Raw genomic sequence first — 72089 nt, 5'->3', positions numbered from 1 at the left:
GGCTGTCTCATGTGGGCTGACCAATTAAACTGGCAAATTGTACACTCCAGACATGTGTAATTTATTTCCTGTCAATATTACCTCAATATGCTTGCTAGAAATACAATAATACATAGTCCATGGAATTGATAACTATCTATGGAAGTGAATGCAGATGACAGGGAAGTAAAAGAGTGAGGGGCTCACACATCATATATAAGAGAGTGCTGTTTTGGTAAGAACTGATTCTTAGCATTGTGAAGAGAAAGTCAAAGACTTCACTGACAATATGACTTGTTTATTCACCATCCTGTTTTCTACAGAATGCTCTTAGCCAGACTGTGTTCCACTCTCATCCAAGCTGCCTAACTATGGTCAGAAATGAGATCCTCTGCTCTTAAAGAGTGTGTGTGGGGCGGGGGAGTGCATTGTTTCCCACCTACTTTAATATCGATTGGGAACTGGGTGTGGTAGACCAGTGCTAGCAAGTCCCTAAAACAAGAAATCTTTTTGTGGTGACTTTCTACTTCTTTTCTTATATCCGGACAAACTTTCAAAACCCAGTTGTAGGGTGTAATCTGTGGAGGCTAATTCTGAATGTTGCTGAAAGATATTGTATGAAAAGCAGTTATGCGCAGACTTAATTGAAAGATACACGTAATCTAAGTTTGCTTTGCTTTGGGTTATTTGGAATGCTTTCAAAAGCTCAAAAGTGTATAATTTGCAGACCTGGTCTCCAAACATGCCCTGTTGTGACCCTCCCATAGGAGTAGTAATCCATCAAGTGTGCACATGAGGTTTGCAGAAATGCAAAGAAGAGACACACTAGAGCAGAGGAGTTTTGATGAGCAGAGCTAATGCACATCTCTATCTCTCCACTCAGCAACTCAACTCTCAGACATAATTATAGATTCTAATTGACAGCCTCTACCCACAAAAGTCCATGAGAGAGGAAGCACTTAGCCATGCAGAGACATAAAGTGCCAAGGTTGGGGGATACTGAGGGAGCCCCCACCTGCTCAGAGAGGAAGACGAGGAGAAATGGAGAAAGGATTGTGGGAGGAGGAGACCAGGAGGGTGGCAGGGAGAGGGATGTAAAATGAATAAGTAAAAAATTAAATTAAAAAAATATAATGTATAATCGGAGACAAATATGACTGAGTAAAACATTAAGTAGCTTTAGCTTAAACAACAATACATATACATATATAATTGAAACAATATATTATTGAATCAACCTATATTATTGAAACAATATTTGCATCATGTATCACAAACAATAATATATATTAATAATATATAACATATATTATATATAAATATATTAATATATATTTATATATAATATTAATAATATATAACATATATTATTATATATAAAAATATATATTATTGTTTGCAATACATGATGCAAGTCAGCCAGAAACAGGCTGGGCAATTAGTCACTCTCATCAGACAGGGTGACCAAGTGGGGTGCCCCTGAGCTGGAGTCCCCACAGCCATGTCTTCAAACCGCCAACAACTCTACTCACTAACTCACATGTTGCTTCTATAAAATAGGTTTGAGGGAAAACAGAGAGTCCACCAAGCCCACATTAACATTCTGTCAAGGCAGGAGTGACTCACGTGTAAGTACTCCGGTGGAAAGTAGCTCTTGTTACTTAAAACTTATAACACATTTGTAGAATATGAGGAGCTTATGAATTTAAATTTGAAATCCATAGGCCTCTGTGACATAGATGTCACAGGACAATCATAGTGGGGCAGACACATTCGAGTGCAGCAGATGGGGTAGACACACCTGAGCCTAATGCTGTCTTTGGATCTTTCTGCTAGAGAAGGCATCCAGGAGATCCTCAGAAAGTGTTCCCTCATATCTCCATTATAGCTCAGGTTCCTAGAAGGTTGGAAGGGAGCACCTCTAAGGGAGCATATCAAGGAAGCTTAACTGACCTTGTGGTGACAGTGATATCCTGAATTATATAGAGTATATATTATATATATATATATATATATATATATATATATATATATATATATTGTTGTTTGTGACACATGACACAAGTCAGCCAGAAATAAGCTGGGCACTTAGTCACTCTCATCAGACAGGGTGACCAAATGGGGTGCCCCTGAGTTGGAGTCCCCATAGTCATGTCTTCAAACCACCACCAACTCTACTCACTAACTCACATGCTGCCTCTATAGAATAGGTTTGAGGGAAAACAGAGATACAGTGATGATGATTTCCTGAATTTACCAGTTCACCAAGTGCAGCAAGAGAAAGGAGAAATGGATAGGAAGTGACTAATAAAAGCCAACTTTGGGCTGGGCAGCTCTACAGTGGAGTGCTTGCCTGGCCTGCATGAAGCCCAGACTCAGAATCATCTTCAGTATGTATAGGGAGCTACTGCCCATGGAAATATAAAATGTGAGTAATGCATTCTGTTGGTACAGTGTGGGATGAAGCCATGTTGACTGGTAGATATAAACAACTTAACGGACAACAAGAAGCAAAGGCTCTCCAGGAAGAGGAAACTATACCTGCCAGAGGGCCAAACTATTATGTTTTCTTAGTCACAGACCTCATTTGGATTGTTTTGACAAATTAAATAGCATTCGCTGTTTGCTCTCCACTGCATAGGCCTCCTTCCAGAAGCTGCATGCTCAAAGAAAAGCATTTTCCAGACAGAGAAATGACTTACCCCCTGGGGAAAGGCATATTCAAAACAGCCAGCAGAGAAGACTAAGAAACTCACACAGGGAAACTGCTGGAAGGGTCCTATGGAAAACTGAATTGGATTCATACTTTGGAACATCTGTCACCTGTAATATTTCAAAAGCTTCTGAATATACATTTCAGAAATGCAGCCGAGCAGCCCAACAAAAATATTTTTAAAGCTATCACATTCCCAAACTGTCTCTATAAATCAACACATACTCTTGTCATTGTCTATACATGTGTTCTAAGTTAAAAGGAATTTTATGAGATTTGAACATCTTTTACTCATTTATTAGTATCTTAGTGCTAAACCAATATATTTTTCCCTTAGCAAGATCTTAACACAGTGTGAAGCAATATTATATTAACATGAACCAAGAAAACAAACTCAAAATTTAAATTGGCATTACAGGGCGTAGTAGCAAGTCATGTCAGGCTGCCCCTGTCTCGTGAACTGCTAGGACTTAAGCAATATTGGCTATGAATAGTCATGCAATCATAACAATAAAGATGCAGAAATGCCTTTGTCTTCTGAGAGGAAAGATGGAAGTTTATATCAACCTTTATGTCCACAAAATATACATATAAACTTATCTGTGTGTCATTCAGAATTCATAGACACGTCATGGATGTCATGCCACCTAGCTGGGGTGCCCAGATGGAATGATGTTCTTAAGCTAGATGACCCTTTTATCTCTGATGTACCCCCTTATCTGGGTTGCCATGGTAAAACTAACAGTGTTTTGAAGAACATCGCATAAAATTATTTTGTGATATAGTTATCATGAAAGCAAAGTGGCAAACTCTGAAAAAGGAGCCACTGTGGGGGGTTGAGAGACAAGCAGTCAAGTCTGTGACTGAGAAACGAGAAAGGCCCAGACTTTACCCAAAGAACAAGGAGAAATGAAGGTCGGAAAAGACAGGGTGTGAGTACAGCAGCAAAGGCAGTGGATGGGTTGGCTGCTAATTAAACAAGCCACCAAAGTGTTTCCTATGTAGAAGTCTATCGGGCTCCAGAGTTCCTTAACAAAATGGCCAAATGCAACTAAACTTCTTAACCATACAGAGAACTAGGAGCATCTCAGCAAAAACCGAACAAAGGATGGTCAGCAAATGCCATGCAGAGATGATAGACATAGGAATTATTTGATTAAGTGTACAGCTGCCATTATAATCATGCTTCATCCAGCAAGAATAAACACCACTGAAATAATACAAAGGTGAAACCACTTGCTAAAAAGTGGGAATAATTAAAATAATAAAATAAAATCTCCATCATGAAAAACCTGCAAGAGAACTCATGCTTTGAGAGGGCTTTTATTTGAATAAAGATGGACAAGTGCACTTAACATAATAAGTATGAGTAAAAACTAGAATCTCCTACCCTGGTGAGATTAAAGCAGATTTACAAGTTGAGAGTGATACCTGAAAACCAGGCACTCCTTAGATCCCAGGAAATCAAACTTGCTAAAGATAAGTTATGGGACTGAGAGTAGACTGTTTTATCTGAGAATTATCAAACAGTTACTAAACTTTCAAAATTATGATGTCTACAATTCCCAAACATTGTTTTTCTAATTTACTATGACTGCAGTGTGCGTTGGGTCCACTATGGGGGACCCACCTTTAAACGCAGACTGAAGTTGACATTGTGGTTTAGATCTGAGAATGTGGAAAAGAGTAAGGAAAGAGATGGAGAAATGGACTTTTCCAGGTAAGAAGAGATAAAAAAAAAAAAGATAGAGAAATATGGGGGGGAGAAGGGATGAAGAGAGACAAAAGAGAGAAGAATGCGGGAGGAGAAAGGGAAGAGGGAGAAAAACATCCGAGGAAGAGAAAGGAGGGAGAATCAGAAACAAGACCAGTTTAGGAACCCAGGAAGTGCTACAGGAGAAATTGCCTTAATGAGGGTTTCCATCACTGTGAAGAGACACCATAAACATGCCAACTCTTATAAAAAAAATATTTGATCGGGGCTGGCTTACAGTTTTCCAGAGGTTTAGTTCATTATCATCATGATGGGAAGCATGACAGTGTCCAGACAGACATCATGCTGGAGGAGAAGCTGAGAATTCTACATCTTGTTCAACCAATGGCAGAAGGAGACTGTGTCACACTGGCCATAGCTTGAACATATATGACTTCAAGATCCACCTCCACAGTGACACCCTTCCTTCATCAGGCCACATCTACTCCAATAAGGCCACACCTCTTAAGAGTACTCTCTATGGCCAAGCATTCAAACAGATGAGTCTATGGGGGCTGTACTTACTCAAACCACCACAGAACTGGAGAATGGTGATATACGTGGAAGGGCTCTATTAGGGTAGAAAACATGCACAAACAGGAACAGGCCAAGTGGGTCAGGGAACTGACACAGAAACAGTGTTCAAGAGTACCACATGCTGTTACAGGATGGTGGCGAAGTGAGAGCTGACATTGGCTAGATGCCAGTGAAGATGATGCTGAAGTCTCTGAGGCCAGACTGCATGCCTGGTCACTATCATGAATGCAATATGGATGCTGATTTAACAGGAACCCAGAGATGTGGAAGGCACAAAGGTTCTACAGGGTCCAGTGCGACATGGCAGCTTCCTTTCCCAATGCCATAGGAGAGGAGGCAACCAAGAGAGACCTGAGAGACAAAGCTGAAGTGAACAAGGGAGTTGACTGAAGTAACGAAGTCACCAACAGCAGCATCATAGAAGAGAGTTAAGGTTTGCTGAATCACTTCAGAGAATTCTTCTGGTGAACCAATGCGCCAAGGGCGAGAAACAGAGCTGGGTATGGATGGGCAAAAGATATGGAGGAAATGAAGAATCCTGGGGTGGTTTCAGTCCAGTGATGAACATTCTCTGTGTTTTGGCATAGTTAGTTTGGGGGAAATCTTCTGTTTGCATCAACAGGGGTACACACCTTCCATGTTTGTCTGCATGTGCTGGGTGCTGTGGGCAGTCTGTCCCAACTCAAGTTCAGCTGTTGAAGTTCTTACTCCTGGTATGGTGATGAGGTCATAGGATGGAGGTCCTGACTGTGATTGTTGCCACTGTACAAGGTCCCTCTCAGGACCCCTGGTCCTCTTATCATGTGGAACACAGTGAAATGGTGGTACTAGGACAGAAAAATGCCATTGTACAAGAAGGAGGTGAGGAAGTGTTGGGGGCCAACTTTTAGCAGAAAGTGGCTATCAGCTTTGCAGCCATCTTGAGCCATATACCCTGACATGAGATTTGAATTACAATAGCCTACAACAGCTGAGAACACTCCGATAATCGATAATCTTGGTTTAGATACCTTGAGATTAAAGGCGTGTGAGATTAAAGGTGTGTGACTTAAGAGTATGACTTAGAAGTATAGAGATCAGAGTTAGAGACAAAACCTAAGGGCATGATTAAAGGTGTAACTTAGAGGCGTGGCTTAAAATCAGACTATAGAAGACAGAACCAGACATGAGACTATAGTGGGGGAATCAGACAGGAGACACTTAGAGGAAGAGAGACTGAAGAATAAACGGGATTGAAACACACCCTGTCTGGTCTCCATTCTTTGAGTCTGCCCTCACCCTCGCTCTTGCTGAACCTCGACCCAGACCGGAGCAGCAACTTGGGCCAGGATACAGTGGCCACCCAAACGTGGGTCAGCCCGGGCCTCCACATTTTGCCTGGGCTGCAACATTTATTTTGGCCACCCCAACGTGGGGCTAGTGTGGACCCCAACATTATTTTGGCGCCCGAACAGGGACTCGAGCTTGGGCCTCAACATTATTTTGGCGCCCAACGTGGGGCTAGTGTGGACCCCAACATTAGGGAAGTACATTTACTGAACACCATGAACAGCTCTGATCCTTGGGTACCTCTCTGGCTACCTCCAGAACCAGGAAGCAAGTCTCTGCTCTGATTCACTCAGCCTAGTGGTTCCTGATGGCTCCAATAGCCTGAGACCCAGGGTCTGCCAGGCGAAGGCTGTTACCCCAGATGCTTGTCACTAGATTTTACTGCCCCCTCTCTCGGCCTGTTTTCTCGGTTATAGTACTGGATTGCTCTCATGTCGTTATGGATTCTTAAATTGTATTCATCCTTGCTGCATGTACTGGAAAACCACTTTTGGTTGCTCTAAATAGACTTTCATTATATTAAATCCCTAAATTTTATTTATATTGAGAAGCAGTATATCTGCTAAGGACATTCTGAGAAAAAATTTATTTATCATAAAACTATCTTTCTTATCTAGTAATGCTAGGAATGTCTTCCCTTTCTATGATATTTTTCCTTACCTTTGACTTCTGCATAATTTTTTATTGCTGCTTTATTCAGTCCAACAACATTTTGATGGATTGGCATAGCGTCATCTCCACTGTATTTGTATTTAAACCCTCTCATCTTGTTTCCCTTATTCTCTCTCAATCACTTTCCCTTTACTACTTTCATTATTTCTAAATTAATCAACTGTGCTAATTTTAATTTTTATCATTCTTTGCTGTTCTTTTAAAGCATAGTCCAAAGAGTAAGACATATATTCAGAGTTTAATTCTGATTAATATAAGCTATTAAGGTTGCCAGAACTTCATGACACTTCAACGTGACATGACAACCCTCCTCTTGGGTTTTGAACATGTTTAATTCTGTGTGATTTTAGGATCATCAAAACTTAATTGATCATCATCAGGAGGTCTGCTGTGGGCTTCCATCTACCCAAGTTGTCTTGATGACCATTTTCCTTCTGCCTCTGAACATTCTGAACTGAACAATGACATGGGGGCTGATACAGAAAAATTCTCTTAAATGTTTGCCTGAAAATTCTTCTTCTTATCTTTGTGGTTGAAGAATAGTTTTACTGCCAGTTGCTGCATTTCAACACTTAACTACCACATGGTGTCTTGTGATGTGTCAGTGTGTGTCTGCAGCTCCCACCACCCTCAGCACTGTCCTCTTTCTGGTCCTCCTCCTCTTCTTCCTCCTTCATGGATGTGATCATCATCAATGTCATCCTATCTCATTTAGATTTTTAGTTTTCTTATGAGTAGATTTGGTTTGGGTTTCTCTAAGGGCTGGTTGGGTTAACTACCTTTCATCAACTTACAAGTAAGTTAATTTTTTCTCTGGGAAAATGTCTGTCCAGGCCCTTTACCCTTTTGAGAGGTTCTGCTTTTCCCCTGCTGACTTTCAAGACTTCTGAATGAAATAACAATGTGGACAGTTTCCAGCTCAGGGCAGAGGTGCGTGGCTGTCTCTGAGACCTGCAGATTGAGATCACAGATACTTCCTTTGCCTAATGGGAAGCTGCTGAAAGTCATTCATCTGGGCTCTACTGCAGAACCCCAGACTGCCTGCCACTCTGTATCTGGACCAGTTCATTCACAAATCTTCACAGGAAACCTTTATATGCCAAGGTCTTTGAACGCAAATTCAGGTGAGAAAAGGAGCATCCTCCTCATAGAGACATGTCACTATTGGGGAGAAGGGGAGATGAGTAACTTAGTAACCAGGAAAGCTACATCAATAAAGGAGAAAAGAACAAAGAGAGGCTGGGGTGGATGAGCAGCAGAAGGCAGGTCCCCTGGAAAATGTCACTTTTTTAAAACCAAGAAAAAGAGAGGAAACTGGCCACATGGTTCCCCCAAGGCCCCCTGGCCAAGCTTGCCTCATCCAGAGTCCTCATATCAAGATACCTCTCGACCCTGCTTGGCGACTCAGCAGTCACCACGATATAGTTGTTAAGGCTGGAGACCTTTGCCTGTAGTAACTCTGACATGGGAAAGTGGAGAAAGTTGACACCAAGCACTGAGGAACTCCAGACCATTTGGCTGAGAGTTCTAAGACAAGGAAGAATCGGGGCCATCTCCCAAGTCCTTCCTGCTCCTCCTAAACCAGCATTATTCGCACTGCTTGAATTGCTTCCAGAAGAAAAGCTATTAAACTGAAAATGCCCGTCTGAGCAGACCATGGGCAAACATGAGCCAACTCCAAAGCAGAACATGCCAGCACACAGACACCCGCTTATGACCTCTGCCTTGGTTTCATTTTTATTTTATTTTATTTTGAAGATGAAAATAAAAGCACCCACATTAAGTTCTCATACTGTAATTCCTGGAAATCATTTCGGAGTCAAAGAATTTTGACTGTTAAGAGCAAAGACAAACATTGAGAGATTTCCTGCCGCTCCGGGAGCGGCGCCAGTGCACGGGGTTTCAACCTCCCTCTGCCAGAAGTGCTACGTGGCAAGCAGAGACCAGGCTCTGAGAGCAGGGACCAGGCCTTACTGACAACTACAGCGTGGCAGCTGGAAGCCAGGCTCCGAGGTCAGGCAGCAGCTAGCTGAGTGCAAAAACCAGACTCCAAACCCAGGGAGCGAGCCTTCACCTAGGATCACTTCACTAGGGATGTAGCTAACAGAAGCATCTGAGACCATCAGGACGAGTTTCCCACTGAAGCACTTCCCCCAACAAAACCATTCCTGACAGTTTTAATTGCTATACAATGAAATCTTCAGAGACAGATTGCTTCCCTCCTCAGGGAAGTGTTTATCCCATCTGCTGTAGGTAGCATAGGATCGGTAACTTCCAAACTTTGACAAAATGACTCAATGTTGACTCCCAGGACCCATCATGGACCTCCATAGGGTTTCTGTCCTTGAGATTTTCACTGATGCTCACTTGCTTTACCAAACTCCATGAAGTCTCCTGTCGTTTATAATAAAACCATGACACTGGTGGTCAGTGCTGCCTTTTCCTTCAGTGTTTCCCACTTTAGAAGTGGTGTCTTCCTGTGTCTTCGTCAAGTAGAATTTTGTAAGATCTCACCTATAATGACCACCATCACAGCTCTGTTTCTGACTTAAGGAACCAGAACGGGGTGGCCCTACAAAAGAGAGACAGGCAAAGTTAAAAAGAACTTAGATTTACATGACAAAATAAAGTATGAATGGACAAGTTCACCACCATTAATTTGGTCTTCCTATAGACTTGGTCTTAGACAGATAGTCATGAAATAGGCATGACCTAATGAGGACTCTACTCTTAAGAGGATCCAGGAAAGAGGGACCTAGGCACTAGCATCTTGTGGGAGTACTGGCACCTAAGCTGTGGGACCTTGAGTGTAGACCCTCAGACCATGACCAACCTGCAGTGGCATGAGCTCCCAGCAGAGCCTCCTCCCTCCATCATCTCATTCAGTTCTCACAAGTGAACCAGCAAGGACTTCTATCCTCCAGATTTTATAAAGAGGAGAACCAGGATTTCAGAAGCCAGCCCTGGGGCGCGTTAGAGCTGATGTGACCCTGAACACTGAGGACCACATCTGGACTATTGAAAGACACACTCCTGTGTTCCCTAAAGTTTATGGAACTGGAGTTTGGGTTATTGATTTCTTTGACATCTCTAACTCTTTCTCACTGTGTGGTTAGAGTGGCAGGCTCGAGATGTATAACCAAAGGGAAGCTGTCAGTTATACTCAGTTCTAGAGTTGAGCAGTTTACACAAAGCATGGCTCCTTTGCACAGCTCTGCAGGCTAGGACCAGAGTCAGTTACAGTTGACTGGCTCCCTTTCATAGCTTCCAGACTACCTCAGCCTGGAAGCATCCACACATTCTCTTTCCTCTTTGTGATACTTGGTGGCCTCATTCTCTTCTTACAGACATAGATCCCATAAGTTTATGATCTCATAAGTCATCATATGGGTGTCCTTACATCTGAGGACTTAGTTTCCAAGTACAGGCATTGACTATGGCTTCAGTTTAGGACTAACAATTGACCCCAGATAATTGCCAAACTTCTGGATGACCCATCTTCCCTCTGTGATGCAGGAGACTCTCTGTGAAGGACAAGAAGTTCTACCCTGCTGAGGAACAACCTGAGGGTTGTAAGCATTCCACTCCCCTTTCTTTGGAAATTTATTGTCTATCCATCATTTCTCCTGTAAGCCCTACCCCACTGATGTGCTCACACGTTTATGGAGAAATTCTCTTCTCTCTTGACATCCAGTATCACCACTCTACATGTTCTAAATACCATGCATGATTAGTTACATTCAACACTTTGACTAACTGGAGTCTCCACTTTTATAAATCTTGTGTTGAATTCGATTAAACCAGACTCTCTCATCTGTATTCACCCAGGCTCCTGAGCACATGAGTGTTAAAGCTCCAAGCAGTTATCAAAGCACTTGATGGAACATGATCAATCCAAATATCAGACTAGGACATCTGCAATGGCAGGTGGCAACACGATGAAGGTTTGATAGGGCTGCCAAGTGTAGGGGTAGAAAAAAACCCAGAATGGTGCCCCTCTAGTAAAGGACCAGAAAGAAGGAAATGGAGGTCAAGATTCACCTTCAGAAAATGTCCATGAAGAAATATGCTTCCAGTGCAGGAGGGGAAAAAAAAGGATGGGAGGAGGGAAGGAGGCTAGGGTTCTCCCCCAGCAAGTGATGGAGAGTGTTGAGGACTGCACTGCCCCACGCTTTGGGGCTACTATGTTGCTGTCCACACTGCCCCACACTTTGGGGCTAAGTGCTCTGGTCAAGAGAGAGAGTGGGGATAAAGGGGAAGAGACACGAAGAATAGAGACAAGCCAGAGGAGCTGTAGTCAAGTCTCCTTTACTGTCTCCCACAGACTATATTCACACCTCCTACTGACCACCACCACCTTACAAGGAAATCCTGGGTATTTATAAGCACAAGCAGGAGAACACAGATAAAAACATTTTACCATGTGCACCATGCAGCTGGGATCACTAAACAGCAAAACAAGCTATGTGGGATAAACAGTATATTTATCAGAGTGTGCTTCAGCTGTTGTAGGCTTTTGAAAAACAAGTCTCTCATCAGGGTATATGGCTCCAGATGGCTGCAAAGTTGATAGCTGCTTTCTAGCCGCTTTCTGATCAAAGTCGGCTCCCAACAGGAGAGAAGGCACGGAATATGCCCACTGCTTTTTATCACAAGGAAGAAAGTGAAAAAAAAAAAAAACCTTCTTCCCCACATTTTAACTAGTATGTAAATGTTTAGAACACCTTGACATTCAGGTGGGGAGTCCAACACCTGGGCCTTTTCCTCAACCAACTTCTAGATGGTTCCATGGCCCCACAGTAACCATAGAGAATTTAGCACAGTGCTATAGGAGCCAGTGTTTCTGGGGAATAGGGACTTGGGGCTCACAGAAGGTTGTGGGGATGAAGAGGGGGAGACACAGACAGCCATGACAGACCCAGTTTTCATATTAACAGGATGGAAGCAGAAGGCATCGCAAACTCAGAAGTCTCATTTTAGCTTAGGCTTCTGGTTTATTCTGATGAATTTGAGTAGACAAGTCCTGGAAAAACTTCTTGCCAAGAATCATTTGGAAAAAGAACCTTTGACAATGGTTATGCTATGAAATCTCCAAGCGTCAAACCTTTTGAGTTCTCTACTGGGGCTGGGCATCATTTTCCAGGGCTCATGAAGGCTGTGCTTGGAGGCCCCTGACAGAAAGAGCCAAGCACATTCTCCTCTGGCTAAGTCAGCTCCAGGCAAGGACAACGTGGCAGCCCTCTCTGAGGACCAGCCCAGGAAAGGGAGCACGGGGGAAATGGAAAGAAAGACTAGTGTTTTGTTGCAAAATGAGTTAAGAGAACGCAAACTCCCAGCAATTTTGTCTGGCCAAATTATACTTGTGGGCCCAGGTCTGTACTTTATATTTTAAAAGCTTAAATTAGTTTATAATCTCCTGAAATCTCATCTTGCCATTTGTTTTTAATACCATGTCTGCAACCTTTAAAAACATTTCTCTACTCTGGATAAAGAAGTAGTTTTCATTTAAGGCCAAATACTGGATGGTTTTATGTCACTCATTTAAAAAAATATTTTACTGGTTTTTTTTTTTTTTTTGAGAGTTTCATAAAAAGTGTTTCAATCATATTCATCCACTAACTCTTCTCAGGTCCACCCTCCTTTACCCCCATCCAAATTTGTATATTTTTTTTATCTTTAAGCTCAAGACCAGTTTGTGGTGCTGAAATATTCTTGGATGTGTGGTCTTCCACTGGACTGTGGTTGGCTTATCAGAGACTACGTTTCATGTGTCCCCTTAATAGTGGTGTATATTATTAGTGAAAAGATGTAAGGGTTTCATGTCCTGTTAAAACAGCAGTGGTTTTATATGTGCCATGTCATGTGTCATAAGTTCACATATGCCATGTCATACCAAGCAGCTATGTTCTAATAATGATCTCTAACTTCTGATGCTCCTGCCTCCACCTCTCAAGTGTTGGTATTTTATGTATGTGACGCCATGCCACCTACACAATACTGGGTATTAAACCCAGGGTTTTATGCATACTAAGCAATCCCTCTACCTACATCTCCAGCCCAGGGTCTCAATTGTGAGGCCCATTGCAATGGTTGATGAAGAAGTTGGGTCTCTGCTAAGTTCTGTAAGTTACTGAGCAAAACAACAAACAAACCCATCAGTAAGTTTGGTGAGACAGTAAGAAAATGGCTAAGGCATATGGACACAACAGAGGAAAGATACTCAGTCCTCCATTTTGGAAATTAAGCTCAAAGTTGGTTATCCTTACCCTCTTGACTCTGGGGAGAGGCCCCTGGTGGATGACATCCTGGTAGGCATGTTCAGGAAAAAAATGACTATATCTCAAATCAGGAAGGTAGAAAACAATCCATAGATTGGGTTTGTTTTATAATTGCTCACTCTTGCTAGAATTCATGGTTCTCTCTTCAAGGCAACACTGCCAGTAACCTAAAGACCCTTCAGTAAGGCTCACATCACCTCTTTTTTATGACACATAGCCAGATGCCATGCAAGAAGAGCTGCAATGGGCAAGTGAGCTCCCTGGAGATGGTCCGCCATCTTGCTCAGCTGTAATGGGTGAGCTCTGGAGGATTCAGCCCAGGATTGTCTCTTGCTGCTGATGTGCTTTCTCATGTTTGTCACGGCCATACTCCTCATTTATGTGGCTTGGTGTGAATGGACATCTGGAGACCCTCACTGCCTATAGCCTGGTGTGATTACTTCCTGAAGATAGCCCACCATATTGGGCAAATTTCCTGCAGATCAACATGAAGATGAACCTCTCATGAATTAATGCTGCTCAGATGAATTAATGACTTTATAGAATTCCTGATTTGATTCAAATAATTTTAGAAAGTTTAAAGAAATGGTTTTCATTGTTTTGCCAGAAAGATGTAATAAAGTTAGAATGAAGAATAGAATGTGCCCCCTCCTCATAGAATAGAAAGTAACTGCTGCATAATAAGGAATACAATGAACTTTCATAAATTGCACTAAGAAGAGAAATAGGCTTAGGGCAGATGTGTGATCAAGGAAGAACATTCATTCTCGGTCAGGGCCAAGGATGAAGTCACACGTGTGCACCATCATAAAGCAAGGCCATGTAAAACTGATGCTTTGAACTTATAATGAGCTTACAGAATGAAACACTGCTTTGAACTTACTATCAACATTTTCTGTAACTCCCCTCTTGTGTAATATTTTATCTATGAGGTAATTTTATAAAGAACTTTTGTCTAAGAAGGTATAAAAGAAGCTGAGAGAAAAAATAAAGTGTGGCTGTGGGTTTCTGGTCCATCCACCAAATGTGTATATTTGTATATATGTCTGTCAGTCTATATGTACATACATATGTAGATATATGTATATGTATATAAATATGCCTGTATACTTGTGAAATTTATGAAACTTGTGTTTAGCCAGCGTGTGTGTATGTGTGTGTGTCTGTGTATATGTGCATGTATATGTTTGTGTGTGTCCGTCTCTGTGTGTATGTCTATGTGTGTGTTGTATGTCTGTGTGTATATATGTGTGTCTGTGTGTATATGTGTGTAGTGTGTCTCTGTCTGTGTATGTGTGTCTGTGTGTCTGTGTGTGTATATGTGTGTATTTATGTGTATATGTGTGTGTATGTTGTTTGTCTTTGTGTGATTTTTATGCATGTGTCTGTGTGTATGTGTATATATGTATATGTGTGTATGTGTATGCATATATGTGTATGTATGTGTGTTTATGTATATGTGTATGTGTATATATGTGTATGCATATATGTGTATGCATATATGTGTATGTATGTGTGTTTGTGCATATGTATATGTGTTCATGTGTGTGTATGTGTGTGTTGTGTGTATGTGTGTCTGTGTATATGTGTATGTATATGTATGCGTGTGTTTCTGTGTCTGTGTGTATATCCTGTGTATGTGTGTGTTGTATGTCTGTGTGTATATATGTGTGTGTTTGTGTGTTTGTGTGTCTGTATATGTGTGTATATGTCTGTGTTTGTGTATATATATGTGTGTGTGTATGAGTGTTTGTGTGTGATGTGTATGCATGTGTCTATGTGTGTATGTGTGTGCATATGTGTGTGTTGTGTGTATGGATGTGTGTGTGTGTTTGTGTGTGTGTGTGCATCACTTTCTCTATTCTTTTCTTTCTTACTGGGCATTCTTCCTGGCCCCAGATAAGTTTTGTTTTGTCAGTAGTGCTGACCTCATAAATCACCCATGGGAGTGGGCATTGGCTGCTATTAACATCAACCCAATCACTAATGCCATACCCGATAGCTGCCTTCCTTGGGTACCTGGATGCCAGAACAGACTTTTGGCGATACATACAAGTAGGAATTGTAATTAGAACTGTTAGGGTAAATGAAAGTAACCTATGTGCTAACTACTCTGTGCTCCCCTGTAACCATTTTACTCTACAGCACCATTGCTACCTCTCAGCACGACTTAAAGAAAGCAGAGCTTGTATCATTCTAGCAACCAAGCCCAACTCAAAGGATAAAACTTCACCTTCAGCAAAGGGTCACTCATAGTCCTCATAGTCGTAGCAACAGCTTGTCATCTTTAATATTAGTTTTTTAAATCCACAGTCACATTGCCATGACAACTACCAAAGTTGGATGAGAAGCTTAAAATCCATTCCTCAAACCCACAAGTAGAACATCTGGGGCCTGTGGAGGTGGCTCAGCAGGTAAAGTATGGCGATGTGAGCATGAGGACCTGCGTTCAGATCCAAGTATCCTTGTAAACCTGAGTGTGTTAACACACCTGTCAGCCCAGCGCCAGGGTGGAGATCCATCAGGGTCACTAGAACTTGCTGGCCAGCCTGTCTAGCTGAATTGCTAAGCACAAAGCTCAGTGAGAGACTGTCTCAAAAAAATGAGGAGGAGAACACTTGCAGAGACACCTCATTGGCTTCCAGCACATACAAGCAAGTACACACAGAGATCTATAAGTACACACACACACACACACACGCCCGCATGCACACACTCACGCAAAAGCAGGTGTGGACACTCCAATCCTGAAAGTGGTGGTGTTTGCTTTTGATATTCCCTGAGAGTAAAATTAGGAAACATTAAACTTAATGGAGGCTGATAACCTTTGTCTACCTACAAAAGACCTGCACACTGAGCTGAAGGCTACCAGCATCCACTCCTCCTGCTTAATCCAAACCCTGAGGAACATTAGGTCTTCTGAATAGTGGCACAGTCATCATACAATAAGCAATGTCAAGAATTCATGATTTTCCAGCCAGTTCTGTCTGCCCTCTTCCTTCCATTTCTACCCTAGTGGCTTTAATTTAAATTCTGCTAGAACTCTGTTGAAGTGAAGGTCAGTCCTGCTGAGCAGGGACAGCCCTCCGGGGCTGTGTCATACTCTCTGTTCACTCCTTATTGTGTTTCTGAAGCACAGAATTATCTCCTGTGAATGCCTTGAATATGGCACTGTGGGTTAACTTTATGGATCAGTTTCCTGTGCAGAGCTTTATTTCCCAGGAACATTCACAGAGAATCAGTTTCATTGTCATAGGAATGTTGGATATTCTCTGGGTCCCATGTCTCATCCTTTCTCATGCTAGCTACTAAATGTGTTTTCCTAGCAAATTCCTTCTAGCATGCAAATGATCCCTGGAGACAATGAATTCTTGGGTATATGGCCCAGACTCTCCTGCGGATTATGGTTGTTGGGGGTAGATGGATGCTGCCTGGGGGGGTTTCAAGTTTTCAGACTTAATAGTACTGGGACATCACCCAGCAGAAACTTCTCCAAGCTAAGAATAAGAACACTGAGACCCTGCCCACACCTGGCACCTGTGAGTGAGTCCAGTGCTTTTGAGTCTTTCCAGCTCTCTCTGAGACATTGGAGATGGAGAACTGCCGAGACCAGTCCCCAGCCAGCTGCTGAAGATTGGTTGGCTCCACTCTAACTCCCTTCTGCAGTGCAATTTCAGCCCTTTACCTGTGGACAAAAATGAATGATCCCATGGAGCCTTGGGAGTGTGTGTCCTGTGCTGTCAAAGTTACACATATTTCATAGACAGCCACACCCATGGTGTGTCTGACCTCACAACTCGGCTGACATCTTAACATCATGTATTAATGCCACTCCAAACCCTTACTAGTCTTTCTAGACATGTTTGGCAACCCACGCTAGTTGTTGACCTAGAGCTCTTATGTGGAGGCCTCTCTCCTGTAGCAAGGAACATCCTGAATTATAAGGAAGCCAGGGAGGGAATGGGAAAGCAGTCATTCCTGACCTCTGGTACATCCAGTGTGGATGCCAGAGACTGCCTTGCAGTACTGGAAAGTTGCCATGGGACAAGGTAATGGGAAAGTGGTGTGGAGGACTGGACATCTCAACAGGGTACAGATAAATAGCTGCTTCTAAGGCAGAAACTCCATGGCTTGTGAGGTTCTGAATCTGTCTCTGGGGAAGCAGTGATCACCCCTAGACCTGTTTCTAGGGATTCAGGGAGTACCTCAAGCCTGTTTCCAGGGATGCTGTGAGAACCCAGATCTTCCCTCCTGACTCATCTGCTCTCGGTGCTATGGTACTGGGCACACCTTGCTCTGCAAGCAGCTCCTACTCAGTGCCTGGGGGAGGGGAGACCTCCACTGCCGCCCCACAGCAGACCTGCCTGTGCTCTGTGTACCACCAGCACCAGCTGCTTTTCCACATTTCCCTTTTTCTTCTTCCCCCTGGACTTCCGTCAAACGCAGTCCCCTCTAAGCTCAGAGGCAGCATCACCCCTTTCAACACTGTCATCCAACGGTCTCTTCATCTTGGTTAGGAAAGGTGCTCATTACCTGTAATCATCACCAAAGAGACCAACGTGTGAGCTGGAGGCTAGCCTCGAGCACAGAACTCGGTCTCAAAATAACAACCAAAAGATTTCATCCTTCTGTCTTTCAACACCTCAAGTCACACCTCTTCCTATACTTGCTGTGATCTGGGCTCCTCTAGCTATTTTTCCATCTTTGGTTAATTTCTTAATCCCTGCTTCCTTACTCCTAATTATAACAGGATTTCCATACTCTAATGACCAGAGACACTTCCTTCTCCTAGCTGAACCGTCTCTGGCTAAAAAGCTACAGGTCATATTGTCTCTGGGTTTGGAACATGCCATTATCTCTATCACTCATGTAACCCATGGCACTCTAGAGGGGTGTCTTACCTCTTGTCATGTCATTACAGACCACATGGAACCTTGTGGTCTGTAATGTCTTCTCTAGAGGGAGAGTCATGTCTCCTGCATCCTTGCAGGTACTAGATCCAGTAAGTTTCAAGATCATACAAACCACTTTGACTTAGGGGCCATCAATGCTGTGTCCACTCTGCCTCCATGACCGAGCACCATACAACACCTACAAGTGATATCATAGATAAATAGTGTATCCTTCCATTATATACTTCATGTAGCTACCATCTACCTCATATCATTTGCTTATTATTTATTAGCTTTCTATTATCACTATCTGCCTATCATCCTTTTATATATGATGCCACTTTCTCAAAGTGAACAAAGATCTATGCCCCTAGAGTCATTGGGTACAAAGAATACTTAATCCTCTCTAGGAATAAAATAAGAACCTTCAAGATGGTGTTTCTATTTACCTGTATCCATTTAAGGTAGTGGAATGCTAGACAAGTTTGAATCAACATCTTGTTTGTGCTCCCAGAGTTAATAAGTCATAGTATCTAATATTATGAAGGGAAAAGAAACACCGATATCCATGAGACTAGGGAGTAGATCTCACCTAACATAGAGAGGTCTGTGTAGATGGCTTTGTGAAGAACCCCAAATTTCAGCAGCAAAAAGCCAATGGAGTCAACTTCTCATTCACCACCATCCAGTGAGTGGGTGAATAAAAAGTTTCTGGTCACTTACATCATGTAGGGACTCAAAGTGCCCTTCAGGTGTGGATCCACCCTTATTGGAGGCCTTTGTGCTCTTCTGTGTTTTCTCGGGGTAGGAAAAATAGAATATCTGCCAGAATAGATTATGTCCAGAAACAGCAAGTGGCTTAGGGTATATAGCATCCTATGCACAGACATACACTCTTAGCTCCAGGCCTCTTCTGAAGGAAGATTGCCCTCAACATAGCCAAGAAGAAATTCAACAGTCTTGGAGAGCATATGGCTCATCTCCCACACCTCTCTGCAGGCAACACGAGGATACAGGGAAAGAAGACATTCCAGAGGGCTCAGAGGTAGGAGTTTCTATACCCCAGAAGCAGAGAGCATTACAGTATTATGAAGCTGCTACAGAAAAGCAAAGCGAGATGAAGCCACCCAGGGGACAACCCTTGGCTCTCTGAGCCACGGGAAGACTGTGGAGGGTTAAAGGAATAGGAAACACAATCATTACTGTATATTCATAGGCTTACACTAGCTGTCATGTGGAGAAGAAAAGAAACACCTTTGACGTGACAGGTTAAGGTGATTGATGCTGACAGAGATGTTGGGAAGAGGACAGATGGAGTGGGAAGACAGTTTTCCATTAGGCTTCTGAGCAGTGCTGGATATGTGCAATGGCAGCAGTAGATGGCAAGTGGCTTTGTATGTAGAAGATCACCACAGGACCACCAGAAGTCCCAAATAAGCACAGCATGACACTGGGGAGGATCTCCTCTAAGTCTCCATTTATAGAATCAACATCACAGAGAATCAGGGAATGGCATAATTTAGAATAAACCTTGACTTTTAGATGGGAGGCTTTGGCGATGAGTAGATGCAAGTCCCTTGCTCGTGGCTAACCACTGGTTAGAGTGGGAAAGTCTTATGAGACGGTCTTGAGCTCCATGCAGAGGACTTCTCCCCAGGAAGGCATGTGCTATTTGATGAGGCAGGTGTGAAAAAGAGTCAGTGTCCTGCCATTAATACAAGGATGAGCCTCGGCAATATCATATCAGCACACAGCACTCTTACTCTGGCGGCAGGAAGATTCTGAACCTGCCTGCAGGATAAGCCCTTTCTCGTTCTAGCTAAGCAGAAACAGAGAACGGATTTGATCTCCTTACACATACAGTTAACATATGTTCCCATATTTGTGCTTTAGCATGTTTCATACAAAAAAAAGTCAGAGCATGTTTTATCATTGGATAAACACAAGGTTGGAGGGTGGAGGAATGATCTGTAGCATACTGAACACAGTCCCTGGTTCCTAAGCTTCAGCAAAGGCAGACAGGGGGGTAGCTCAGGGTAAAACATCACTTCTGTGGCTTGTCATCTCCTTTCAATGAGTTCATTCTGTTTTATTGCTCTGGTTTGGGAGTTCTCCTAGTCAGCAGAGTGTGTGTTACATGACCCTCTGCAGTCGAGTTAGGTTCGCTGGCGTGCCAGAAGCTCAAGCCAAGGTTGGTGTCTCAGCTAATTAGATGGCGCCTGGTCTATCATGCATCGGGTTTCTCTGCATTCCACCTGGCTTTTTATGCCTTCCAAATGGGAAACACAAGTAAAGTGGCAGCCTCTTCAGACCCTCTCAAATAGTTGCATGAAATTCAGATATGACTGCCATTGGATGCGAGACATACGGAATTTCGTACGTTTATTGCTACTCCCAACATGTGTTAACATGTGTCTGTGGTGGGTGTCTATAGGCAATGTTGTTCACATGTCACTGAGCATAGCTGACTGTCAAAATATTTCTCCCTTTATAATCAGGTTTTGCTGAGGCAATTGCCGAACTATAGCTAGTTTGATCCATTCAATAGTCCAAGTTGCAAAGGCAGGGGTCATTCTGGTCACTTTCAAGGTAGAAGTCACCTAAACACCTAAATATAGGGGTCACGTAAAGGTAGTATCACCTATAGGTAGAGGTCACTCTAAAGGTAGGGTTGAACTTCCTTCCACCCTCTGTAGCTCCACAATGAATTTTCCAGGCTAAGTCCTTAAGTGGGCCTGTGTACCTATGCTCTGACCTCAACTGAGTCTCACCACATCAAGACAAAAAGACACAGTTATTTGCCTTCTTGCTGCAGCAAAACATGTGACGAAGCAACATAAGGCAGACGTCCCCTGGCTTACTGAGCTAGGGCATGCCGTCTGCCATGCTGGGAAATGACGGCTGTAAGAACAGCCAGTCACATGGTGCCTGCGGTTAGAAAACAGAGAGGAAATCATGTTGGTGCTCAGTTTGCTTTCTTGTTTTATTTTCTGGAACCCCCCGGCTCATGGATCAGCACCCCTACATTTAGCATAGGTATTTCCTACTCAATTAACCCAATCTGGAAAAATCCATCACAAGGTATATCTCGAAAGATCAGTTTTCATGGTGGTTCTAAACACTCTAAACTGACAGTCACCATTAACCATCACACCATATTTTTTTTTCTCTCCCAGGGCAGTAGTTTATGCTTTTTTTAAGAATAATTACAAAAAAGAGGTTGTCTTGCTACCTGAATGGTTCTTGTCCCACACCCATTAATTTGAATGTTACTCCACAAGAGTGTTAGTCTTTGCACAGACTTGATGGAGAATGTCAGCCTACGTGTCTCATCAAGTCTGTGCAAAGACTAACACAGGCACAGTATTACCTTAGACCCTCTTTTAGAAAAATGTTTATGTCTTAAGAACCTGAGATTAAGGAAATAGTAGCATCTTGCCTAGGGCAGAAGGGCCCTGGAAATGGAGCTTCCTCCTCCCCATCCTAGGGCCCTACTGTCTGCATACCCTGAGTCAGCGGCCTGCATTTCTTTGACCCGTGCCAAGAAAGATAACTTACACACAGATACAGACAAGCTATGTTCCTTTCTTTTTAAAATCTCTCCTGAGAAAGCTAGACTCACTGACTGTCATTGCAGGGACTGGTGATTTTAGGGACTGTGTGAAAACAAACTATTCTTGAAAGTATTATTTCAAGATAATTGCTGTACACATTTAAATTATTATTTTTTTTAAGATAAAATTTGCTTGTATAAATGTAAACTGAAAAGTAGAAGTCCACCACAGTTTTCTGAACGGTCGATGGTTCATTTTAGTATGGTGTTTGATTCCATCCTAGAGATAGAATAATAATTAATAGGAATGAATAACTTGCATTTGCAACTTGTTCTTATCAATATACCTAGAATCACCAGTGCTTTATCTGTGTGAAAATGTGAATATGTGTCTCATTAACGTTATATGTATGTAAAATTTTACTTTGGTACAATCCACTAGCTTGCCACATCCTCTGGGCAACAAATAGAATTATACATAACTTCTTTTTAAAATATTTATTTATTTAATGTATATGAGTAACACTGTAGCTCTCCTCAGACAAGCCAGAAGAGGGCATCGGATACCATTAGAGATGATTGTGAGCCACCATGTGGTTGCTGGGAATTGGACTCAGGACCTCTGGAAGATCAGTCAGTGCTCTTAACCGCTAAGCCATCTCTCCAGCCCCTATGCATAACTTCTTATGCATGAAATTGCAGGAAAAATAAGAATTTCCATGGCCTTTTCAATTTTTCAAATTATTCACAGTCACATTTGTTTTTATGAAAGTACATGATATGTCCGTTTTGGCTGTGGGAAGAAGGATTTTGGAAGTAGCTCATAGGTCTTTGTTCAAACTTGAATAACAATTTAGGCACCAAAGAAGTGATTGCACCCATTAACCCTTAGTTTTAATAACCAGAATATAAAAATCTCTTCTACAAGGAGTCTGGGATTCTGTATTCCTGAGAAAAGTGTTACCAATAATTTCCTTCTCATTGGCTACTGTTTTATGTCTTTCAAAATGACAAGACATTCAATTTTATCCTCAGAGAGGTGCCAGAGGGGAAAAAACTGTCCCACTTGTTAAATTACATGGGTCAGCTAGTAAGTTCTGACTGGGTGTTTTCTCTGTAATGTGTATACTTATTTGTGAACTACTGTTCGTAATAGGCGAGAGCGCAATTTATATTACCAACTGTCATTCCATGTCCAGAAATATGTGAGCCTGCCAATGTTTTACAGAAATACTGAAAATTCATCTCAGATCAATTATAAAAAAACATCTATGCATGTCATTAAAACTATGGTTATCTTGAGGGATGTGACAGATTTGCCATCAAAAGCAAACAAGGGTGTCTTGTTTGTTTTCAGGCAAGCATTAAAGCCTAACATAGCAAAGTAAATATTCTGTGAGCACATATGAGCACATCGCTGGATAATTCATGTTGAAAGGGAGCAGGGGTAGAAGAAAAGCTGGCTTTCAGAACAGAAACGAGGATCCAAGGATGTGCTTTATCTGAGACTTGCTTTCATGCCCTGTGCTGTGTGCTTCCTACAAGATGATTTCCTCCTGAGGTTGTTACACTGGGAGTGGTCTCCATCTCCTGCTGTGCCCTTGGCGAGTAGAAATATGAAAGCAGCTGGCTGTGTTCCTTCACCCTACTTGGACAGAGATCTTGGAATGGGTTAGAGGCAGCCTCCTTTGTGTTGCTGACCCTGAGTTCCAGCATTCCATAGACTGGGCTTTCATACCACAAGCCCTAAGCTTTAAGAACTAGAAGCTGAAGGCTCTAGCATTTTGAAGCAGTTGGGGCTCACCTCTCTGAATTCTCAAGGCAGAGACTCACCCGTCAGGTTGACAACACAGATACCCATAGACCAGAGTGACAGCTCTTGACCCTGAAGTTCATAACCCTCCTCCCCATGGTGCCTGTCAGCTTTCTCTAACCTTTCCAATGACTAGACTCACAGTCTGCCTAGCTTCGGGTCCCACCTTTGGTTCGTCCTGTCTCATCTTCTATGGCTTCAGCTTCCCTCCCTTACCTGCTTCTCTCCTTACCTGCTTGCAGTGTCTGCCCTAAGTGGCTCCCTGGGACTCTCAGCTGCTTCCTAGTATGATAATTCTGAGCCCCCAGAAACTCTTGAGCTATCTCCTCCTTGCTGTTTCTGGAACTGGAAACGCCAAGAATTTGTCTGGGTTTTGTGCAGCCAGCTCAGCCTACTCTGCCTATTGGAAAATACCACAAGTAGACAAAAGACCTTTTGGGAGAAGTCTTTATTGGGATCTAGTGTTCTGGCACAATTCACACATACAGGAAACCCCCCCTTAGACCAACTGGGAAAGTGGCTGAGTCACTAGGGAGATGTACTGAGAAGAGCTGCAGAGCGAGCGGATTAGAATCACAAGCTGAAGAAGATGTGGCTGGAGCATGGCGGTCAGGAGGAGAAGCCTGTGGCTCTGGGATTTGAGTGGTTTATAGTGTTCCATTGCTGTCCAGTGTCTGCTTCTGCTTCTTCCTGAGGGTAGCCATGCCTGTTGAACATAAGGCTGGTCTAAAGCAGGGGAAGCTAAGTCAGGCTCAGGTGGGTGCAATGCAGGATGCTGGTGTGCAAAGAACCCACCCTGGAACAGCTTTGGGAACTGGTTCATTTATTGACAGAGGGTATCTAACGTCCCTGGGTAGGTGGCCAGGGTCTCTGGGGCAAGAGTAGAGATGTTGGAAGACACTCCATTTACATACTCAGGGGGTGTAGCCTGGAGGGGGAGTGCCTTATAAGGTCAAACAAGGAGGGAAACCTGATTAACTGTCAGGGTAATAAATTCCTGCTAGGGTTGATGGTCAGGAAGCTGGCATAATGGCTGCCGGCTTTGGGGAAAGAGGGGTAGCCAGCTCTTACCATTCTCATGTTTGAGGTGTACAGGGTTGAAGATTCCTCCACCCTTCCTCCATAACCCTGGACCATTACAGTTCCACGTTCCATAAAGCTAACTATAGTTTCCTCAGTGCCTATGAAGCATTAAAAGCAGTCAAGAAGCCACGATGACATTACTGCCAGCCAGCAAGAGGGCAGTCTTCATCAACGGCTCCACGCTCAAGGCTACAAGGCTTTGCTGACAGTTAATGATCAGAGGGTCAAGTTGTCTTAGCCCTCCAACCATTCAGATTAGAAGATTAAACATTAAAATGGGCTAGCTGTAATGACTTCTCATAAGCTAATGATTTTAACAGTATTTTAAAGTAATTAATTCTTAGCCAGACACGCTCAGACAGAGTTGGGTCATTTTATGTCAAAGGGAAGCCTCTAGGCCTCTGAACTTCAGTCTCTCTCAGCAGTTCAACAAAGGAAAAGAAACCAGCCTTCGCTGTGGCTTGCTTTACGTTTCCAGCCCACATAGGTGTGCGGAGCCTAAGAGTCTAGTCAGGATGCTCACACTGCCAGGCATCCAAGACTTTGACCAGCACCAGGGCAGCAGGAAATGAATAGCCAGGGATCATGGACTATGGATCACAGCACAGAGGCCAGGCCCCAAGAAAGAGTCCTTCCCAGTGACAGATTACTAGACCCACCAATGATGAAGGGAAGGTACAGAGTTGTACTCTCAACGAGACAGCAGAACACACACTAGAATATGGTGTTCCATTTCCACTGATATGTGGAAATTGGAGGAAACCCCACAGATTCCCTGCTGTGTTGTGTGGACTCGGAAGAATATTGTCCTCCTGCTTTTTAGAGAAGGAGGTTGATCAGACACAGAGCACAGGGTCACACCAGTGGACCATATCTTGTGACACGTCTTGGGTCAGATGAGCCCAGGCTGGTCTACTCATTCAGGTTGAAGAGGGTAGGCATGCTGATGTTGTTCAATGAACCACACAGTGTGGTTTGAAGAACATGATTTGTACCTAGCACAAGAGACCGCATTCTTCTTGTCGTGGTGACTATATTTCTTTACAGAGTAGCCTGGGCTTACTCAAGCCTTGCTTGGTGCCATCTCCCGGCAAGTTTCCAATGTTTTTGATTTGTCAAACGTTGCAAAGCTTCTTCATGAATGACTCTTTATTGGGAGCATAGAAACACAAATGTAGAATCATCTCTGCTCTGCTTAGAGCCTACCAGCCCTTAGGATATATAATCCAGACATCCAAGAGGGCAGAACTGTTCTTGTGTCTTTACACCACAGCCCAAGTTCCCACAGAGAGTCAAGAAAGAACTCAGCTGCCATTCTGCAAGATGCTGCCCAGGGGCAAGTGAAATAATCATTGCATTTCAGTTCATTTTTAGTCAGAGGTTTTCAGACCTTCTCCTTCATTTGCCTTCAGCCTCTCCCTGCCAATGTGAAGATTTTTTAGGGCAAGATTAGCCTCAGTCCCTGGATCGCCATTTATACATTATCAATGCACGTTCTGTCCAAAGTCTCTGTGGACTCTGAGTTAAGAATGGTCCTGGCTAGAAAGGAATGTCTCCCAACTTCCCCAAGACTGGGGTCAGCAGAAAGGCCAGCTTGGAATTTGCTTTGCAAGGAAGTTTGTGAGCTGCTGGAGCCTCCGGCTGGGTGTCTACAAGCTTTCTGTCTTAGATCATCCCTTTGAACTTCTCTGAGAAGCTTAAAATCTTAGTTGTCCGATGAAGTTTATGGTAATTCTTTAAGATAAATGTTAAAACTTTCCATTTCATAATCAAATAACAGCTGGCTATAGTCTTACTAACCACTAAGCAAACCACAAATGGTTAGCTGATTTTTTTTCCCCCAAATATATATTTTTGTCTTGTTTTTGGCTAGAAAATACAACTCTTCCTCCTGGGAGGGGGGATTTTCTTGAATAAAAATTCTGTATTTAAACTTTTGAAAGCCACTTGAATAAAGGACATTATACAAAGGTTAGCACTATACAACGGGGGTATTAAAGTGAGTAAAACTACAAGGAGACACTCAAACTCAAAATGAGCCAGACACTGGGAGCTACAACTGAAGCATAGAAACACCCAACACAAAATTTCTTTCTTTCTTTTTTTTTTTGCTGTATGATTCAATTTTATTTAATATTTTATTTACATTTAAGATGCCATCTCCTTTCCCCATTTCCCCTCCCTAGAAAACCCCTGTCCCATGCCCCCCCCTTTCCTTTTTGCTTTTATACAATTTTTTTTTAATTTTTTAAAATGTTAATCAAAGGATGTATAAGTTTGGTAATGCTCAATCAGAAGTGTAACCCAATACCCAACCTAGATATAAAAACTATCTTTGACTGGTGCAGACCTGTGAACATCTACCTCCATATTCTCTCTCTCTCTCTCTCTCTCTCTCTCTCTCTCTCTCTCTCTCTCTCTCTCTCTCTCTCTCTCTCTCTTGGTTTTCCGAGACAGGGTTTCTCTGTGTAGCCCTGGCTGTCCTGGAACTCACTCGGTAGACCAGGCTGGCCTCGAACTCAGAAATCCTCCTGCCTCTGCCTCCCAAGTGCTGGGATTAAAGGCGTGCGCCACCACTGCCCGGCTCTTTCTCTCTCTCATCACCTAGCTTCTCCTCTGCAGCCTCCAACGAGCCTAATGGGGGTGGAGTTTGAGAAAGTTCTAAAGAAACTTAAAGAACATGTTGACCCACAGGAAGTCATGAATGCCCTCAAACTCTCTTCATCATTAATGTACTATTCCATTGTAGAAGGTGGATTTCTGTGAGCTTGAAGACAGCCAGGGTCATAGTGGGTAAGACTGAATTATTGTTGCTTATTACAAAATAGTGGCTTACTTTTTCAAAATTAATTCTTTTCATGCCTGGAAGCTTATGTTGTTGTTGTTGTTGTTGTTGTTAGAGAAACATGATGAAATGGGAGTTGGCTTGCCTCTCTAATACCTAGCTTCATGCCCTCTTGGTTCATCTCTCTCAGCTCTGTCATTCCCCTCTCTAGACAGAGTCCTCGTTAGCAGAAAGGAGGATGCTACCTACCTGAACCAACTCCTTTGCTGCTAAAATAAAGAGAGAAAGTAGATGTCAAGATAGTTTGTATAACTGAATTGTATTTCAAATATAACATTATTCTGTCTGGATTTCATTTTCCCTTCCATCATTGAACTGGTAACTAGAAATATACATTACAGGTGAATAGAGATAGGGAGAGCAGACAGACCAGCATGGGGATATCCTCACTTTCATTCACGGTCTTCCTGTGACCTGTAGCATCAAATGTCTTACTTGTTCTGAAGATCCACCTGCTTTCCACAGGAAAGCTCCTGTTGGCCTCTGATTTAGTTCCCTGTCCTGAGGTATGCTGTACATATACCTCCTCACGTGGTTCTGAGAGATCATCAGGCCCTGAGCCCCAGATACAGACCCACACAAGTCTCGGCTACATCTGCACCTGCAAAGGTTCTTCTACAGCTCTCTGGTTTTATCTGTTTCTCCTTGTAGCCCGCTGCACTGAAAGCCTATGCCTTCTCCCAGCCTAACCCTGCTGATGTGCAGGGCCAATTTTCTTCCCTCCTCCTGCCATCTGCCCCCTCAGGACTCAGTCTATTTATCCTCCACATGTCACCTACCTGGTACTCTGCTTCCCAAGAATCTACACTGTATGTCCTGCACCTGTTTGATTTCACTTCTACACTTAATCTTTTTCTTTTGGGCCTGTTCCCCTTGGCCTCAGTTATTGGATCTGCCCCTTGGCACCCACTAGAACATCCCTCCTGAGTGCCCCAGTCAGCCTTCCTCCTAGTGGAACAGCATCTCTGTCTCCCAACAGGTCAGAGGACCTTGGTCCTTTTCTTTGCTGAAAGGAGAGCACTCTAAGCCTTCCAGTTGGAGTTGACTGAGTCAGCCTACCAAGGAGGAGATACTAAGCGGGGGAAGGAGATGGAAAGAGCAGACTACAGTAGCCATAAACAGTTAGATACCTAGTAGCCATCACAGGGCCTCTGATTTAGCATAGCCTGCATGCCAAGTTTACTCAGCCTTGCAAAAACCCTTGAATATTTTGTACCTTAGGAGCAGACCAGTCTACACTAAATGAGACCTTCATATCTTTAATTCCAGCCCTTGCTTCAGGACATTAACCCCTCTTTCTGGAGGTCATTGTTCCCTTGCAAGAAACTGGAAATTCCTTTACAGAAGAAAGAGAGAGAGAGAGAGAGAGAGAGAGAGAGAGAGAGAGAGAGAACTGAATTGGTACTTTCCCAGAATCCCAAAGCATAAATTGTTTTCTGGCTCAAAATGACTCTCAAGGCTCTGCTGTGTCAGGAATGTGAGGATCCTGCTCCTTTGGATAAAAGTGGTAGAAAGACAACTTGGAAACCAGAATCAGCTTGTAGCATTAAAGTTCTTTTGGGTCCAGAGCACTTAGCTAAAAACCCAGGCTGTAAGCCTGGATTCAGGACTTGAACTATGCAGTCCAGGACAGATCATCAGGTCTGAGCTGTCTCCCAGTGCATTACAATCTGCACCAAGGGGAGAGGAGTGGGGCTGAGCCTCCTGAGCTACATCCAGGCCCCAGCTCCAAACTGAGATGCAGAGCAACTGATGGGGGAAACGCCCCTCACATTCTGACTCATTCTGTGGTAGTTCTGATAGGAATGAAAATATTCTAAAGAGACACGTGTGCCCCGCCCTGTGGCCGTCAGACTATTGAAATAACAGGCCCAAGAAATGACACTTCCCTCAGGAATCTCTTATTGGGAGAAGGGACATCTGAGAGGGCTGGAGTCAGCTACAAAGGGGACTTTCCTCCCAGCAAAGATTTCACACTGTTCTGACCATTTGTCAGGCTGTCTTGCAAAATGCTTAAACCACAATGACAGGGTGGACCACACCTTCAGGACTGTTTAGCAGTGCATGCCTCTTTCCTTACTGTTTAAACATGGACCCTCTGAACCTTCCGGGCAGGACCTCAAACTTGCATGTTATGGTGCACATCTTCACATCAAATCGACTCCCTTTCTCTGTTCCTTATTTCTCTCTTCAATTGTCCTACAGGGCATGGGATCTAAGCCAGGCTTGTCTATACCCAGATTCTGACTCCAATATCATTTTGTTTGTTTTGATTTTCCTAGAGGAAGTATTTAAAAGCCAGGGTGGGAAGTCCAGATAATAAAGAGAGGCTTGTCCTAGGCTCCTTCCTTCAGAGAACAGCCCCCATCCTGATCCACAGGTAGATCCAGAAATTCACCTGCTCACACTGGTGGCCCAGTAAGTGGTATCCACCTCAGTTCCTTTATCATTCTTCAGGTCCCTGGATCACTTCCATACCAAACAAAGGGACCCATGGCTACGTGAGTACTCTGTTCCAAGCCAAGGCAGGCCCCAGTCAAAATGCTGCCGTGGGTGATGGACAACCGCACAGGAATCTGGTTTACTGTTGCAATAGATCTAGTCATGGATATGGGACAAACATGAGGTCATGCTTGTCCAGTCACCAGAACGTGTCCCTGTTGGGGCATACTCCATGGTGGCTCTGATGACTCTGGCTCCCTCCCATCTCCACTGCAGCCCTCAGCTCCAGACTTCACTATCTTTTCCCATCCACACAGTTATTTTCCAAAGTGCATTAGCTCACAGGGAAACTCGTTTGAACTTAGAACATAAAATTCCTCTGGAAATGCACACCGGGAGGGTTTGATTACCATTGGGTGTTTGAGCATTCCCCTCGGAGATATTCGTGGGGAGTTTTCCTTGACCTCCCTGACCTCAATGGCCATGCCCTGTGGCTCAGGCTTGCCTCACTTTTCATGATCCCAGGATGATGATGCTCAGAGCTTCTCATGGCTGCTGGTTCTCACACTACCCCAAGGTGATGCACAGTGTGTGCCCTGTCCCAGATCTGTTATAGACCCACAGTGTGTGCCCTGTCCCAGGTCTGTTATAGACCCACAGTGTGTGCCCTGTCCCAGGTCTGTTATGGACCCACAGTGTGTCTCCTGTCCCAGGTCTGTTATAGACCCACAGTGTGTGCCCTGTCCCAGGTCTATTATGGACCCACAGTGTGTCTCATGTCCCAGGTCTGTTATGGACCCACAGTGTGTCTCCTGTCCCAGGTCTGTTATGGACCCTCTCTCGTCTTCACACTAGTTTCATTTTCACCTATCTACTTCAAAATATCCAAACAAAGAGTTTATCTTTAAGTATTTATTTCACTCAACTTTCACAATAACCCCTCTCTCTTTTTTATTATTTTATTTATTTACATTCCAGCCATTGCCCACCCCATAACTTCTCCCACAGTTTCTCATCCCATTCCTCCTCTCCCTTGCCTCTGAAAGGGTGGTCCCCCCCACCCTGCAACCAGACCTCTCCCTTCCCTGGGGTCTCAAGTCCCTTGAGGGTTAAGGTGCATCTTCTCCCACTGAGGTCAGACCAGGCAGTCCTCTGCTATATGTGCTGGGGGCCTTGGACAAGCTCCTGTATGCTACCTGGTGTCTGGCAGCACCCTGAGGTCCAGGTTAGTTGAGACTGCTGGTCTTCCTATGGGGCTCCCTAACCCTTCAGCTTCTTCCAGCCTTTCCCTAATTCAGCCATAGGGGTCCCCTGATGCAGAGACCATGGAGGTTCTACTTACTGCCTTGTTCCCCATGGCTTGCTCAGCCTGCTTTCTTATAGAACCCAAGATTACCAGGCCAGTGGTAGCCCACCCACAATGGGCTGGTCTCTCCCCTATCAATCACTAATTAAGAAAATGCCCTATGGGCTTGCATACACGCCAATCTTATGGAAGTATTTTCCCAAACGATACTCTCTTCACTTGATGACTCTTGCTTGTATCAAGTTAACCTAAAACTATCCAGTGCACCTCCACTAAGCAAAGGGTTATTCCTGCTCTGTAATAGATGAGGATAAAGCACTCAGAATATCTAAGTAGCTTGACCAGCGTTTCACAGTCCATCTGGGCAGAGCCAGGCTATGAGAGAGGGCAGGACTTCTGAACAGTTTCCATGGCCGAAGAGTTTCTAGTTTCTTTAAAGAAAAGATCAGTAGCACACTTCTATGCAGGAGAAAGTAATTAAAAACCAATTTTCACTATAGATTTGTTTGCCAGAGCATCCCAGACTCCTTCAGGTATAACTGTATGGCTTAGACATCAAATCCCTCACTGAGTATGTTAAATGTCTGCCCTCTCTTCACATAATAAGGCTGAGAGAGCCCAAGCTGGCTGCTCACTCCAAGCTAAATAGGTGACTCATCTGAACACATGCTTCCCTCCCGCAAAGAACAGGAGCATAGAGCCCACCGCATACCCTACAGACCCACACACTGCACTCTGATGCCTGGCTAATACTGGCCCATTCCTTCTCCAGTTCATTTGTGGATACACTGAGAAAAAACAGAAGCCACAGAAATGATTGAAAGTGTGTGTGTGTGTGTGTGTGTGTGTGTGTGTGTGTGTGTGTGTGTATGTGTAGCATCTACCCTGATGGTGAGCACAGGCTGACTCATTAAACACACATCTGTACACCTGTCTCACACAAGCATGCACAGATATGCACTTCATCCAGTCACAGATACAAACACAATGTCTCCTGTGGTTTCTCAGAAGTATCTGCTCCAGAACCATGAGCTTTGACATTCTACAGTGTTCCTCTCTGCCTCAACCTCCCCGTCCACAGCTGCTGCCTGCCTCTGTCAGCAGATAAACATCCAACACCTGTTGGCAAGGTGCTTAGTTTGTATCGGATCCTCTGGCTTTCTGAGCTAAGGAATGAGTGAAGTGGGTCTTTGTAGGAAGCCACGTGTTAAAATATCACTCCTCATAACATGACCTGCTTGGAATGACAAGACCATCATATGTTACAAGGGACATCCAAGCATGAAAACCTGAGTTCAGCCTGTGAGTAGTGGATGAGGTCCTGCCACAGCTAACAGCAGCATACTGTACTTCTGAGGAGGCAAGCAGGGGATGGCTGCCTAGTCTCAATGCTGACCCATACTCCAAAGCCTCTCAGAACCCCACTTGTAATGAGAAGGGTCGGAGGCACGCATCTCTCCTCCCATGTTGTACAGATGCAATGAAAGGTAAGAGGTGCTTGGGACAGAGACTGGTGGCTGCAGCACAGGATTCTTGACAAAAATACTCAAGAGAGTTCCAAGGCTACTGTCCTGGCTACCTTGGCAGCAGTTCTCTCATCAGAACAGTGTGCTCTGCCAAGCTTCTTCTCTGGGAGCAAAGCAGCACCCCTCCCTAGGAGGCAGCTGGCATGGCCAATAGTACCGTCAGTTCTCTCAGCTACCTCACTAGCACTGGGGTGTTAGCTCTGGAAAACTATGAGTGAGGAAGGGAAGTGCCACATACATGCTCATGTGTGCTTTCATGTCTCAGCAGAAACCCCAATATATGTGCCAACAGTTCCATTCCACTGTTGCCCCAGAACTGGCTAGCAAAGTTATCCTGACTCCCCCAAACTGATTCATGCAACCCCAGTGACCATACTGCTCCTGGGGCAGAGCCCTAAAACCCAAAGTAAACAAGAGGAGTCAGCCTGAGTTTCCAAAATCTCCCATGGCCATAGAGGTTCTAATATCTTTCATATCCATAAAACAGTCAGGCCTAGCATTGGGAGAAGCACAAATCTAGGATTTGTTAAACCATTATATTAATTAAATACAATTAACTGAAGATAGTTAAGGCATTATTTTAAACTATTATATTGTTAAATCATTATATCATGATTCTGTCCCCAAAGCTTTCTCCCTTTCCTGGTAGTCACATACCCCAAGATCAGTCACTGGGGAACAAGATGTCTGTTATAACATGGACTCCTTCATTGCACAGAGCCACAGTGTGCACCCAGAGTTCACACTGGTGTTCCAGTCCTTTAACACCTACAGCAGATGGTCTCAGCTCCCAGAATCATGACTTTCGATCATAGGCTGAAAATGTGCAGCCTGAAGGTCATGCAGAATCTTTGAAAAGCAGAAGAGATAAGATGCGTGGGGACATTCTCTCACGTAAGTCACCAGATCCCCCTCACTTCCTGTCAGGTCTTGGATACACAAGACTTAATCCTGAGGACAGTGACTCCATGCCAAGGACCATGTGGTGGTAGGGGGGAGGAGATGCTGTCAGAGAACTTATGTATGTTTGTAGATCAAACAAAATATGTAGAAATGAGAAGTTGAGCAATGTTCCACCTTAAGACTGGCTTTGGGGCACTGCTCATTCCTTTCCTGGGCCTTTTCTTGTTTTTTGAATTACACATGTTAAGTATCCTTCCATACTTCTCCATTGACCAGCTAAGGCTATGTCCCACCCTTCTCCCTGTGGTTCTGAGCTTTGAAAGTCTTGCTCACTGATGCTCACATGCCTTTTCCTCTATAGCTATGGGTTCAAGTTTACCTGCTCAACTTGACCAATACTAGAGGCTTCCGCACCCAACATGTCAACACAGGGAATGGTCCCTATGTCTCACCACCTCACTACTTGCTGTCAGACTCACTACTTCAGCCTAAGACACCCATTCTGCCTCTCTCTTTGCTCCTAACCATTTCTCCTTTATGTTTGTGTTGGTCTCTTGTGTCTTCATTTGATTAACTTCACCATGCAAACATCTTCCCATCAGTTGGATACTGAAAAAATCCCAGGCTGCAGTGCTGTGATCACCAGACTCCTCACTAGACCAAGACTTGTTTTGCTGTGTGTTCTCTGGCCTTTACTCTTTCCTCTACTTGGGATCAGCAGAGGCAGCAGAGACTGAATGTTCATGAGCTAACCCTTGTGTCTCAGCCTTTTCTGAATCCTTTAGGGATTTTTGCTGGAGTCATTGCAAGGTTCTGCTCCTGTCTGACAATGAGAACCAGCAGCTGGGGTACCTCTGAGTGACAGAGTAATGTGCACCCTGGTGACTTCTGCTGAAGGAAGACCTAGGTCAAAGACAACTGCTTTGAACCTTGAACCTACACACATACCAGGAAAATTTGCAGCCAGTTTCAAGAAGCTACACGTCAGTCTGCCTGGGTAAGATGTCCAATACCCTCCAGAAGGAATACCACTAATTCTTTTAAAAAAGGGAGAGAGATGCATTGATAGAAACCTTTTTATAATTTATTTGCTGTTGATAACCTTTGGTATAAAAATGAAGCTCTAGCTAAATGCAGGGTTTCGGTGGTGAAATTTAACCCAATGAACAAATAAATAACTATTTACAATCTTCGGCAAAAAAAAAAAAAACAATGTTCCATTAATGTATATGAGAAGACTTTGTTTTTTTTTAACTACATAAATAATTTACAAAAATAATATGGTACATTGAATGTATTCACATTGCCCCCACCACCTTGTACCATTGAACCAAATGTTCAACTGAGAGCCTAAGTGTTCTTCACATCCTCATGGTCGGAAGTCTCCCAACCCTGTGCTGGCCTTGGGAATTCAGTTCCACAAAAATCTAAAAAGTGCAGGATAACAAGACACCAGGAAACTCACCCTCAGAGATTTCAACACGAGTAACTGCATCAAGATGAACTGTGGGAACTCAGATCAACATCATGAATTCTTTCTATCTGACTTAGAAATGCAGTTGTCATTACCAGAAAGGGGACTGTGTGTCCCACTCCCACCAGAGGGACAAAATATACTTCCACTGAACTCATGTGGAGTAGAAGAGACAGTACTTCCTGCTGGGAGTTCATGCAGCTTAAAGCAAAAAATAATAATAAAATCAAATAAACCAAGCATATGTCTATAATGGTGTGACTGATTAATGGGTGTGTCTGGAAAAAAAATGATGTTTCCTTCAGCATTAAAATAAAAAGAACCTATATACAGCAAATAGATATTAGTAAAAAGAACTGAATTAAAATTATTGTTAATTATGCATATTAAGGTTCCATTTTATCATGACATAAAGCCTTGTTTTTCAAACAGTAGATACTTGTAAGTGTGTCTTTATATCATTATATCCTTGTCATATGCTTATTTCTAGAAATCAGACTACATACTTGTTACTTTGTATGTTTGAAATAAATTATTGGTGAGTGGAGCTATATTCCAAATTATTTAATAAATATTAATAAAACAGCTGTACCTGGAACCTTAATTAAATGCATTACCAAATTCAGCAAAAGCAACTTTTGCATAATTCTAGAGCAGGAGTAGAGCACCAAAGTGCATCTGTCAACTTATCTGCCAGTCTGTTTCCTAGTAGCAGGGACAGGGGAGGATGCCCAGACAGAGATCCCAGTAGTCAGTAGGCAGAGCCTGAAGACTTCCAGCCGGGTATGCTTTCCACAGGGCCCAACCCAGGCAGCCACTTTAAAAGGACATTGCCTCTGCCGAGCTTTTCTTCTGAAAGCTCCAAGAAGCCTGCAACTGGAAGCCTGAAATATTCCCCTTTGCAAGGACACAGCTTCCTGTCTCTGTGAAGTCAGCTTTAACTGTGGCCAAGTGAGAACTGCTTTTCTTCTAACTTCGCATTCACTTTCTATGTTCTGATTATTTAATGTTTCAAATCCCTGGACAAAGCGCCACAGTCTCATGTGACTGTCTTCTGGCCTCTCCCTTACTACAGCCGAGTTCACCTGATCTTTCTTTCTGTTCAGCCTCACAGGATTTGTGTGTTATTGTAGAACAGCACGAATCCCAAGAACAGTGACAACATTAAGCACTGAAAGTAGGTGAGCGATATTTTTCATGCTTAATTTATGAGAATGACTTATACACAATATTCCCTTCAACTCCATATACACATAAATACTGCAAGTAATTACATTTTACATGTAAACGTCATTCCTTTTTAAACAGACAAGAAAAGGCAACGCAGCGACATGCTCGGTTTTTGCTCCACCATGAGCCTCAAATCTCATTCAACTGTTTGCCCGCAGCAGACTAGATGCTCATCTTGGAGCTCTCTTGATGTTTCTCCTTTGAAGGCACTTGGACTTGGTGCTGATGAAGGAGGTGTGAAGATTCACTCAGTTTAAGATCAAGAAACAGGAAATGCCGCATGGCAGAAAAGCCGCAAGTGCCAAGATGGACCAATGTGTCTAGGAAGGGGTGTTGGCAGCACATTGCTGGAACTGGAGCCCTGCTCGCTAGATGTCTAGAAGAGAAGGAACAACAGGATGAGGAAGAAACAACCCCAGGGGTATTTTACTATGTTTCTTTGTTTCCATCTTATAGTTATAGCCCAGAACTCACTGTGTAGATCAGACTGGCCTCAAATGAAGTGATCCTCCTGCCTCAGTCTCCCAAGTGCTAATGTTACATGCATGACCTCAGATACCATCATTTTAATTTTAAAATTACGTATATGAGATAGATGAGTAGAACAGATTAATAAATAAGAGAGAGGTGTTTGGATGAGAGAGTAGATGAGAGATGAGTGAATGAATGGAAAGACAGAAGGGTGGATGGACAGATGAATAAATAGGCATTTGGATGGGCAGGTAGATAAATAGCCATTTGGAAGGATGCATGTGTAGATGGATGTATTAATGAGTGGATACATTAAGAAAAAAGAAATATCTTCAATGGAATCATAACATGAGAAAACACCTTCAGTGGCAAAAGGAGAGGAAGCAATGTTCTTGATTTTGCTTCTCCTTGTTTTGTGTATTATTTTCAATGTATGAGTGTTGAGAAATATTTTTGAACTTTACTAATCTCTGTAAAAGATATATTATTAGATGAGACTTGTCAAGTTTTCTTTCAGGTTTATATTTTGATTCAGATAAATTAACTTCTAGCAATATAACTAAGAAGGGGCTGCCCTTCCTCCCTCACTTCTATTCCTCTTTCTTTCCTTCTTCCTTCCCTCTTCCCCTCATTTCCTTTCTTATTTCAATTTTTAGTAAAGATAGTAATCTAAAATGACCCTAGAAATTCAGAAAGTATGGAATCAAAGAGTGCTAGGACTCAATACAGTGTCAGATACGGCCTGTGGTGGGTCAGAAAGCATTTGTACCTACCAAAGACACTCAGATTCAATTTAAAACAAAAAACCCATCAAGAAAAAAAGAGAAAGAAGAGAAGGAGGAGGAGGAGAATAAGGAAAGAAGGAAGGGAAAAAGAGAAGAGAGAAAGAAAGAAAGAAAGAAAGAAAGAAAGAAAGAAAGAAAGCAAGCAAGCTCATAGCAACAGTTCATTTCTCTGGAATTTAGCCTCTGTAGGCAGAAGAATGGATGCCAGCCCGTCCTGGTCCTAAGGGACCATCCCCTGATAGGAGCACATACTCACCTCTGCACTCATACTTGAGGTCTGAGAAGTAGACCATTTCTTGGGAGAAGACAAACAGGCCCAGCCGTCCACCAGCATAGGTTTGGTCATAAATTGGTCCTGAATCAGCCATGACCTGCTTTCCTTCATGCACTAAGACTCTAAAACAGGTAAGGAAATAAAGATCAAAAGAGAACTTGAACCCTGAAGCACAGTCACCAGAGACCTGTGGTTAGTTTTGGATGCCAGCTGTTGGCTAAGAAGAATCTACTTTTCCTGTTTAGGGCTGAGGATGAAAGCATGACCTTGTGTATGCTGACCAGTGTTCTCCGATCTACCATTGAGCTACACCCAGACAAACAAGGAGGGATCTGTAGCCCCACCCTCTGCTCAGAGGCTGAGCAGAACTTGTTTCCCTTTAGAAGCACTGACTCCTGTCATGCAGCAGACTCTGAAGAGTCCATTTCCTCTCACAGGCAAAGCTGCTGTATACTTGGTGTGTGGGACTGCAATTGGCCAGTGACTACAAACTGCAGTAGGTTACCTTTAAGAGACAAGGCAGTGTAAAGAATAAAGGGTGTTTTCAGACTGCTTGTGAGGGGGTGGGTGCCTGTTTCTCTTACTTAGAGCCAGGTCTTCCCCGCGTGTGGCTCCCAAAGCTTTCATTTTCCCTGAAGATCCCGAGTCTCATTTTTGTCCCATTGTAAGAGGTGCCTGAGAGTGGGGACACGACTCGATTTTCCTGGCTCAGAATGGCAAGTGATGGCACAGAATTTCCTGATGGAGCACGTGACAGATGGGGGACCTCTTTGCAGGGACATTATTCCCCACACACCAGTCCAGACACATCCACCCAGACCCTCAGGGATCTGCAGACACCAGCTAGCCATCAGGGGTGAGACTGAGTGAAAGGGCATTTGCTTATCTTATACAATAAACTAGATTCCATCCAGATGGATGTAGGGTGGTTTGTATACCAGCCAGCAAGTATTTAAGACACAGTTTACTTTTCAGATTTTTAAAGTAAGTAATGTATAGGAAGAATGCAAAATAGTTGAGAAAGGGCATTTAAACTCAGGAATCCAGAGAAGAACATAAAAGAGCTCATTACAGCATAGTTATTTATTGATACTCTTTAATGTAAAGGTAGACAGAAAAGGCAAATTGTCCATCTAATGAAAAAGAGTAGTCTGTCTATGCAATGGGAAGCAGATTATCCATCTGATGAAAAAGCTATCTGGATATCTGTTGTGGGTAGTTTAACACCCAACAATTGTGCCTAGGGGGGCAAGTTGTAAAGTAACAAAATGTGTGTGTGTGTGTGTGTGTGTGTGTGTGTGTGTGTGTGTGTTTTATCCACTTGGAGAGTACTGGTAGCACAGTCACCACTCAGAACCAAACGCAGGTAGAAAAAAAAAAGGTAAGCCAGGAAGGGCCAGAGTACATCTGATTCTGGTCAGATCCCATGCAAAAGCATTTAAAACTATACATAAGAGCTGTCCAATGGAAAGGCCGACTGGTTGTTTAATGGGAAAGATTAGCCTACCCACTGGGATGAAGCCTATCTCTGGACAGAAATGTACAACTGCCCTTACCTCATGTAGCCTGTCTTAGGCCTGTGGATCAGGTGCCACCTGTAAGCGGTATAGTCTTTCCAGCCGATGTTTTTGGGGTCATGCCATAGAGTTCGCACCTGTGGAAAATCAGCATTGTTGAAGGATGAGATGTGTGCCTCGGATGAGATGTGTGCCTCTCTACCGTCCTCCCTCTAGACTGTGCAAAGTGATACCCCACTTGTTGTACTACCTCCCTAGGACATTTTGTTTTGTATGCTCTATTTTCAAACACTGTCTATCATCTACCCTACTATGCGCAGCTATGAGATAATACAGTGTGCATCTAAGTCCACTGTAGGGTGTGTTACAGTTAACTCGAGGAGTGTGAACATGACCCAGACAGTCATGAATCTGAATTCATATCTTCTGCTTCTTGAGTGTGGAGCTATGAACAGGACTGGCACTGTCAAGTCCTGTCTCTGCAAGAGACTGGACATGTGTTCAATCTTGCCAGCCATGTTTTTAGAAGCACTGGGCATTCTGTGTTTAAGAAAGTAGGTATTTGACACCAACTATTAAAATGATTGCTATTTGATTAAAAAATGAGGGCAGAAGGGTATCTCCCTGGAATAGGTTAAGATTGCAGGGTTTGTCCGGAAGAGGTCATCCACTGCCCTGTTTCTCACCTGGCCTTCTGTGTTTCCTGTGTGCCACAGGGCATTCCTCAGGTGCTCGCCAGTACCAGTCGTGGAGTTTACCACTTTGAGTGACACACCAGAGTAGCCATAAGCCCGACTGGGCTTATCTTCCCAGTAGGTCTGGGTCACCTGCTTCCACATCACCACATAGAAGCGGCTGCTTGACTGATAGCCAAAGACGAAGCCAGCATAGTCATCATCCCGGTCAGTGTTGACATAGAAAGTGCCACTGAAGTCCACAGACCCAAACTCATCGAAACCTGAGTGTAGAGGAAACACGAATGGTCTGGAGGTCCAGGGAAATGCACATGGGGACTCCTCAGGAGTCCATTTCACAGAAACATGGATCTGAAGAGCTTAGATTAGCTTAGATAACCCATACTCTTCACTGAGAGATCAGCAAAAGGACTTGTGACCCTGGTGACAGTTTTGTGGCTCCAGTGTATCACACATCATTTGTTTCAGAGAGACCATATGTGAACTGGGTTACTGAACATCAAATTCCATTGGCCAGAGAGTTGCAAACCTGTGCTTTCCCAGATCCCTTAGCCAGATTATGAAGGGAGACTAGTCTACAGACCAAGGAAGGGTAAGGCTACCAGAAAAATGATTCTGAATCCTGGCCACCTGGCCTCACTTAACCACCTACAGGATCTCAGGCTCACCTACAGCGATGCCAGGGTCCGAGTTTGCTGTCTGCACCAGCTCTTTGCCTTGGTGACGAATTACCCAGTTGGGATCAATTTGTGTGGTCCCCTTGGGATCCAGAGGGACCATCTGGAAGTTTCTAAAGTCTGTCTCGGTGATGGCATTGTTCTCAGGACACACATCATCAATATCTGGGACGTTATCGTTGTCAAAGTCGTCTTTACAAATATCACCTCGGCCGTCACCTACATGTAAGGAAGAAACAAACACAAGGGGACAAGTTAGCTGGTTTGCATTTCCCTTCGTGTATATAAACAGAGACCTCTGGCTCCATAAGATCTGAGGCTGTGCACCTTGTGGTTAATTGTGGACCTAGGGTCAACTGCCTCTAAAATATTGAGCTTGTAAAGCTATAAGGAATCCCAGGAATGCTTTTAAAAACACCCTCACTGCAAACACTACAGCCAAGGATAGCACCAGCCGTAAAGCCCTCCCAAGAGCTCCGCTTCCTACATTCAGAGTTGAAAACAGAAAGTTGGCGACTGCCAATGTCCTCTAAGCTCACTCTTCGCTGTCATCCTCAGTCACTGGAGCCATTTTAATTTGTTTGGCATTTAAAATAAAACCTTTCCAGCACACATGACTTCCCCTAAGGAGATCTGACCCAGTGAGTTTGGTCTGCAAAGAGGGCTAGGTCATGCTTGTGACCTTACAGCTGCCCTGTCCTTGCCTCAGTGTGTTCTTGGCCACAGTGAAATGCCCAAAGGCAGAGGCAATGAAATATACCAGGCACTCTGCTGTGACCTCTTATTAAAAAGGAACAAAAGACTGTCCTTGGCCACAGTGAAATGCCCACAGGCAGAGGTAATGAAGTATACCAGGCTCTCTGCTCTTATTAAAAAGGAACAAAAGAAACCATATTTGGTATCTAGATTGATATCGTAATTTCCCCATTCTTCAAACCAGTTTTTTAGTTCTGGTATCAAATATCATAGGCTCCCTTACTGTGTGAAACACATAATTAGATGTACAGGCATTTTCTTTTCTTGATACAAGGTCTCAGCACAGGCACACTTCAAACTGGCTATACAGAGCCAAGGATGATTTTGAATGGTCCTTCAGCTTCTCTCTCCTGAGTTATAAGTATTCATCACTATGCCTTGTCTTTGTAGTGCTGAGTTTTCATGCTAGGCAAGTGCTTTACCAATTAATCTATTCCCCAGCCTCAGCATCTCAAAAGTAATAAAAGTACCCCTCACTGCCTCCTCTCCTTCCCAGCCCCCTTCCTAGGTGAGCCAAAGGCCACCTCCCACTGTCTGCACTAGTGTCTGCTTCAAGCTGGGGGGCTCTCTGCTGAAAGCATTCTTTCCTGTGCAGGGAGAGTCCTGCAGCTGCCCTTGGGCCTTGGCCAGTCTTTTCACGTGCTTCTGAGTCATATTGGCTCAACACCCCAGGACTCCTGGTCTCCATTTGTTCAGGGTAAGTGTCTTCCAAGGAGAGCTTGGATCATCCTGCCCATTGGGAGGGAGTTAGTGACCAGCCTATCAGCAAGCCCAGCTGCGTGCTTTGTTATTCAGAACTGTGGTCTATCTGGGGTGTGACATCCTCCTGAGCTTTTACAGCTACAGACCTCTGATGTGCACAAGATTTTCCATTTCGCACCTTCCCTATTTTCTTTAATAGATATAAAGCAATAAACCCCCGCCTCCCCCCCCCCCACCATTCTGACAATGGCTGCATTCAGTGAACCTTATTTCTTTCTAAGTGTTTGCCAAAGGTTTTCAAAAGTACCTGGATGCTGATGGGCTTCCTCATCCTGACTCCCACAGACAAACCTCACTTCTATCATTGGTAAGATAATAAACACACACGAAGAAGCTGAAACTTGCAGCAAGCTAGACAGAAGATCAGACATCTCCATGCCCAGGACCCTGAGATAACCACCCTGCTGATTTTTGAGCTTCCAAACCAGAGAAGTCCTGGCTCTGTGGGACTGCTCACACAGTTTGCAACACACATGTGAACTGAGGAAGGCACCCACCATCTGAGTCTTCCTGGTCTGGATTGAACACAAGCCGGCAGTTGTCTCTGTCATCTGGAACACCGTCATTGTCATCATCAGAGTCACAGGCATCACCCTTGCCATCATTGTCGTGGTCAGCCTGGTTGGAGTTGGAGATGTATGGGCAGTTGTCTTGGTTGTTCTGGTGGCCGTCATCATCTATGTCCTCATTGTTGTCACACTGGTCTCCAACGAGATCATTGTCCTGATCAGTCTGGGGGACAAAGTAGGAAGTGAACACCATGAATACTCCCTGATGAAGTACATGAAGACTTGGGTACTAGACTAGAGACCTACCCCCTCATGGTACAGGACAGCACTGGGGCCCAAGGTGCAAAACTGGGGTATGCTGGCTCACTTGCTGTCCACACAGAAGAGAATTTGAAATGGAGACTCCTGGGTTCAGGCTCTCCTAGCCTGTGCCCCATTGCACAGGGGACTTCTTATAGCTAACTACCACTCAGTTATCGTGGGAAAGCCTTTCTCCACCACCACTGTATACTCTGCAGACCATATTCCTGGTCCCATTCTTCAGGTTCATTCCAAAGGCAAGCCTGGAAATGTAGCTAGTTCTGGGTTTGCCTCAGGATAACCATGGAGACTAATTTTCCCCCAGACAGTATGGGGAAGTCACTTCCTCCCTTGGCCTGCAGCCACCTAGCTATAATGTGCTTAGATTTGGTCTCTGTAAGAGGTTCCAACTGAGCTTATAGCAAACTATGTTGTCATGCTTGGCAGGGCACATGAGAACCACACAGGAGCATCTTTATGAAGCTGCTTGAGGATGAGGAACGCCCTGCTCTGGATGGGGGTCACCCTCAAAGGCTCATCTCCAGGCAGCAGCTGGGGATCACAGAGTTCTGCTTGGACACATCTCATCACCTGATCTGGGTTGTGCATCAGGGGACAATTGTCACAGTGGTCACCCACACCATCACCGTCTGTGTCTCTCTGGTCAGTGTTGTAGACATATGGACAATTGTCTCGTTCATTGAAAACATCTGTTGGTGAAAAAACAAAGCAGTGACTGAGTTTAGAGAAGGTGCATCATTTCTCCATCATACTGGATAACATACAAACATTCACTAGGAAAATGGCAAAAATTTAAAGATTATTAGATTCATGGAAGAGTGTATAATATATTTTCCATTAAAATTCAAATTCCCAGTGAGACCCTTTCTCCAAAACAAAACAACAACAACAAAAATCCTATTTCCTTAACCTAAAAGATGAATGTTTGGGATTCTCTGAGCCATGCTATCTAGTCAGAAGAGGGTGGGTGTGGTGTGTCCTCTGAGCTTGCTGTTTTGACTGTTCCCACTGAGATCTCAGAAAGTGTCAGTTAAGTCCGTGCGAATGTGAGAGCCTCGGGGAGATGTTGCCTCATCACCCACACACAGTGGGAGAGAAATGATGGTGCAGATAGATCAGCCAGGGTCTTAGAAATCTGAAAATAAGGAACAAAGTCCACCAGTACTAAAGAAATAATAATTAGAAGAAGAAGGGGGAGAAGGAGGAGGAGGAGGAGAAGAAGGAGGAGAAGGAGGAGGAGGAGGAGGAGGAGGAGGAGGAGGAGGAGGAGGAGGAGGAGGAGGAGGAGGAGGAGGAGAAGGAGAAGGAGAAGGAGAAGGAGAAGGAGAAGGAGAAGGAGAAGGAGAAGGAGAAGGAGAAGGAGAAGGAGAAGGAGAAGGAGAAGGAGAAGGAGAAGGAGAAGGAGAAGGAGAAGGAGAAGGAGAAGAAGAAGAAGAAGAAGAAGAAGAAGAAGAAGAAGAAGAAGAAGAAGAAGAAGAAGAAGAAGAAGAAGAACCACTGGCAAACTGAAGGAAGACGAAGCCACTTTGGGGAGTGAAAAAGTCAACAAAAAGGACCCTTTAAAATGACAGGGTATAGAAACTGAGACCCCAGCTGGCTCAGCAGAGCCTACATTAGAACCAACACGAGGTGCCTGCTGACTGCATCAACCTTCTAGAAGGCAGAGTGATCAAGACTGCCCTGAGGATAAGGTTGGATGCTGAAGCTGACTGGAAAGTTCTATAAGAACATATACTTTGAGATGGGTCCATGTAGCAGGTAGACAGAGGGGATGAAGGAGCTCCAGGCTTCGGATGGATGAGGAGTGAAGGGAGACTCATGGGTACACAGAGGAGTCAAGCAGGGCAGTGATCTGAGTGTCTCCTAGCTCTACAGCGACACCCTGAGAGAGCAGTGATTGAGTTTCAAGGATGGTGTGCTAGGTCTCTGGGCTCTTGCATACAGGACGCCAGGTCTCAGGGTTAAATGTCAGCCTGCAGTGATATGTCAGAGCTCACAGGGTACACCTGTGTCATTCTACCTGCCTAGGGACCTAGGTCCCATGGTTAGGCCTTATCAATAAACAATAAGAAATGTGAGTGGAAGTAAGACAAACAGCCCTCCTCTCGCCCTTGGATGAGCAGATGGATGTGGCAAGAGCTCCAGCTTTTGGGTGATTTAGATGGAATATTCACTGCAGGAGATGCAGTGAGGCATCTGTTTTAATGTTTAATCTGTTTTAATCTGTTTTAAAACATCTGGGGCTTACCTCAAGGGAAGAAAATGCAGAAAACTGTGATTTTCTAAGAATGGACCTGAGGCTTGTGGGGAAAGGCAAGCTATTTAAGGATTCATTTTCATAAGCATATAGGTAAACTGAGCTCTTCTAAAATGTTCAGAATGGCAGAGCTCCTGGCAAACATGGAAGGCTGCTACCAGGACCCACAAGGATACCAAAATCCAGATGTCCAAATTCATTACACAAAATGGAGTGATGTTTACAAGCCATCTAGTTAGAATCCCCTACATACTTAAAAGTCATCTCTATATTGTAATTTTGTTGTTTAGATGAACGTCATGGTGAAGTTCTAGGGGTTAGTAAGATGGTTCTGTGGCCAAAAGAGCCTGCAGCACAAGCCTGACGACCCACGTTCGATCCTCAGAACCCACATTAAAACAGAGCAAATGAAAAACAGATGCAGCAGTGAGCATCTGTGGTGGTAGCACCTCTACAGCAAGATGTATGGAAGACATAGGAGAGTCACCTACATGTTCCCAGAACAGCTTGCCTAGAGTGCACAGTGCAATAGCACCCAGAGAGATCCTGCCTCAAGAAGGTGGATGGAGAACCAACTCCTGAATGCTATTTTCTGACGTACACACACACCAGGGCAGCACCCTCTGCCTTACACACACATGCACACGCACACACACACACACACATGAATAAATTAAAATTTAGAAACCCTTGCATGTTCTGTACATGCTCTTTCTCTATGGTTAGTTGATTTGTGGCTGTGAACCTGAGTACACAAAGTGCTGACTCAGCACTTATCGCCATGAACCCCTGATCTGTGTCACTAAAGTGAGCAGAGCCACTGACCGTCCCCATCAATGTCCACAGAGCAGGCGTCTCCCTCGCCGTTGTTATCTGTGTCGATCTGTGCTGGGTTGTGCACATAGGGGCAATTGTCACAGCGGTCTCCAACCTCATCCTTGTCATAGTCTAGTTGACGGGGATTGAAGAGAAGCTGGCAATTGTCCTAAAACCACCAGAAAAAGACATCAGAAAAAGCACAGACTGCCATAAGACTGCTCAGTACTTCAAAGCAGACCACCAGCAAGGAAGCAAAGAAAATGTGCCAGCTAGCCCGGCTCAGCATCTTGTGGTTTTGCAGTTCCATACACAACTGTCCTGCCCCATGAGTATTGAGATTTTTCTATTGCAAAGTGGCAGTCTCCTCTCTTTCACTCTTGAGACAGTAGGTGAGTGTGTGGATGGATGTGTGTGCAAGGAAGGGAGAGCATGGAATCTCACCATAGAGAACCCATCCTCGGGGAGCTATGTGAGCCCACGTTAAACCTTCTGATTGTAGGATTGAGCACAACTCACCAGAAGACAGGGAAGCTAATAAGGTCATTTGAGGCAACTGAGGAAAGTGAAGTTACTGAGTACTTTCTGCGTTGTACCCCAGGGAGCCCCGCGCGCCAGCTGATCAGTATTTGCAGTGACTATTTTCTCTATTGGTGGTCTTTGGGAGCTGTTCACAGTATGTCAGAAGAGCAGCCTCAGAGCCCGCATCTCTCTCAACTTCTCCGTGCTTGAGGGCAGTGCCCATCCTACCTTCTCGTCGCTCACACCGTCGTTGTCATCATCCTCGTCACAGGCATCTCCGATTCCGTCCTTATCAAAATCCTCCTGCCCAGAATTTGGCAGTTTGGGGCAGTTGTCCTGTGATTTGGGGGAGGAATAACAACCATGAAAGCATTCCAAAGTGTCCTCCTTTCCAAACCAGGGAAAAATAAAACAAGACTCAGGAAGCCAAGGATATAAATATCTGATACAAGTCGTCAGATAGAAGCAGAGTGAGCCTCAGAGCCAGCTGGCCTGGACATGTGCTGTTCTGAGTCCTACCCTGGGAATTATGTCATTGCTGCACGTGAGTAGAGACAAAAGGAGCCCTGTTCTGAGCCCAGGATCCACAGGAAAGGATTAGGCACCTGGGAGAACAGAGGAAGGTGAGGCTGCCTGTCCTGGGAGAGGTGGAGCGCCAGATGGTCCTCACTGGCCAGCAGGTCTCAAAGGAAGAAGCCCTCTTACAGGTGTGCACAGTCTAAGCTTTGCAATTCCTGCACCGAAAGGAAGCTTAGAAGGTGGAAGAACTTCACTCCAGCTCTCCCAGTTCGATAGACTCTGTCACTGTGCTGTGACCCAAATGAGCCACAGGGACCCAACTAAGGGACTGAAGAAGGGCAGAGCAGGGAAGGGTGGTTTTGGTTTCAACCACATTGATGCCTTTTCTTGTGTGTGTGTGTGTGTGTGTGTGTGTGTGTGTGTATACATAGTGTATGCACATGCGTATACGTACATGCTGTGTGTGCTTGTGTGTATATACATAGTATATGTGTGTATGCACGTGTTTATGTACATATATAGTGTGTGTATACATACAGTATGTATGTGCATGTGTGTTTATACAAACATAGTGTGTGCACATGTGTGTACATGTATATACCTACATTGTGTGTGTGTTTGTATGCATGTGTGCATATATATATATATATATATATATATATATATATATATATACTCTTCTTATAACATGTGCTGCTTTTCATAGTAATGTCTGGAATAGGAAGAAAAGAGAGAGTCCAGCTGCATTCAGTGCTTCAGGTGGACTCCTGAGTGGACACCTGTGCACAGCGCACATCAGACCCATGCTCTCTTCATCCCTTCAGCTGTGAGAAGATGTGTAGCTCTAACATAGTCCAGTCTCAGAGTAGAAAGTTCATGCAGAGTGTAGGAGGGAACAAGATAATTTGGAGTGTCTCACTGTTCAGATCATTGCTTCCAATTGGCCCAATCATTCCTGGCAGTGAATCGATGAAGAAGCACTGGGTGGGGGTGGGGCAGCCCCTTGCACTGGCTGAATCGGACTGAGGGGCAGACTCCTCACTGATAAAGCTGGATGAAGAGGCAGAACCCTGCACTGATGAAAGGGGCTGGGGCACAGCTCCCTATACTGGCTGAAGAAGGGTTAAGACATAGACCCCTGACAATCAAGGAGGAACTGAAACACAAAGTCCTGGCTCTCAGCCTGAGGTGACTGTGACTCTCACCTTGATGCAGTGGTAGGTGGCATTGGTAGCACACACCAGGTTGCTGTTGGGCCAGCCGTCCAGGTCTGAGTCCTCCCCACAGATGAGCCCATCACCTGCGTAGCCAGTCTGGCACTCACACTTGTACATGGGGTCACTGAAGTGGCCCAGGTAGATGCACTCTGCATTCTTGTGGCAGCTGTGAGTCTTGTCCTTGCATGGATTCTCTGGCTCACATACCTAGAAGAATATCAAGAGAAATATGAACTACGGACAGAACTTACTAGGGAAGAAGTTGGCCACGGGCACCCCTGAGAATCCAGGGACTAGCTCATTGTGAAAGGACATTGAGAGTTTGGCAGCACCCTGGGTTCTTAAAGTACTAATCTCTCAGGAAGCTGACTTGAGTATTTTTTAGTGGTTATCTGAGCCAGATAGATATCATTTCTGAACTTACCATGTGACACCTGCTGCCATAACTTTGTTGCGACCCCCAAGGCATGGGTTAGAATCCATATCCAAGTATCATGGCTTCAGAAACCTCATTGGAGGTGTATAGCCATCAGGGAACCTCCCACTTCAGCTTGTCAATGCTCAAAATTCTCTCTCTCTCTCTCTCTCTCTCTCTCTCTCTCTCTCTCTCTTTCTCTCTGTGTATCTGTCTGTCTCTCTGTGTGTCTGTCTATTTCTGTCTCTCTGTCTCTGTGTGTGTTTGTGTGTGTATCTCTGTCTCTCTGTGTGTGTGTGTCTGTCTCTCTCTGTCTGTATGTCTCTGTGTATCTATCTAGCTCTGTCTCTTTCTGTCTCTGCCCCCCCCCTTCCCTCCTCTCTCTGGCTTCTGCCACACAATGACAATTCAGAGACATGGACTAGGTACCTGGTCCTCGATCTTGTGTTTCCAGACTCAAAATTGTGAGAAATATGTCTTTGTCCTATATCCCTACCCCCCACCTCAGGTATTCTGCTATAGCATCCTAGAACTGAACAAGGTGTCATTGCTACCCTGAAGTTCACAGGACCTCTGCATGAAGACATCTGGATTCTTCTGTGCCAGCAGGAGAGGCTGAAGATGAACCTGAGAGGCTTCCGTAAGCAAGGCTCCCCTCCGCATTCCTCTCTTTTTCCCTTTCCCTTTCCCTTCTTTCCCTTCCCTTCCATTCCATCTGCACTTGCCTAGACTTGGCTGACTCTTTCAAGCCTTTAGAAACGCAGGCAAGGCCAGGACCACTTACTTGTTTTTCTGTCCTAGCATCCTCCAGGCCAACCCCAAAGGGCTGGCTCCCCTTGTAGCGTGGTGGACAAGGCAGGCAATGGAAGCCAGGGTTGGTGTTGACACAGCGGGGAGCTTTGTTAATTGAGAAGCAGATATCTGTGACCACAGCACACTGTGAGGACAAACAGAAGTGAGTCTCTCTCCAGGTCTCCATAGGATGCCCTGCTGCCCAAGGCAGAGGTACCAACCTCATCCAGATCCTCACAGTGGGTACCATTGCCCAGAAAGCCCACTGGGCAAGAGCCACAGGACCAGGACCCATCAGGAAAGCTGTTGCACTTGGCTCCGGAAAAACACGGGTTGGATAAGCACCCATCTGCATGGAGGATGAGAGACAGGGCTAAGACAAGATCTCTCTCTCTCTCTCTCTCTCTCTCTCTCTCTCTCTCTCTCTCACACACACACACACACGCACGCACACACATATACATGTGGGCACACATACATACACACATTCAAGTATGCATGCCCTGTCACACATGGGGCAGCTTCTTTCACACACACACACACACACACACACACACACACTCACCAATAGGACAGCTCCTTTTGTTGCACATTTGGTGTTCTGTCACATCCCCAACACAGTCCTTCCCTCCATACTGGGGCTCAGGGCTGTTGCAAACACGTGTGCGCTCACGAATCCCTCCAGCACAGGTAACTGTGCAGGCCGACCAAGGAGACCAGGGGCTCCAGCGGCCATCAACTGTAGAGAGAAGGGAAGGTGGCTGAGAGGAGAAGAGAGGAAAAATGAAGATGTCCTGGCTCTTCCAGTGTAGTTGAGGAAACTGGGGTATAAGGGAAATGGGCTGGTCTACTGTGATTTCCACAGCCATGATTCTGGGAGTCATATTGATTACAGAGTTGCTGATAGATTGCTTTGCCTCTGGAATAAAAGCCTTACAATCTTTAATAGCCAGAAGCCTGAGTTTCCCTGCCAGCCCTGCAGGTGACCAGCCTCCAATCCGAAACACTTTGTGGGACTGATTCTTATTGCATTGGGCAGGTGGGCAGTGAAGAGCTGGTGAATTACCTGTTGTAGAAGCAATCCCCCTGCATCCAATGTACTGTGAGAACCCCGCCTCCCTGGGGAGGTCCCAGTATACTAAGCCGTGAGTCCCATAAGCTGCACCTTGGTGTGACTAAGACAGGCAAAGCCCTGTCCTGAGCTTCGGGTCCAAGTTCACATTCTGGCTTATTTTTCTGTAGGTGACAATCTCTGTCCATGTGACTGATCTGTGCAAGGTACAGAGGCCTTCAGGCCAACTCAGGAAATCAGAGGGTGAAACCAGGGTGGTCACTGGTGTCAGAGCAAAAGGGCAGTCACACCACCCTCACTGCGAAGCTGCAGTGGCTTTTGATATAGTAACCAGATTGGGTTGGAACAGGCCTTAGTGACCAGCCGCTAGCTGTCAGCCCCATAACACTACCAACAGCACCTACTCACTTGGGCACGGAGCACGCTGGCAGGTCTTAGTTTCCCGGCCGCTGCCCTTGCAGTTCTTGCCACCCATTTGGGGCACCGGTGAGTTGCAGAGACGTATGCGGGTTACATTGCCAACTCCACAAGTCACAGAGCATGAAGACCAGGGTGACCAGTGACTCCAGCCTCCATTCTGACGGACTGGCAGAGGAAACACAAAGAAGTCAACATCCCAGGCTATGACCCTGCACTGGGCAAGCCCCGAGATATGCCTTCCCAGCTAATCCACTGGAGAGGGGTATAGGGAGAACATGGCCTCACCCAGGAGAAAGCTTCTCACCTGGCAAAACCTTCCCCGAGGTCACAGCCTCCAGACACCATCAGATAGCTGCTGATGGCATACCCACATGTGGATTCATCCACCCTGCCCTGGACACTCACTTCTTGTATCACATTTGCCCAGGCTGCATGTCCTTGTCTGAATGGAGGGGCCCAGGCAGGTGTTGCTGGTGACATCACAAGACCGGCCTCTCTGCTGGGTCCCAGAGCCACAGGTGACAGAACACTCGGTCCATTCTGCCCAAGGAGACCAGCCCTCATCGTTGTCTGCAGCTAGCCAAGAAGGCAGACAAACACATGAGGTTGGGTCCTCCCTCTCCACATGCCCTAGGGAGGTCAGGCACTACAACCATATGGGGCCTGCTTTGGGGACTTCTTAATAGGGAAGGGCCTGGCAGGAGGAACGTTCTAGGGGAAGAGCCCACCACCTAAGCAAGAGCTTAAGTGTCTTCAAAAGGAAAAGAACACTGAGTGTTGATCTGTTTAGGGAAGCTGGCTCCAAAAACGAATGTTGAATTTTATCTACAGGAGACGTTTTCAAAGTCTCAATAGTCCATTTCTACGCAGCTTCTGTTGACTTGTATAAGGTAACAACACGCCAACCACTGGTTGAAATTAGAGGCTGGATAATTTACTTCCAAACACTTTAAATTAAAGAAAATTCAATAAAAAGGCAACTTTCTGGAATCAAATATTTTTATAGACACATAGGCTATTGTGTGTCAATGCTGGAGCCTGGGCTAAAGGTAAAGTGCATAGTAGGTCTCTTAGTAGGTGTCCCTTAGTAGGAGCCTCTCAGCAGGGTCCCTTTGAGTGATGAAGGAAGAAAAGAAGAGCAGTCACACAGTCAATACTGAGCACAGACATCCTAGCTGTCATACCCACGCTGTCTATTGTACCCTTGCCCTTGTCAAGATAGGGGAAGCAGACTCGGGCACCCAGCACTGTGGTAGTGGCATTGCTGTGTTGAGCAGGTAGCTGGGATTCTGGAAACACACCAAAAGGAAAGACCAGGATAAAAACAGGCCAGAGGCATCCTGAACACTCAGCGATGGTGACTGGGTAGGAAGGGCTGCCCACTCATGCCAGGAAGCCACAGCTGAGCATTACTGCAGGCCAGATCCAGAACACTGACATAGGGATTCAGAGACTAATTGGGAATTCTGGGCGGGGCAGGTTGGGCACTTCTAGAAGCATCTGAGCCTCCAGGACTCCTGCTGTCAGCCCTGCTCTGTCTCCACGGGTCGGACTTCACAGAACTGGCTCCTCCATGGTCCCAGTCTGGGTCACTTGGGACCTCTGTTACTTGAATCCCTCATTCAGTAAGTCTCTGAATTTTGTGTTTATTTACTGTATTATGGGTTTCAAAGCAACTGTTCACTCGGCCCGGGTCTAGCTGGAGCTCCTGACTCACAGCGGCTACTGACACGAGGGCCTTGTTCTTGGCCTGGGAGTTGGAACTTTGGTCCCCTCAGGATCACTGGGGCCCTCCTTGTCTGGGATGAGCCAGAACAGGACAGCTGCAGACACTTAACTTCTAGAATTCTCAGTGGCTTCCTGGCCACTGGCTAGTAGCTGAAGCAGGGCCTAGCTACCCTCTGCTCCCCTCCACTGCTTATCTCTAGGAATTTGAGCCTCACCCTCCTCTATTCAGGCCACAAAACAAATAAACCGATGCTAAGACTTACAACATGCACACCACAGGGGACACAAGGGACTTACAATGGGAACAGGATGGACAGCACTCGCCTTCCACAAAAGATGGGTTGGCACACGTTGCAGGTGAGCATGTGATCTGGTGGCACACCGTTTTAAATTTCTGAAAGCATAGAAAATAAATGGAAAACAATCCTTTACCATAATGGACATGGTCACAGGAGCTGGGTCGAGAAGGTAAATAGGATGGCTAGGTATTTTTCTGACTCCAAATCCTACTTCAAATATAGGGTTTGACCAGGCCCAGGCTGACTCTGTGAGCACTTATGCTCTGTTCTCCCACCATGAGCAGAGAGATGACAGCACCCACCAGCTTTTGAGTTTTCTGGGTGGAGAAGAGTATTTCCTGATTGCCCGATAACTGAGGTCAACACACGGACAGGGAACAATCAGGAGAAACTTAACCATCTGCATTCTCTCCATGATAACTAGGGCTTCCAAGACATCTCTGCAGAGCACTGAGGCCCTGTCAGAGATGAGTGGGATCAAATGCAAACCAGAGGAACACTGAGGCAGCTCTGTTTCCACTGTTCCTTTCCATAGGACAATGCTGGACAAGCCGTTTCACCGTCTGGGTGTGGTTTCTTTATGCATAGCACAAAGAGGTCGATTTAAGTTTCATTTGCGTGGACGTCCGTGTCTAAGGCTCTCTTATTGAGCCTCCTGTATATTTGAATATCATTTATACTTATGTGCTGAGCAGGCCATTGCCAGCCATTAGGATCTTTGTATGTCAATTTGAACATGCCTGCCCTGTGCAGGGCATTTCTGTCTCCAGGAGGACTTGTCTCTGGAACTCACCTTGCAGATACATGTAGTACAACTGTCCACGACCCAGGTTTCATTCTCTGCAAAGATTCGGCCCTCCTGAACACAGGCTGACATGTTTCTTGTCTTCAGAGGGCCCCCAATAAGCTCCAAAAGGAACTGGTTATCACTGGACTGGAAACAGAGGTGAGAGTTAAGGTAATGGCCCTCCTTCACTGAGGAATGTAGGTCAAGCAGAGCAACCATCAGGTGTAGGTGTGATGCTGCACACAGACCCTAGGGCCTGGTTCAGACAGATGGTACTGCAAACCTACATAAACTTTGCAACAGAGACTGCCCTACAGAGCTCAGCTACGCACACTGCACACTGTCTGTCTCTACAGCTACCCCACCTCTTCTCTTCTCACAGATAATATCAAATGCATAGTCAACCATAAATGATGTCTCCACAATCCCTGGGCTAACCATGCCTCATACATGAAAAAAAAAAAAAAAAAAGGCTACTATTGTGCACAGTGGGCAGATGTCAGGGGAGAGAGGAGGGACCCATTCATGATTGGAACAGAAGAACATGGCCACAATTCTGCCCATCTAGACATTATACTAGGGAAAGGAGGTAAATTTTACAAATCAGATAAACCCAAATTGAAATGCTAGTAAACATGTATGTATTTGCCTTGGCCAGCTCGGCACTCTATAGGTTTCTCCCAAGGTTCTCCCAAGGTGAACTAGAATACTAGGCCTTAGGGATCAGATGAGTGGTGTAGACCTTCTACTACAAGCACACACAGAAACAGACTACCCCTGTGGCTTTGTGCAGCTTCAGGGGTTCACACATTCCCTCGACCTCATATTAAGGGACCCAGACTGGAATATATTCCAGCTATAGAGAAGCTACCAGGCCCTGTGCTCAGCTCCTGTCTCTCCTGAACTCTGTTGCCAGGTTACCTGGCAAGCCAGGCAGGACCATCACCACATGTGAGCCTCAGGATTTTCTGGTGTAGTAAGGGATTACGTGATGCCACTGGGGGACCAGTACTAAGAGGCAAACTGAAGTAGAAGAGGACTCTTCCCAAAAGACAGCCTCCCAGAGCACCCTGCACAGGCCTTGGGGGTGAGGGGTGAGTGGAGCTTTCTCCCCCTGGTGATAAAAGGAGTCTTTCAGGAAGTGTTTGAGAAGAGTTCTCCCTGTCCCTGTCCTTCACCTCGCGATTTCACAGGCATTACAGGGAAGTACAGGTGGAAGACAATTCTCTCCTTCTTCAAAGCCACAGAACTCTCACTTTGTAGCATGTGACTGTCCCCTGCTTCCACACACTTTGGGGCACACATTCATGTCTGTCAGCCTTGTTTGCAGAGACATGAATTTACAGAGAAATGCCTGTAGGGCAGAGACATTTCTAAAGCCTGGTGGCTGCTCCTCTCAACACTCAATGCCTCATATAAGATGTCTTCCTCTACATGGATGTCTTATTCTCCAGGAGATGTATTTCCCAGAGCCACAGATTCATTATGGAGCACATGTGTCCTCCGACTGTGTTTTTATTTGCAGCACTTCTTACATCTCTCCGTCTTCCCTCTCACTAACATGTGGTAGGCCAGGATTCCTGAAGGGCCTGACCTGGGTGTCCCCCTGATGTGGCTTCCTAATCAGAGTGTCTCCAAAGTAGTGAAGTATTAGTTCCCAGAGGCCCGACTGGCTGTTTGGTGAGGCTGTCAGAGGGCTGGTTCCTGAGGCTTTCCTGACAGACTTCTGTCTGTCCCCACTTGCCACTTCTACCCTCCACCAGGTACCCACCACTCTCTCCAGGTTCTTGCTCAGCTGATTCACCATGACATGCAATCCAGACAGCTCATTCATCATGTTGCTCAGCTCTTCGCATGAGTGTGTGCACACTTCCTGTGCCTTCTCCACACCCTGCACCACCAGATCTGTTGTGACGTGAGGACTCAGATGGAGTGTCTCTGTGTGTTCACTGATGGCGTTGACTTCAGCTAAAGGAAAGAGAACATTTTAGTGGAGTACAGTCAGACTGGCAACTGTAAGCTGGCACCCATTGACATGATCACCAGAGCACAGTCTCTGGGGAGTCAGACTTGCAACTGTAAGATGGCACCCATTGACATGGTTATCAGAGCACATGTCACCTCTGCAGCTATAAACCTGCACCCATAAAAGTCTCTGCTGTCTTGGAGTGGCCACATGTTAAATCGTATCCATCAACACAAGAACATTTGGTGGCAACTGCTTCCAATTAAGACCCATGCTTGGCAAGAGGAACCTGTCCCACTTTGTATGATTCCCTGGCAGGGCAGAGGTCTAGACTAGGAACAGAGAAAGGCAGAGCAGAACAATGAGAGACAAGCCATTTGTAATGCAGGGCCACATATCACATAGCTCATATATCACATAGTGTTGAGAGACACTGTCTTTTCCTCATCTTCAACCCCAAGTCTGTTCCTCCAACACATAGCCCATGTACTCACCCCTGCCCTCCAGCCGTCCTATGTACCATTTCAACCTAAGTGCCCACTCATGGGCTTCCTTTCAGAATAAAAGCCAACTCAGGTGTCTTCACACCAGAGACATACACCTCCAAGACACACTGTCTTCTCTCCACACACTATGCTCTGCTTCCACTCATATGCAGACACTCACAGTCTTGATGCAATCACAGGGAGTCTGCCTGGGCCATGCATGCATAGACTCCTTGATTCCCAAGTAGCTCTGAGACAAGTCCAGAAACAGAGTTATCCCCAGTCAAGCTGGAGTGTAGGGCTCCAGGGAAGGACAGGCTTCAGGGAAGGACAGACAGACAGAATGACAGGCATTCACTCCACACTGAGTGTTCATTACTTGGGCTCAAAATCTTGTTGCACTCCGCATGGCTCCTGGGAGCTGCTAAATTCCAGTGTGCTCTTAACCGTAAAAAGCCACGCTAGTATAAGTATTTTTTATACCCAAGTAGACAGGGACACTCATAAATTGTGGATTTAGGAGGCTTTTATTCATCACTTATCTTCATTTATGTTTTTAAACATTTACCTTACCTAAGATACTTCTTTTTCATATCTTAGAGTTAAGCAAAATAAGCCAGTGTGTGCCTTTGTTTGACCCTGCCTCTGCCATGGAGGGGTTTGGACTGATGATAGAAAAATGTTTGAGAAAGTGTAAACCCACCCCACCCCCAGATCTATAACAGGTTCTACAGCTGTGAAATTTGAGTGGCTTAGCCTTGAAATGGAGAAATTCCTATTTTAACCAACATCAAAAAATGCCATACTCTGAGACCAGGCTCATGAGCTCACTCTCTGAATGAATTGAATATTCAAGTCTGGTGTGACCATTGGAAGAGAGCAGAAGTCTCTGCCAGGCCTAAGCTCTTAGTGAAGAATTCACAATGAGTCCTGATGAATACACATAAATCCAGCTAGTCCAGTCTTACTCCCCATATTAAGAGAACAGATTTAGACTTCTGTGTAAGTGTGTTTTATTAAGGAGGGTTCAGAACTTCCAGATATGTTTGAGTGTTTGCTTTTAATAGTTCTTTGTGTGGCTGACTTGTAGCTCTCAGCCAAATTATCCTGCTGAAGAAATTTATGTTAGAATATGTTCAAAAGCCACAAAAAAATATGAATGGTCTTGATAACAGAAAGGAATATCTCCTCAGAACCCCAAAATTTAGACTGTTATTATGAAAATCTATTCAGAATTGATCCTTGACAATTTTTCACAATTTTTCATTTTTAAGGACTGGAAGTCTAAACTGACCAGCAAACTCACCCACAGAGGATAAAAACACTTGACCCAAATCTCTGCCAGGGCACAAACACACATGGCCCAGCAGCAATCCACCAGGACAGGACAGAAACTCCTAGAGCAGAGCTTACCCACCTCCCTGGCTGTGTTGACATCCTTTCTTGCTTAGAATATCTTCCACAGAATCTGCAAACACGAGACGAACATTCTGCAGCAAACCCTAGAGGAAGAGAGGAACAGGGCTGCGGATGAACCATAAGCTTGCTGGAAGCTGGGAGCACTCTACAAATGCAGAATACAAGAGTCCAGTAGCGCTGGGTCACCTCTGCTTTATCCAGCAGTCTGAAGTTATCAGTTACCCTATTCCTGTTATTTTTAAAATGTTGCTATAACACACACACACACACACACACACACACACACACACACACACACAGGGGTTTAGCATAAAAAAATTCTAACTAGGAGAAGATTAACCTTGAAGAATTAGGGAGGCCTAGGTATAGGCAACTTCTGGTCCCTGTACATTCCTAGGTAGACATGCTGAGCTATTTCTTCGAGTAGAACTGCAATTCTGTGTTGTTGTTTGTGATTCAAGTCTCAGAAACATCTAGGTTCACACAAGGTGGCCCTTGGGTCACACCAGGAGAAGGAAGATAATGCTGTAATATGAATGGGTCAGTCAGACAGTCACAGTAGCACCTGACAAAGTATGCCTACCTAGGCCTGTTACTAAACTACCTGATCTCTGAAATACATTTATTTCCAAGAATAAATGCATGCCTGCCAGAAGGCAGTGGTCAGATAACCGTCCCTTCATTTGCAGTGAGAGAGGAATGGATACACTCAGCAGAAGTTAAAACATCATAAGTAAAAAGTCCATTTAGCACACTTGACCTCGAGAACACACTTTTGGTTGTTGTCGGAGGTTATAGACTGACCAGGAGCCATGGCTTACCTCCACCCAGCATTGAGAGAAAGGACCAGAGTGCAATGCTGATGGGCCATAGAAAGTCAAGACCCAGAGCCTCAGTATGACTCCAGTGAATGGTCTCCATGCCAGAGAAAAAATGAATAAACCCCAGGAAAGCCATTATAATCGGGGTCATCTGTGTTGACTCAGCATTGCAGATTCTTTTTTTTTATTGGATATTTTATTTACACTTCAGATGCCATTCCCTTTCCCCTTTCCCCATTACCCCCCCTTAGAAAACCCCTATCCCATGCCCCCTTTTCCTTTTTGCACTTATACATTTTTTTAACAATGTTAATCAAAGGCTTTATAAGTTTGGTAATGCTCAATCAGAGGTGTAACCCACTACCCAACCTAGATATATCAACTATCTTTGACTGGTGAAGACACGTGAACATCTGCCTCCCTGTCTCCCCCCTCTTTCTCTCTCTCATCACCTAGCTTCTCCTCTCCTTCTTCTCCTCCTCTCCTTACTCCTTCTCTTCCCCTCAGTACTCCTCCTACCTTAGCTCCTCCTACATAGCACCCTTCCTGTTAAAATGAAACTTTTCTCTCAAAATACAATTAGAGCATAATTATGCCAATTTGTACCAGTGAGGTACAAGATAGTCCTAATACCCAGTCCATCATTTTGTTGACTAACCAGAACCTCTGTCATCTCTCCTAACTAAAACATCCTCTTCGTGTGTAGCTTCTAAGGTCTACATTCAGCGTTTCAGATTTTAATTTCCCAGTTTTAGAAGGATCCAAACTTCTTATGCCTCAAAGAAGGGTTGGGGTGGGGGTTCTCCATTCACAAAGCAGCAGTTTTTCTTTAGGAAACTCAGACTGTCTTTAGTGCACTAATAACTTCATTTCCGGAGCAAGGGTTAGGATGAGGTTTCAGGCCTAATAAAGTAACGTGGGGTTTCCTGAAACATGAGGATTCTCTCCCTCAATACCTGACACAGGCTTCCAAGAGCGACATATCTGTGACACAGTTCTGCTCCACACAGCTTGAAAATGTGTATTCTATGCATACTGAGCGTATGATTTTGAATATGTGCGTACACAAGACCCATGAGTACAGGGGTGTGGTGCACATGTGTGTGCACGACCTCTTATGTGTCCCTCGTGTATGTGGAATTTTATGTGTCAGTATTATGCTTATAAGTGTGAATGTCTGTTGTGTGTGCATGCGAAATGTGTGTATTTGTGAAGCATACAAGCTTCTGCATGTTTGTGCAGTGAGTGTGAATGTATTGTGTAAACTTAAAAGCAAGTGCACTATACAAGTGTGCACTTGTGGTAGATATATAGGTGTGTGTGTTGTGTGCATGCACATGTGTGACTGTGCACATGTCTGTGTATATCATGTAAGTATAGGTGGTTGAACAAGTGAGTATGTGTGATATATATGAATGTGTATGCAGTGTGTATAGGTGTGCAAAGTGTGCACACATGTGCCACAGTATATGCTACATGCTTCTCCAAGGAAGAGGTTACATCCTTTCTCACACAAAAGCTACACTGAGTTGCCCCATGCTGTGAGCTTGCTAAGAGGTTCTATCCCATGGCTGTCAGGCTACTTACGCACCCTGAAGTGACTCTCTCGAGATGCACCTTTGGCCACATACATTCTGCTCCTGTCTGCTTCCAGCTGCTCATAGAATGGTTCTTCCAGGGTGACACTGTCAATAAGATCACAGCCCACATACAGGCTGTAAGTGTCACTGGCCACCTGCACAGTTACATTCTTCCACTGAGAGTCAGCCAGGCCCACATCCTCCAGGAAGTTGGTATGCTGGTTGCCTTCTACCCAGTAGTTGAGGTCCAAGGTGTCCCCCGGGCCATTGGACACAATTTCAAACTGCCTCTGGGAGGTGCCGGGGCCTTCCAGCACCAAGAGTGTTCCCCGAGACTTGCGGTCCTGCTTCAGCTGGGCTGTGAGAAAGAAGCCCTCCTTTCTCCTTGCAAGCTTGACAATCCTGTTGAGATCATCTGTGTTCACTGGGGGGATGTAGTCAAACCGTACAAAACGGTAGGCGGGCACCCCGGGGTCAGGCCCTCGGAACAGTTTGGCACCGATGGTCTTCCGGTTAATGTTGCTGATGCTGAAAAGGTCAAATGAAGCGTCCTCGCCGTGGTCACCAGCTGCCAAAGGGAACCGCAGGGGCACAGTTACCACAGGCTGATGTGAGGCTTTCTTAGATGCAGGCTGGAGAGCCACAAGCTCACAAAAGCTTCCCCGAGACAAGACACAGACCTTCTCCGTGTATCTTACCCTGATCGAGTCTGAACAGTCTACCCCCATGCAGCAGATGTTCTGGGCCTTCCCACAACCCAGAACATGCCTTCATCCAGAAATGTCAGCACTGTGCACCTGCTCACATCTCACTGCAGGCTCCTGAGTTCCAGCCCCTGACCCTGGCTCTTCTTTGTCCCAGATATGGGCTGAGCACAGCCTCCCCTCCATCTTGTGACGGGGAAGAGAGGGGCTGAAAGGGGGACTTTTGACTGTGTCGCACATGGTATTTCAGGATCCACTAAATCCTATGTTGCATTCTGGGGATGATATTCTTTCTCAAACATCTTCTCATTTCTACAGAAAGACTGTCAGTGAAGTAGTAAATAATACTGTGCACTATGAATCAGTAAGAAACAGTATCTGAGACAACAATGGACCTCACCCTATCAGTAACTGTTTGAAGTCACCATCCAGCTGCCAATGAGAAAATCACCAGATCTCATCAAAATTAAAAGAGGTTCAATAATTCAAAATGATACACCTACTACAACGTTAAAACAAAGCATAGCTTCTTCTCATCAAGTACCTGGTGACTGGAAACACAGAATAAACTGCAGTGTATAGAGGCGTAAATATTGTCATTTTTATAAAGGTGTTGATGGCAGCACAATTAAAATAATTAGACTCTGTGACTACTGTTACTAAAAATGGCAGTCCAGATTTTATAAATTATTTTATAAATTATAATGTACAAAGGCCAAGCTATGTGAACAAGCACCTCACTGCTTGGTGAGCTCTCTCATTGGTCAAAAGGCAATCTCTCTGTGCTGTACAGACTCAGAAGTCCATGATATTTTTTTTCTTACAAGCATGTTTTTTAAAAAAGTTTCATATGTAAGATACAACTACAACTGCTTGCTGGTCTCTTGCCTGCAGCTAAGCCACACTGCAAACCGAAACAAGAAGAAATATTCATACTCACCATAAGCTCTTGGCCCTATGCCCAGAGCCAGCAGGGCCAGTGCCCAGAGCATCCTGTCTCCACCGGTGACCCTTAGGAGAAAACCAATCTTGTGGCTGAAGAGTGCACAGCTACAGCCCGAGTGACACTGGGAAGTTTGAAAAAGAGTTTTCACACAAAAATTCAGAAGCAAATGTATCTGTGGGAAGCAAAACTCTAGATAACAAACTTTCTTTCCAACTAGGTTGTTCCAACTGCTACTAGCACTTATTCCACTACTTCTCCTGATGTCGAGGTGAGGGGGTTCCTGAGGCCTCTTGCTGTACTATCACCATAACAACCCGGGATTCCTGTGGCTGTGATTGTGCCTGCTCTTTGGGGAGCCAGCAGAGGCTATGCTAGACCATCATTTCCCTGGGAATTCTGCTATAGACCAGTTGCCAAGACTTAAGTCCAGGAGACCTGAATGCAGGCAAATATCCTGGCTGGAGAGAAGACTCTAGAGAGAGGCTTCTATGTAAATGTCCAGGAAAATCAGTTATGCATAACTTCATTAAATGCAATCAATACTAACTGCATTTCAAAGTTTGGAATAAACTTGGTTCATTTTTCTCAGAACAAGCAGAAACTTTTCCTCAGCAAGGGTTTTAGCCTACTTTTCTCTTCTCCTGCAGGCCTGTTTTTCCATTAGCAGACTCTGGATCAGAAGTCAGGAGGCCTGGCCTGAAGCCTGGCTCCTTAGCTCCTCTGTTAACTCCTGATGGGCTTCCCTATGCTCTCCTTCCAACAGCCCAGGTTCTGTTCCATGTCATTCCCTGCTCTGTGGAAACTGATCCATACACTAAAGTCCTCCACTTCTCTTCGATGGCTAAAACGGCAAAGCTTCTCACTGATAAGGACAGCCAAGCAGATCCCCTCTCCAGAACATTTGGTAAGCTGGAAACAGTGCCATCCACAAAGGGAAAGTTTCCTCCCCAGAGGGAGGCAATGGAGCAAGAACCTGGTCCAGCTTCTTCCACAGCACTGACCAGTGCTCATGTACTGAGCTCTAGGTATGTTGCAGGAGGCAGCCAAACACGCCATGTCACCTGAGCGCTAACAGCAGCTTTCCCACCCAGGTGGAAAAGAGGCAATCTTTTCGCCCACTAAGTTCCTTTGTCCATAGCTTGAAAAACCTTACTCTTATAACATCTGCTTCTTTAGATGCTAGAGAAAGAATGAATATCTACAGAGCTCTGCGAGGCACAGCAAACACTCAGGCCCTGGAACTGTGGCATTGGAGGGTCCCTAATGTCAGGCCACGAGGTGACATTTTTCTGAGAATTCAAGTATAAGGTGGACCTTGTCAGGTACTTTAGAGAATCTTCAGAGTCCACATCTGAAGACTCCAGTCTGCCCTATCCCTGAGTCCCTAAGCAGGTGTTTGCCACAAAACAGTGGCCCCTGAGCCCCATCTCCAACTTTCTCCTTATCCTAAGGACAAATGCAATATGCTGCCTCTGCAAAGGCAAGTTCCATCTTAAGATGACATTTTACAGCTCAGGGTGCCCGGCACACAAACACAAACAGAGTTCATTAAACCGTATTTTGGTAAAACCAAGCTCAATCAGGAGTGTCACAAGTAATCGGCAGTCATTAATAGCATCCCATCTCATCTTGCTGCCTTCCCCAGATGAAAAAAGGAACCAAGAATGGAATAGTATTTGGTCCTGGATCAAGCCTCCTGGCAGCCAATGCAGTTGCATCCAAGCTCCATAGGCACTAGACACAAGCACACACCACACACACACACACACACACACACACACACACACACACACACACACGAGAGCCTCTTCCCTGTCCATAAGTCCTCACTGCAGGTTATGGGTAGACCTTCATAGGTTTACTGCAACAAGCTATTATCACAACTTATATAGGTCTTACACAAGTTCACCCGGCAGGAACAATCAAAGTGAAAGTGTGTTTACTGGGTGGTCTCTAACACCTACTGCTCTGCCCTCCTCCCCTTCTGCACCAGACCACTTACTTTTGGCTGCCCCCAGGCTACCAGCTCTTTTGTATGCAAATTAGCCAAACTGCAACCCAAACACAATCCCTGCAGTGCCCTCCCTCCCTGTACATTATAATTACAATGACAGCAACTTGTTCAGCTCCTACTAATGTTTAGAGTCAGATGGCTATAATCCCGTTGATTATTTTCACATTTTCCAAGGGATCCCTTGACAATCCTTTCTCTGCTTCCTCTTCCCTAGCAGACGTCGGCAGAGAAACTTTCTTATTTTTAAGTAGAAAAATGACAGTATCCCTCCCCAAAACCCAGTATGAAGCTAGCCAGACTCTTATTGTTTCACAAGGTTCTTGCTGTGGGAGACCAGAAAAGACCCTGGGGACAAAGAAAGCAATGAATGTTCCTGACAGGTCAGTAACTATGCAGGGTGAGGAAGCCTCTAGACAAGGTGTCAGAGGCCACAACTGAACTTTCCCTCTAGCCTCTTGGAAACCACAGCCTTTTCTGAAAGATCCACAACCAATGAAATGTCTTAGAAATAAAAAGGTACCTGGTATGTTTGAAAATGAATGATGACGACGTCAGTACTCTGAGTCTGTCCTGGGGGGACTAGCTGCCGCTGGAGAGGAGAGGCCTGGCCAGGGAGGCTGCAGACCTCAGACTTGCGCTCTCTGCCTCCAGGCAGTGACTGGTTCCTTTATACGCCCTTTCCCCAAGAGGCCTGTCAATCAGACACATGCGGAGGCACGTTTAATTCATTCTTTCGAAGGAGTGTCATAATTCCTCCTCTGGTCTCACCATTTGCTCAGAGTACCTGGTTACCCAGCCCAAATCCAGCCCCTCAGAGCAGAAGCCCCTCCTACATGTCCACCCAGGCTTTCCAGACAGGGGCCCTGGGAGGAGTCAGACAAGAGGGGCAGGCCGGGACTCACTTTTCCTGTCTTCTCTCAGGAAATAAAATGCTATAAATAAAACCAGCAAGATTGGCTGGGACTCCCCATTTCGCTGAGGAGAAAAAAAAATGCCAATTCTATGCTTTAAATGTGTTTCAAATTACCCAGTGTGATACTGGCCTTTCTAAAGCAAGTGAGTAACAGTCAAAAAGATGGGACAGACAATAAGTTTACCATGCTGCAGGGAAGTTATTATAGTCAAAGAATTAATTTCATCATATGCAAAAAAAAAAAAAAAAAAAAAAAAAAAAAGGATTTACCATAAAAGACAGCCCATCCTTTTTATTTCCAACCAGCTTTTCAGAAGAACAGATTTTAATTTAAACTCTCTTCATCTGTTCAGTCAAGACCCTGCAACTCTCTGTGACCATGGCTCCCTGAGAAAGCCTACTCCTCACCCAAGTCTTGTTGAGACAGCTTTCCTAAATGAAGGAATCCTACAGTTAGAGGCGGCAGGCCTCGTGGTTAATAAGATAGGATGGGGGAAGTTTAGAAACTCAGTGAGAATAGGGGCAAGATGGTGACTTCATCACACCCCAAAATTTATACAACTATAGCAGAGGGACAGACCTAAGTACAAGAAGGTACCCAGTGCCAGGGTGCATGGTAGCTGGATGGAATGAGGATCATGATGCAAAGAAGGCAATCAACAGGAAAGACATGGTAGGATGGCGCTGCACCAGAACCCAGAGAAGATGGTAGATCTGTGGCCTCTCCCACAAGCTTTGCTTGAGCTTCATTCTTTATAAATGATGCTCAAAGGTTTCTGGGCATTTATCAGGGTTGACACATGATGATAAATAAGTCCAGTCTTACTTAAAGAAAAGGAAAGAGAAATTAGATGGAGAAAGGGCTTGGCTACTTTCTGTTCTAGGTGGGAGATTTAACTGAAGGACCCTGGCATTGTGCTGGATCCTCTTAGTCTGGGATCAAAGTGGGCAGGGAAGCAGCAGACACCAGGACAGGCCACACCCACCTTGATCTCCAATTCCTATGTTTCTCTCGGGGTGAAGGAAGCAGCCTACACAGGGAGATGAGGAAGAGGAGGCTGCAGCTGGAAAAGCCTCCTCTTCCTCCTCCTCCTCCTCCTTCTTCTCCTCTTCCTCCTCCTCCTCCTCCTCCTCCTACTCCTCCTCCTCCTCCTTCTCTTTCTCCTTCATAAGAAATATTACTCTCTAAGAAATATTAGTTTCTAGACCTACAACATAGCTTAGAAATAAAGGCACTTGCCAGGAAGCCTCACACCTACATGGTAGAAGGGGAAAACTCACCCTCAGAGTTATCCTCTGACTCACATGCTGTGATACAAGTGTACACACACCCAAACACATACACATACCTCCATACACAAATCAATCAGTCAAATATAATAAAAATTTAAAATAAGTATTATTTTCTAATTTACAAAGACAAGAGATTAGCCTCCAACAGTACATCTTTCAAGGAAGATACATTGCTTTGGATCATCAAATTAGTGGCAAAACCCTTCATTCTAACTAAAATAATTAGACTCAAATTCATATTTGGATTTAAAGCCTGAAGGGAGATGTCACTAGGCTTCCTGAAGAGGTTTTAGTGCCTAACTGCTCCTCTGCTACTCATAGTGAGACCCTCTATGGCAGAGATTACAGAGTAAAGAAGAGGGCATAGGGTATAGGAAGTGTACACTGTGAAGCCTGCAGGGCTTCCTGCTGCTGCTAAAGTATAGAAAGATTTCGCCTTTCAATTATCACAAAAGACAAAAAACAATCAAGAGGGTTTGATGGAAGAGGTGACATGAGCTGACAGTCCATGATGTGGATGGAACACTGGGAAAGCCAGGAACAGACCAGGCAGAGACACAGGAGTAGTAGAATCAGTGTCAAAATGAGCTCCTAAGTCATTGGCTGCTGAGAGCCAGGGGTGAGTCCAGCCATGACCACAGGAATATCCTAGGCAAAATGTTATAGAGCTGGTGACATTGTCCCTTATGTCCACTCTATAGCACAAAGGGGACTCTAGCAGCCACCTTGCTTAGTGCCCTTGGAAGGGGTGTGATATAGCAACAGAGCCAGTAGAAAGATAATGGAACAGCTGGAGTTATCCGAGTAACATGTGAGGAAGGCACATGACACAGAAAAGAGTGGACAGAGGAAAGTCTGAGCAAGTGTGTCCACTGGACCCTGTGGGTGCTAATTTGCTGGACCAGGGTCTGCATATAGAAGAACATTAAGATGAGGGCATGTTGAAAGAAGTCTGTTCTCACCAACTGCCTCTGCCTTCATTAGAAGAGAAGAATTTCAGCCCCCTGACAGGAATGGTAATGATCGGAGGGACTTGTCCATCCCTGGCTGGGCAGCTACAAGAGTTCAGGACTGTAAAGCACAGTTCGATGCTGCAGGGTGGTCAGCTCTGTGTAGAGCCCTCACTAGGTCCATTCTGAGGACACACCACCAGTGCTTTCTGTGAGTAATTGAAACTGCCACAAGTGGTCATTGACAGGCCCTTCCCCATGTCTGGCAGCTTTGGGCAGAGAACTGTCAGCCAAACCACCCATTTTCTGGCAACCAGCCATACTATCTACACAGTGAGTTGGTGACTTTATACACTTTACAGTAATTCTAAGGATCCTCCAGCATTCTCAGAGGGTCAGGACATGGTTGAAGACATGCTCCATCAATGATCATTCAAGAAAGCTCACAGTAGTAAGCTTTAGTTAACTCTGTAATTATATTCATCCAGACCAGAGGAAAGCACTTCCCCTGGTGGCCCAATAGAAGGGCTGGGATCAGTACAATGCCACCATTCACTTTCATGAAAAGCTGACCATGAATGATTAAAATACCCTTGTCACATCCCTTTCCGGTTAGATAAACAGGTTCACTTCTCAAGTCAACTGGAGGACATACTTCTGTGCTCCTCCTGGTACTAAAGCACTGGGCTCAGTGAAAGTCTTCTTTCAAGTGAACATGTCTTTGTCTACTTTAGACTTTGTCAAAAATAGAGCAGCCTGTACTGGAAAAACAAAGAAGAGATCACAGAGAAGTAACAACAGTAGCAGCAGAGACAACTATGGGGCACATGGCAGCAAGGAGGAAGCTCAGGGAGTTCCAGAGAAGGTTAGAACCGTGAAAGTATAAACAAGATTGTAAGAGAACCTGGAGCCCCATTCCTGGAAATGTTCCAGAGAGCTGCCAAGCCTTAAGGCCGAGGGTCCTGATATGCAAGGCTCAAGAACTGTATCAACTGTGGACATTAGGAGCCATGGATCATGCATGATTTAGAAGACTTGAGAGCTGCAACATTAGGTGGTTCAGATTGATTATCCTATAGCAGCTGCTAAAAACCAAAGATTACCCCAGCTGACCAGTGCCAGTACACTGACAACTGAAGCCCAAGGCAGTAAGACTCCAACCTGAGTTTCTAAAGCTATATATGTCCCACCCTAGAACCAGATACATGAGCTTCTGGTTCTCAAAACTGTAAACCTCAGTCAAGTCTGTTGTCTTTGATGCTCACAACCCTTTGGTATTCATGAGCTCGGGTCTGCCAGCACTAAAAAAGCAAGTCCACCACTCATAATTTCCATCTGTGTTTGGTTAAAGGTGATTATAACCAGGATACATATAATAAAGCAGGTGGATCGTAGGGTAGTATTTATTTGGTCTGAGCATCATCAAGGACTTCTAGGCACATTAAGGCCATAGGAGACAGGAATGGTCCCCAGGCATTGGAGCCTGGTCTAGTCGCACCATGAATTCAGACTTTTGACCTCCAGAACTGTGGGACAATTTTTGTCATTTAACCCTTACCTGACAGAGATACTGCCTGACAGAGACCTGTCATGACAAACATTCGGCCTCATAGATACTTTGCCTCAAGCTTAGTACTACAGACATCATTTAAAAGGCAACCCTATAATAGTATGCAAACAGCATAATGGGACTTCCCATTATAGCCCACAGAGGACAAGTCCTACTGACCTACAGAATCTTAGTTCAGCTCCAGAAGGAAAAGCAGGGTAGCCAGTGATGCTGGCCTAATGGTAGCAGGAGGCGGGGAGAGAACAAAGCAGTGAGTGGTGAGGAACTATAGCACCCCACACAACCCTGCTGAGAACACTTTATAAAAGCGGGATAAAAGCTTATACCAGTGCAAGACCGATAGAAGGCGTTGGCGATGAAGCAAGAGGTCCTGGCAGGATGTCAAGATGAGCTGTTCTAATCATATAAACTCTGCCCCAGAGCTGGAGGTCAGTGTGATCTCCACAGGCAACAAATTCTGTCAGATCAATGCTTTCAGAACATGGGCACCAGACGCCCACATGTGGCTGGACTGTGTTCCACAGAAGGGAGAGTACAAGTTCATCTTTTGAAAGCAACGGGGATCGTGTGGACAGGACAATGGAACAACCAGATGGGCACACGTCACCTATGGATCCCGAGACTAAGCAGAACAGGAGACAGGCCTAACCAGTGATCAGCTGAGTTAAGTTCTGAGCCGAATGTCCATGTGGCACAGTAAGATATTTGTAAGGGAGGGATAAGATGGTCTCCTTCATACCTAGGGTCCACAGTACTTAAAGGAGGAAGACATCCAGCTCAGCAGTCTTGGAGGTCTTGGAGGCCTTCACCAGGGAGGACAGGTCTTCCACACACCCAAGTGTATGACCAGTGTTGCTCAGGGTGGCCAGGATCTATGAAGAGGCTGCGGCTTCTGCTGGGGGCAGAAGGAGCAGAGCATAAAAATTCTGGAAAGAGGATCAGAAGTTCAAAATTGAGAATCTGGGTCCTAATTACCTGACCTTTGTGTTCACAGTCACATTTCTGAGAGCCACTCTGAATCGACAGAGCAAATGAAAGAAAGGCCAAGTAGACATGGAGTGGCAGGAGTGTGTTTGACCAGTGGCGGTAGGGCCCTGGAAGAGTATGGAGGTACCCGGGGTGTGGCCTGAGGGCCCCTCACCCATTTACCAGCTGGTGCAAGGGGCACTCAGGACGCTGGGGTGCAGAGATTGAGCACCATAGTGGGAAGGGACAGAATATTTGTATGTTGAGGCTTTTGTGGGGCTGGGCTTCCTTCTTGTTGACCTCTGCTACCCTGGGAAGACATCCTCAGGCACAGTATAAAGAAGGACTTGATCATTGACGGAGGAAGAAAAAGGAAGGGACACTAAGAGACCATGTGCAGGTGTCTGGTGACAGGGCCCAAGAATTCCTTTGCTGTCACAGAAGGCAAAACTGCAGGAGACGGATCAGTGTCTTACCTTAGTGTGGTGGTACAGCAGTCCAGAGATGCAAACAGAGAGATGATTGACTTGGTACCAGTGGGCCAGTTATTAAGATCATGTCTCAGAAAAATCAAAAGACATAAATAGGATACACGCACAAGGAGACAAGTAAATGAGCCCTGCCCATCCATCCCAGCACCCTGAGGCTCCATTCACAGGGTAGATCTAAGTGCCCACCATGAACTATGACTGCAATGGCTCAAAACTTGGGTACATATGATTTGGGCACAAGACTTGGTAGACAGAGGTGAGCCCCAAAGGTCAAGGACTCTGACACTCAGTGTCATATCTGGAGACTCTGTATCTTGAAACAATATCTCCTTTGAATTAGATGTGGTAGAGCCTCACATTTTTTTTTAAAAAGAATAAATGAAAAGATTTATAAATGAATAAGCAGAATAGCTTCTAGTTTCCAAACATGCACTGAGTCAGTAAAGTGTACATAGTGCCAGAGGAAGAAGGCTAACTAGCCCAGCACTGGCATAAGAACCCCAGGGTCCTGTGCCAGAAAGAGCCAAGTCAGAGGGCTCCAGAGACAATATTGTCTTCTCTGCTTTGCAATGAGGAGGTGTGAAGGGCCTGAGACAACATCCATCTGCTGACACTGTGTCTTGGGGATGCCCTACAGATCCTGGCACTCAAAGAGCTGTGGACAATGAGTCCAAAAGCTGCTGGGCTTCAAAGTCACAGCTCTAAACATCTGTTTCCTCTTAGCTTGTCCTGGGCTTAGTGAGGAAGTAACAGACTCGAGTCCCTCCTCTGGGAGAGAGTTACGGGAACCAGCTCTCCTCTGACAAGCAACCAAGGGGAGCCAAAGACTGGGAATCCAGTGTGAGCACCCCAAGGTTGGTAGCAAAAGCAAGAAACTACCTAAAAGGCTCACGGGACGGGTCAGGCTAGGGCTGCTTCCCCACCCTGTGAATCAAACTCCAGTACATTCTCCTGCTTGCCTCAGAATGAACAAGACCCCTCCTGGGAGAAGCAATATTGTGTAAGATTAGATGAGAAACAGGCCAGCTTGTCATATTTTGAAGCAAAACGTGGCCTTTGCTCCCAGGGCAATGGGTACACTGAGAAGAATTGATCTATGAGCTTTAGCGCTCATGAGTACACGGCTCTGTCCTTCACACGGCTCTGTCCTTCCAACACTGTCCCCAGCCTAGGTCTCTGGGCCATTGCCTGGTTCTGTGCAGGCTCCAGCTGAGGGAATCACACAGAAATTGTGCACTTGCTCTAGTGACCATTGCAGCCATCTCAGAATTTCCCAGCATGCAAAGAGGTAATTGAGACATGGGCGGGAACATGGGTGCTGATCCTCAGGTGAGATGTTTTGAGTCAAGATATTCAGTAGTATCTGAGCCTTACACACCATGTAGCTCTCTCTTTTCAAATCAACTAAAACTCAGAGGAGTTAGGGAGGTAGAGAGAGATATAGCGAGAGAGAGAGAGAGAGAGAGAGAGAGAGAGAGAGAGAGAAAGAGAGAGAGAGAATGAACAAACACCAGAGTTCTCTGGTTGCAGTGTCAGTTAACTTGTCATGGAGAAATGACAAAGTGACTTAGGGACAGATGGGCTGACATGCAGCTCAGGCATAGGACTTCTTTCTGTTAAGATTACATTAGCCTCTGTGTGGACCTCAACTATCCTGGAATGTGGCCACCACTCTCCTGTTTTCAGGTTTTCGAGTGGCCTTGCCCTGCCTGTGGTTGAAACATCACCTCCAGACACTAATCATGTGCTTAGCTTTGGATTCGTCTGTCCAAATGCAAAACTCTTGCCCAGGACCAAAGGCTACTACACCCAAATTTCTTGTCCCAGTATGCCAAGCAAGTTTGCTACCCCAGGGCCCATACCAGGGGATAGACCTTGTTCTTCCAAAGATTCCTGACACATATTCAAGTGCCAGTAGAGAAGCGAATCCATCATCTTCCTCTGAAACTTTCACCCTTCTTAAAGGTGACCATAGGGATCCTGCATGATGGTCATCTCCTGCTTGTTTTCAGTCACCCCAAGCATACAGTCT

At 45.0% G+C, this 72089-nt stretch overlaps 1 protein-coding gene across 1 annotated transcript; it reads right to left on the bottom strand.

The window, feature by feature from the left end:
• Positions 1-36287: 36287 nt before the first annotated feature.
• On the bottom strand, positions 36288-64660 carry Thbs2 (thrombospondin 2). Its single transcript, XM_076926571.1, has 22 exons — positions 64395-64660; positions 61855-61981; positions 60222-60778; positions 57808-57892; positions 55711-55907; positions 53946-54086; positions 53151-53247; positions 51531-51701; positions 51114-51290; positions 50199-50372; positions 49855-49982; positions 49626-49778; positions 48415-48633; positions 46919-47026; positions 46178-46337; positions 43666-43784; positions 42763-42997; positions 40739-40966; positions 40062-40333; positions 39415-39512; positions 37841-37980; positions 36288-36704 (listed from the first exon to the last, which is right to left on the bottom strand). The coding sequence occupies exons 2-22, from the start codon at positions 61904-61906 to the stop codon at positions 36697-36699; spliced, it is 3519 nt and encodes a 1172-aa protein (XP_076782686.1). The 5' UTR covers positions 61907-61981; positions 64395-64660; the 3' UTR covers positions 36288-36696.
• Between the last annotated feature and the right edge of the window lie 7429 nt (positions 64661-72089).

The sequence above is a fragment of the Arvicanthis niloticus genome, chromosome 28 (assembly GCF_011762505.2).
Source record: "Arvicanthis niloticus isolate mArvNil1 chromosome 28, mArvNil1.pat.X, whole genome shotgun sequence".
Classification (NCBI taxonomy): domain Eukaryota; kingdom Metazoa; phylum Chordata; class Mammalia; order Rodentia; family Muridae; genus Arvicanthis; species Arvicanthis niloticus.
The sequence above is the reverse complement of the archived record's forward strand: the minus strand, read 5'-3'. Positions and strand labels throughout refer to the sequence as shown.

What these genes read in the sequence shown, in the direction of transcription:
- Thbs2 (XM_076926571.1), bottom strand. Translation starts at nt 61,906, where the DNA reads ATGCTCTGGGCACTGGCCCTGCTGGCTCTGGGCATAGGGCCAAGAGCT. An exon ending in ATGTCAACACAGCCAGGGAG is followed by an intron (nt 55,908 to 57,807) that starts GTGGGTAAGCTC and finishes TCTTTCCTTTAG; the next exon opens with CTGAAGTCAACGCCATCAGT. An exon ending in CAAAAGGAGCTGTCCTATTG is followed by an intron (nt 49,983 to 50,198) that starts GTGAGTGTGTGT and finishes TCCTCCATGCAG; the next exon opens with ATGGGTGCTTATCCAACCCG.